This window comes from Schistocerca piceifrons, chromosome 2 (assembly GCF_021461385.2).
Source record: "Schistocerca piceifrons isolate TAMUIC-IGC-003096 chromosome 2, iqSchPice1.1, whole genome shotgun sequence".
Taxonomy (NCBI): domain Eukaryota; kingdom Metazoa; phylum Arthropoda; class Insecta; order Orthoptera; family Acrididae; genus Schistocerca; species Schistocerca piceifrons.
In genome coordinates this window covers 778379401-778451489 of record NC_060139.1, presented here as the reverse complement: position 1 = coordinate 778451489, position 72089 = coordinate 778379401, and positions in this window count along the sequence as shown.

The window sequence follows — 72089 nt, the reverse complement described above, 5'->3', positions numbered from 1 at the left end:
GGGGAGGAGGGGGGAGGGGGGGGGAGGGGGGGAGAGGAGAGAAAAAAGAAGTGATAGCTTCCCTTACCAAACTATCGAATGGTGGCCTGCGGAATATAAATGCAAATGCAGAAGACTTATTACAGAAGAGCACAGTAATTAAGTGAGTAAATAAGTGGTAGTTAGACAGCAGTTACAAAGTTTACTGAATATTACAGTTTTTCGCCATTTTATAGAAGTAGTTTATGCACATTAGCAATGAGAGAAGCGATCAGCTCATTGATAATAAGCAGTATTTCATGGATATTTTGTTAATTAATTGTTCCACATCTGCAGATGATGAGTGCTAAGCTCAAAGATGCGAAGCATAAAGGAAAGTAGGGAATTAAGTTCAGATGAGGGCTGTTACGGGAGTCGTTAGCTATTCCGTTGATACCGCCATACTGAACGAGTGAGCACACAGCGAATGTAGTTTCTTCGTCAAAAATAGTCAAACAGGACGCAGTAAAGCTAAACCGTCAGAAACAGTCATTAAGAAACGCCGAGTAGTCGGTCCGAGTATGTGGAGAGGAAACGCTGTTAAAAAAAAAAAGCACGAATGGAATGGAAATAATACGATACTCGACAAAGCTGGGAAAAAACACTGAAGCGCCAAAGAAACTGGCATTGACATGCGTATTCAAATACAGATATTTGTAAACATGCAGAATAAGACGATGCGGCCGGCAACGCCTATATAAGACAACAAGTGTTTGGCGCAGTTGTTAGATCGGTTACTGTTGCTACAATGGCTGGTTATTAAGATTTAACTGAGTTTGAACATGGTGTTATAGTCAGAGCCCGAGAGATGGGACACAGTATCTCCGAGGTAGCGATGAAGTGGGGAATTTCCCGTAAGACCATTTGACGAATGTACCGTAAATGTCAGGAATCTGGTAAAACATCAAATCTCCGACATCGCTGCGCTCGGAGAAAGATCCTGCAAGAACGGGACCAACGACGACTGAAGAGAATCATTCAACGTTACAGGAGTGCAGCCCTTTCGCAGATTACTGCAGATTTCAGTGCATGGTCCATCAACAAGTGTCAGCGTGCGAAACATTCAACGAAAATCATAGATATGGTCATTCGGAGACGAAGGCCCACTCGTGTACCCTTGATGACTGCTCGACACAAAGCCTTACGCCTCGCATGGGCCCGTCAACTCCGATATTGGACAGTTGACGACTGGAAACATGTTGCCTGGTTGGACGAGTCTCGTTTCAAATTGTATAGAGTGGATGTACATGTACGGGTATGAAGAAAACCTCACTAATCCATGGACCCTATATGTTAGCAAGGGACTGTTCAAGCTGGTGGAGGTTCTGTAAAAGTGTAGGGCGTGTGAAGTTGTAGTGATACGTCTAGATACGACTGTGAAAGGTACTACGTACGTAAGCATCCTGCCTGATTACCTGCACCTGTTCATGTCCATTGTGCATTCCAACGACTTGAGCAATTCCAGCAGGACAATACGACAATACGACACCCCACACGTCCAGAATCGATACAGAGTGGCTCCAGGAATACTCTTTTGAGTTTAAACACATCCGCTGCTCACCAAATTCCCCAGGCATAAACATTATTAAGCATATCTGGGATGCTTTGCAACGTGCTGTTCAGAAAGGATCTCCACCCCCTCGTACTCTTACGGATTTATGGACAGCGCTGCAGGATTCATGGTCTCAAATTCCTCCAGCACTACTTCAGATATTAGTCGACTCCCTGCCACATCGTGTTGTGGCACTTCTGCCTGCTCGCGGGGACCCTACACGATATTAGGCAGGTGTACCAGTTTCCTTGGCTCTTCAGTATATATAAATATGATTTACGGTGTGATAAACCCACATCAAAACGAAAAAATAACTGAAACTTTCCAAATAACGTTTGGTTCCGTCGGGCCCATGTACGTCAGTACATGACATAATGAAAATGAATGTTGCACACCTAGCTGAAGTAAGGAAACACATTTCTTTAAATATTTTACACGATAGGCCTGTTTCGGCTTATTGCCATTATCAAGTGACGTCTAACTGGAAGATCAGACCATATTGCATCTACGATACATTTTTTGTGCAATTGTGGGTAAGAGTATTAGGTTTTGCAGTTACAAAACGTAAAAATACGTTTTTGTCAGGTATTTTGACAGATGTTTAATTGTCAAATAATATCATCGTTTTTGTCAGATACGTTGATCGTTAAATTTTGACAGTTCTTTATGTATCAAATAACAGCATCTTCGTAAAGAACTGTCAAAATTTAACTGTCAAAATATTTGACAAAAACGTACTAATATTCTTACCAAGATATGGCAGAAAAAATGGATTCAATATGGTCGTCACTTCCATCTAGACGTCACCTGATAATGGCAATAAGACGAAACAGTCCCGTCGTTTAAAATATTTAATGAAATGTATCACATTATTGCAGTTAGTTGTAGAGCATTCATTTTTTTCCCAAATAAGGAGCAATATGGAAATGTAGTCTTCACTCACAAGTTGTCAACTTGTGTTTTAAGAGGTATGTACCTATTCGAGAGAGTATGCCCTAATCTTCTTTCTTGCCTGATTAACAGAAACAGTTACAGTGCAATTTACATTTTAATGTGGATGCTAAAAGCCATTGTCCATATTTATAAAACACTGACAGAGCGATGTTAAAATAGTAGGACCGACTCAACAAAATTGTGGTCCTGTCATCACCTACTCAGTCACCGAGCCCCACAAGTCATTCGAACTGTAATGAACATTTAGCGAATGTGATACCGATTCACTGGGGACGATCTCAAAATCTGGAAATGGCTGACACGTGGCGTAACCAAAGGCTCAAGCCGCAGTGAACAATGTAAAATAAAGGTGACATATTAGCACTAACTTTTGTCAATACTGTAAGTCTCTGAGATAATGGCCTAATAAATCTAAATTCGGAAGACGTGTAGAATCATAATCAAGGAATAGGAGATTAAGATAGCACACAGAAATGGATTATACTTAGTCCTATCAGTGTACTCTCTTGTTTGCCCGTAATGGTAGGTGTTAAGGCTAAGCTCTCTCAATGAAAAGTGCCAGTATACCTCATGGACGTCAAAAGTAATATGCGTATCAGTATATTTATGAGTTCGAACAGAACAGAATGTCTCTGACAACTGAGTGACACTTCGGCTTGTACAGAATGTGTTGCTACAAAAGTAATGAATGTGTAGAACAGGTGACTAAGCTCTCATGCAGCAACTTTCCTGTACTGTATCGCCATTGAGACCAAGCATGGACTGACAGCCGCCTTGCGTGCGTTGCCACATGCCTCTCAGGCGCTACCATGTCGAGTGCAATCACGCAGCCGTCGCCGATGGAAGGAACGGTGAACACAGCCTTGTTTATACTGCTACTGGATACAGCATACCTCCTCAGACATTTCGCATTGACTGTAATATGAACAACAACTACTAAAACGAATTCTGGACGGCGATATAGTGCCCTTTCTTCGGGCAACGCTGATACTTCATTTCAGGATGTGAGGAGATTATGTTACAGTCAAACATTACAGATGCAGGTAAAGATCTGAAAATAAACCCAAACATTCTAAACTGCACTGAAGAGCCAAATAAACTGGTACATCTGCCTAATATCTTGTAGGGACCCCGCGAGAACGCAGAAGTGCCGCAATACAACGTGGCATGGACTCCACTAATGTCTGAAATATTGCTGGAGGGAACTGACACCTTGAATCCTGCAGGTCTGCCCATAAATCCGTAAAAGTACAAAGGTATGGAGATCTCATCTAAACAGCGCGTTGCAAGGCATCCCAGATACGCTCAATAATGTTCATGTCTGGGGAGTTTAGTAGCCAGCGGAAGTGTTTGAAATCAGAAGGGTGTTCCTGCAGCTACTCTGTAGCATTTCTGAACGTGCGGGGTTTCGCATTGCCCTGCTGCAATTGCCCAAGTCCGTCGGAATGCTCAAGGGACATGGATGCAGCTGACCAGACAGGATACTTAGGTACGTGTCACCTGTCAGAGTCGTATCTAGACGTATCACTCCGACACGCCCCACACCATTACAGAGCCTCCACCAGCTAGAACAGTCCTCTACTGACATACACGGTCCATGGATTCGTGAGGTTGTCTCCATACTCGTACATGTCCATCCGCTCGATACAGTTTGAAACGAGATTCATCCGGCCAGGCAACACGTTCCCAGTCATCAACAGTACAATGTCGGAGCTGACGGGCCCAGGCGAGGCGTAAGGCTTTGTGTGGTGCAGTCATCAAGGTTACACGAGTGGGCCATCGGCTCCGAAAGCCCATACCGATGATGTTTCGTTGAATCGTTCGCACGCTGACACTTGTTGAAGACCCAGCACTGAGATCTGCGGCAATTTGCGGAACGGTTGCACTTCCGTCACATTGAACGATTGTCTTGATTTGTCGTTGGTTCCGTTCTTGCAGGATCTTTGTCCGGTTGCAGCGATGTCGGAGATCTGATGTTTCACCGGGTTCCTGATATTCATGGTACACTCGTGGAATGAGCGTATGGGAAAATCCCCACTTCATCGCTATCTTGGAGATGCTGTGTCCCACCGCTCGTGCGCTGACTATACCACCACGTTCAAACTCACTTAAATCTTGATAACTTGCTATTGTAACAGCAGTTACCGATCTAACAACTGCGCCAGACACTTGTTGTCTTATATAAGCGTTAGCGACAGCATCGCTGCATTCTGCCAGTTTACATATCTCTGTATTTAAATACGGATACCTATACAAGTTTGTTCGGTGCTTCAGTGTAGTTGCCATTAAAAAGGTATATGCAATTGTGACGAAAACTAAATAAATAATAAATTTAACTGCTGGTCCTATAAGCCAACGCAGTGTCGTACATGGACGGACTTTAGTTCATTTACTCGTTGGTAACAGCAGGTTGGGAGGTGAATTAGTCCTTGTCGTCTTTTTTGTAATAATACGAAACCAGAATGTTCCACCGAAAAATGTTAAAAATTTCAATAAAACTGTGTGCTATGAGAGATCGGAAATTTCTCATAGAAAGGTTCGCTCTCACTGTCAACTCAGGACGGATGAACGGATAGCCGGCCGATGTGGCCGAGCGGTTCTAGGCACTTCAATCTGGAACCGCTTGATCGGAACGGTCGCAGGTTCGAATCCTGCCTCGGGCATGGATGTGTGTGATGTCCTTAGGTTAGTTAGGTTTAAGTAGTACCAAGTTCTAGGGGACTGATGACCACAGATGTTAAGTCCCATAATGCTCAGATCCATTTGAACCATTTGATGAACGGATAAATATTATTTGTCCCTCTGAGCCTTCGGGTTATGGAGGAGGTCTTACTGCCTCTAAATCCAGGTCATGGTCATACAGTAGAAATTCGAAAAGAACTGGTTGCGGTTCAATGAACAGTTGCAACTATGGTGAAATGGACACACCATGAGAAGTCCTGTATGAACGTCTCGTATAAGTATCGTGAGGCAGGTTTTAAAAGGGTTAACGGTCTACACTAAATCAGAACTGAAATATTAAATTACTAGGTTATTTAAAACTTGCAGTTTAACGTTCCATTACTGTTTACGCGTAACTAGTCTGTTATGAATGATTGAAGAAATGTGCTTAAAATTGAAAAGTTATGATTGTCTCCGGGATGGGATGCAAAATATAGTGAAAATCACTGCATCAATCATGTAGAGAGTGTCTGAAGAAAGATTTTCTCACACGATATCCTGCAAACCAAGGAAGAAGGGCAGACGTCATGTTCCAAATTCCTAGATCTCTGGACAGCTTTAGACAGTGTCCCACTGCAGACTGTTAACGAAGGTCCGAGCATACGGAATACGCCCACAGATATGTAAATGTCTCGAAGACTTTTTTGAGTAATAGAATCCAGTACGTTGCCCTGGCGGCGAGTGCTCATCGGAGCCAATCGTCACGAGTGCCCTAGGGAAGTGTAATAAGCCCGTTGTTCTCTATATACATAAACGATATGACGGATAGGCTGAGCGGCAATCAGCGACTGTTTCCTGATGAAGTAGTATCATATGGGAACGTATCGTCGTTGAGTGACTTCAGGAGGATACAGGATGACTTGGTACGATTATCTATTTGGTGAGATGAATGTCAGCTTTGTCTAAATGAAAAAAAGGTACGTTAACGCAGATGAGTAAGAGAAAGAAATCCTGTAATGTTCGAATATAGTGTATCAGCGTGTTGCTTGACTCAGTCCCATCAATTACATATCTAGGCGGGAACGTTGAAAAACCGGTATGAAGTGGAACGAGCATGTAAGGTCGGTAGCAGGGAAGGCGAATGGTCGACTACGGTTTATTGAGAGCATTTTAGGAAAATGTGGCTCACCTACAAAGGAGACTGCGTACAGAACGCTAGAACGACCCATTCTTGAGTACTGCTCGTGTATTTTGGATCCGCACCATGTCTGATTGAAGGTAGACATCGAAGCAATTCAGAGGCGAGCCGCTGGATTTGTTACCGTTAGGTTCGATCAACAAGCGAGTGTTAAGGAGATGCTTCGTGAACTCAAATGGGTATCCCCAGAAGAAAGTCGATGTTCTTTTCCCGAAACACTATTGAGGAAATTTACAGAATCGGCATTTGTGCCTGAATGCGAAATGATTCTACTGTGTAAGAACAACGATGATAGAATAAGCTAAATCTGGGTTTGCATAGAGTCGTATAGACTATCGTTTTTCCCTTGTTCCACTTCTGAGTGGAACGGGAAAGTAAACGGATAGTTGTGGAATGCATCGTCTAGTGGCTGGCGTTGTATGTATTAGATGTCGATATTATGAAAAAAATATAGACCGTTCATATTAAATTCACTGGAGTACAACCGGTTTCGACCAAATGCGGGGTATAGGATGATTACTGTTTAAAGCTGTTACCGACGACTGACAAGAAAATTTTACTAAAAATATATTCACAGTGGACGTACACTTCTAAAACAATCCAATAATGGAATCTTCGATTGAACACTGGTTCTTCTTTCGGATGTTCGGGTGTAGCTAAAGTATATCCAACATTATGAAACTTAGTCGATAATTATAACCCTCCAGCTGCGTCTGTTGATATCAATTTTTGTGTAGAAGAGTCAGGAGACCCTATTGTTACTGTCGTAAATGAGTGTTACTTAGGTGGGAAGAGCTGTTTTGTTCTTGTAATTTCAAAAGCTTTCCAATGTTCCAATAGAAGGTTCCATTAGAATGAGGTTCCATGAAAGGATATATTTATAAATATAGGATGTTTGAAACAGATTCATCAGATTTCGTAATGCTATATCTTCTATATTATCTAATGAAAAGTGTCACCTATTAGTGTACATTAACAAGGGGTGCGTCCATTCTTCGCCTTAATGACTTCTTGAATTCTGCTGGGGACACTTTCAGTGAGGTGTCTGAATGTTCGTGCAGGTAGCACTTCTTACTCAAGAGGCGAAACCAGTGAAGGTAGTGATGCTGGACTCTGCATCGTCGTTATAGCTCATCCCTGAGATATACGTGTCGCCTTGCAAGACAGCTATGACATGGACGCTTCAACCTGCTATTTATGGATACAGCTGAAGATGGGACTGTCACCGAAACCTGATAGTGTAAAAACATCAGTCAATGAATAACCGTACAACTGTAACGGATGTTTTGGTCATGAACATCCCAAAGGTGCTCAGCTAGGTTCAAGTCAGAACCTAAACAAATCAATCCATTTCAGGAATGTAATTGACTGCCAACCGTTGCCTTACAGATGCAGCGTTATGACAGGGTGCATTGCCAGGCTGATAGAAACAATCGTCACCTCCGAATTGTTCCTCCGCTGTAAGCAGTATACAGTACTGTAAAATGTGTACATATTTTTCTTGCTTTAGCGTTTCCTTAATCACAATGGGGCAACACACCCTAACAACGAAAAACATCCCACCATACCGTTACACCAGCTCCTCCTTACTTGACTGTTGGCACCACACATGATGGCAGATAAAATTCTCCAGCCATTCGCCAGTCCGAAACTCTTGCATTGGATTGCAACTCAATCATTTCAGTCATCCACTGTTCAGTGACGTCGTTCTTTACACCACCTCAAGTGTCGCTTAGTATCGAGTACAGAAATATGTGTGTTTCGAGAAGCTGCTCGGCATTTCTCTTCACATTGTGTTAGCTGGACTGCTGAAAGCACTTTGGAACACACGAGTGATTCCTTATGCAGATTTCACGCGATTTTACGAAAAGGCACCACAACACTCGACTGTTTCTGTCCGTCCAGTACAAGAGATCTGGCAGATTTTCGTTTAGCCGTGGTTGTACCTTTCTGTTTTCACGTTACCAACAGTCGTCATGCGCAGCCTTACAAGAGCTGACATGTCCCTGAAGGATTATTTACTCAGTAGACGTACAATGACGAGTCCACGTTCGAAGTCACTGAACTCTACTGGACCACTCTACTGTTACTGGTTCTCTACTGACAACACATTACTCTCCTCCTTTTATACTTCCGCGTTTGCGCCTCGTTTCAAATGTGTAAAATTCCACATTATACACTGAAGCGCCAAAGAAACTGGTATAGGTATGCGTAAACAAGCAGAGTGCGGCACTGCAGTCGGCAACGCCTATTTAAGGCACCAAGTATCTGTCGCATTTGCTAGATCGGTTACTGCTGCTACAATGGCAGGTTATCAAGATCTAAGTGCATTTGAACGTGATGTTATAGTCGGCGCACGGGCGATGGGGCACAGCATCTCCGAGGTAGCGATGAAGTGGGGATTTTCCCGTACGACCATTTCATGAGTATACCGTGAATTTCAGGAATCCGGTGAAACATCAAATCTCCGACATCGCTGCGCTTGGAAAAATATCATGCAAGAACGGGACAAACGACGACTGAAGAGAATCGTTCAACGTAACAGAAGTGCAACCCTTCCGCAAATTACTGCGGATTTCAATGCCGGGCCACCAACAAGTGTCAGCCTGCGAAACATTCAACAAAACATCATCGGAGCTGAAGGCCCATTCGTGCAACCGTGATGACTGCACGACACAAAGCTTTACACCTCGCCTGGGACCGTCAACACCGACACTGGACTGTTGATTGCGAACATGTTGCCTGGTAGGACAAGTATCGTTTCAAATTGCATCGAGCGGATGGACGTGTACAGGTATGGAGAAAACATCATGAATCTATGGACCCTCCATGTTAGCAGGGGACTGATCAAGCTGATGGAGAAACTGTAATGGTGTGGGCCTGTACAGCTGGAGTGATATGGGACCCCTGATACGTCTACAGACGACTCTGACGTGACAAGTACGAAAGCGTCCTGTCTGATCACCTGCATCCATTCATGCCCATAGTGTATTCCGAGCGACTTGAGCAATTCCAGCAAGACAATCTGACACCCCACACGTCCAAAATTGCTACAGAGTGGTTCCAGGAACACTCTTCTGAGCCGCGCGGAGTGGCCGCGAGGTTAGAGGCGTCATGTCACTGACTGCGCTGCTCCTCCCGCCGGCGGTTCGAGTCGGGCAGGGGTATGCGTGTTGTTCTTATCATAAGTTAGTTTAAGTAGTGTGTAAGTCTAGGGAGCGACGACCTAAGCAGTTTGGTCACTTAGAAATTCACACACATTTTGAACTCTTCTGAGTTGAAACATTTCCGCTGGCCACAAAACTCCCTAGAGATGAAGATTATTGAGAATATCTGTGATGATTCGCAACGTGCTGCTCAGAAGAGATCTCCACCCTCTCGTACACTTACTGATTTACCGAGCGAGGTGGCGCAGTGGTTAGCACACTGGACTCGCATTCGGGAGGACGACGGTTCAATCCCGTCTCCGGCCATCCTGATTTAGGTTTTCCGTGATTTTCCTAAATCGTTTCAGGCAAATGCCGGGATGGTTCCTTTGAAAGGGCACGGCCGATTTCCTTCCCAATCCTTCCCTAACCCGAGCTTGCGCTCCGTCTCCAATGACCTCGTTGTCGACGGGACGTTAAACACTAACCACCACCACTTACTGAGTTATGGTCAGCCCTGCAGGATTCATGGTGTCAGTTCCCTCCAACACTACTTCACACATTAGATGAGTTTGTGCCACGTCGTCTTACAGCACTTCGGAGTGCTTTGGGGTGTACCAGTTTCGTTGGCTCTTCAGTCTATAAGGGTGCTTTTGATGCTGTGGTGCATATACATGAATATGGACACATCAGGTGAACTTCAAATTACGCTTTGAAAATTGATGCTGGTTGTAGATTGCCACTTCATGTGGTTGCGTATTCAGGCCTCTGGTGCAGCTAGTCTGGTCGTTTGGTCGTTCGTAATGTAATGTGCATCGAGTCGACATGCGATAACGCAGCATCAGTAAGCGTTTTAAGTTTTAATTTCAACAGATGACAATCGTTTACAACTATGTGGCGGTATTTTTGTCGACAGTATTGCACGATAAGCGTCCTCAGCGTTGGGTCTGTTTTAAGGGGCGTACGGATCTCGCACAGCTCAGTTAGCCTCCGGAGGTGCCTGATATGGCAGCACGTGATTTATTTGTGGGGATTTCTGATAGGTTTCTGTGCCTCTCCTTCCAACAACGTAAAGTGAATTGCGATGCCGCATGGCCAACAGCAAGCCGTCTGGGTGTTTGTCGTAGGCCTGGTGGCGGTCCCATTGAGAGTATTTCTAGAAAGTTCCCCGAGCTTGTACGGACATGTATGTAAAAGATATATCATTGTATATTCGGTATGTTCTTTTGAAAATAAAAACATTTTAACCAATGCGTAAGTTTAAAACAACCCCAAGTTTTTATCTTTATACATGAACAAGATACAGTCTTTTGAAATTCGATGAATCTTGCTGAAACACCTAGTAACCGCTTGGTAAAACTAGACATTAATTTTACTCTGTCGCAAAAAAAAGGAAAAAAAAAGCGAATTGCACTATAAGAAAGCTACGATAGTCGAGTAAATGAAATCTCTGTAAAGGCTAACTACTCTTTTTCCCATAAAAGTTTTACATGTAAAGAAAGGCTTTGAAATGCATCCCACTGACAACTCATGTCTCGAAGGTGACAGATCCATGTGTACGTTATGGAGCAGAAGTTCGCCTTTTAATTATATGAAAATTAAGCAGACATACTTTCCTGTATCATAGTTTGCACTACACATTTTGGCTCACTAAATTAATCTCTACGTTTGTTAGCAGAGAAGATTCGTCCCTAATAAGGAAGCAAGTATTCCTTTACTCCTTCACTGTACTACATAGCCGCAGAGGCAGTACGCACGGTTTTTAGCGACGCACGACGAACGAATGTTTCACTGATAGGCAGTTACCCTTCGGCGTGATCAGTATTCACAGAGCGTCTCAGTAAGAACCGCTTTTGCCAAAGTGCCACCGCTGACATCAGATTCGGGCGTCCCGTAAAGTGGCCATTAAAGACGAAAGCGGAAGCGGCGTTTAATGCACCAATGGAGACCGTTTCCGCGCGCCGAGTACCTAGCTAATTGCAAACGTAATTGGCAATTACGTAGGGCAGAGGAGGGACGAGACGGGCACTATGTCATCGCTTATGGCGACATGGAATACGGAAGGGATTATCGCCGACGTGACAGGGCGTAGCGGAAATGCATGCAGGTACCACAATACCGACAACGCACGTCAACATAAGACTAGAGGTTCCGCCCGATACGGTCAACGCGGAAGATCCTGCAGAAGTGCAAAACCAATTATTTACTATACACTTCGATATAAATAACAATGTGATTGACAACCGAACGTGGAACGGAGCGATGCTGGCAGTTGCCCTTAGCGAGAGCGCGGAATTTGACTGCGGCATAGTAGCCGTGAAATTAATTTCCGGTTACGTTCACAGGCGTGCCGTCATCGTGCAGTCCTGAGTTAGCTTGGCGGGATGGTAATAATCTTATCAGTTTCCTGCACAGTTTCGCAACTAATTTCAGACACCCTGGTACATAAAATGAACGCGCTGCATACAGAAACAATAGAAAAATGAAAATTCATCACATTGCTACATTTATGGTCTAAAGTGTTGTCTACAACTGACTATGGTAACCAAAACATCATCTAGCAGAGCGATATGACAACGTTAGATAGAACGAGAGATGAGAGGGCCTGGGTACAAAAATCTATACAGTTACCTTGATTCAGGATTTTCGTAACTCCCCTAATCTGCGGAGCATATAGTCCGGATGATTACTTCAACACCATTACAAATATTGCAGTCCTCCATTCTTCTTTTTCTTAGCGTTTATCCCGTGTTGTACAGGGTCCGCTATTTCAGGATTTGGTACTTTCTATTTCATTACTTAACTTTATAGCCGGATGCCCTTTCTAATGGTAGAAAAAAGTCATCGCAGCGTAACATAGGGAAGTAGTGTGCACCATCTGTCTGTCGATCGTGTAAACTTTGTTTTGTGTGACAGTGCTTTAAGTGTTTGTGTAAGAATTTTTTTAGGCAACTGTCAACGGCATCGATATACTTGGAGAAGTGCGGAATACACCCTGGGCTGTCTTACTGTAACCACTCCTATGCAGTCCTAATCTGTAAGGTAAGACTTTGTAATAATATAAATGATTAATTCACATACTTTAACAAATATTCAGTGTATAGAATTAATATTGGATTAATTAGATTTCTAAGAACTTTCCGGGCACGGAAGCTAAAGATGTGAGCTTTTTTGTTTTTAATTTCTTATAAATAGCGATCTAACGTTTTTTTTGTTTTGTTTTTTTTTCTCTCTCTCTCCCTGTTCTTGTATCTTGTGTGCTTGTGTGTCGCTTGCTGAGCACTGTTTTCTATTACTGTACTGCAAAAGATTTAATCTGTGTATCTATATTAAAAAAGGAAGAAATGTTGGATTTGATTTGACAAAGCTTGAACCTGCGAATACCCGCGGATATAACTGGACAGATAATTAATATTTTCAAATGTTAATGGAAGTTATTATTATCTTGAAACAATTTTGTGGAGATTTACATGCAGTGACTCTAGTAATTGAAAGTATTGGATTATATTAACTGACAAATTTACGCCAAGCCGTGTAGGCGCAAATCACTTGTCTCATTAGATTGCTGATTCTCGCGTTCTTGTGATATTTCTGGCCAACATTGTTTCCGACGATACTGAAACTTTAAAAATGCACTAAAACAATTTTTAAATCTGCTTAGTAGCTAAAAGTCCCACAGTCCATGTTCCACTACCATACAATGCTGTGTTCCAAAGCTACATTCTCAGAGATTTCTTCCTTATATTAAGGCCTATGTGTGATACTAGTGGACTTCTCTTGGACAGGAATGCCCATTTTATAGTGCTAGTCTCCATTTTATGCTCTCTTTGCTACGACCGTCCGGGTTAACTGTACGGCGAAAAATGTCCAGTATACAGACACAGAGCGTCATAAACTTTCATCGGTGAAAAAATGCTGACTACAGTATGGTGGCCTCAGAATCCTTATGAAGACCAGTTACGCCTCAGAACGCATATTAAGGTGTAAGTACGTCAATTTTGAGTCTCAGGATCTCAGTAACGGATTAACGATATCGAAAAAGTTTCAGAGTTCCCCAGAACATATGGTAAAAATTTCGACGATTTTCGACGAATGGAAATTACGGAAGTGGCCATCCCCTAGCTGGTACTTTTCATATCAGAAATCGGGGTTTTCTCAGGAACTGCCCATGAACAAAGGATGTTTTTTATAATCCCGTCTAAGGTCCACCCTAGACAACACCTGATGCTAAAACACGGATTTGCTCAATTTACCTGGGCTGCAGGAAGTGTGTGATGCGTAAATATTGGCACTGTACTGCATGGTAGCTACAGTATGCCCGTTTTCACGATAGATATGCAAACGGTCGCTAGGCCAAGGGCTATCCGGGACAGTTGACTCCTCATCTCTGCGATCAAAATAATCTGGCACGTAACCCCTGAAAAATCGAAATTTGTGAGCGGCGTTTTGTAACATTTTGGGATCGTACATGGACTGATAAGCTTCCATTCTGAAGCACACACTTCTCCAACCACTGCAGGTAACTACCGCAAGAGGTGGGGAAATCATGCACAATGCTTATTGGGGGTATCTGCAGATAACCATCATCCCACTATATTTTACATTTAAATTTATTTAGTGAAGTAAAAGTAGAAAAACTATGTAAATCTGACGTACAGTTGGTGTGTGCACTTCTGCCAGACTTTCCCTTAAATAATTTGTTGAACGACAGATTCTGATAATAACGCGCTCACTGAAACGCGTAAAGTGATAAGAGATACACTGAGGTGACAAAAGTCGTGGGATACTTCCTAATACCGTACCAGGCCTCCCTTCGCCCGGTGTAGTGCAGAAATTGAAAGTGGTGTCGACTCAACAAGTCGTTAGAAGTCCGCTGCAAAAATACTGAGCCATGTTGCCTATATAGCGTCGACAATTCGATAGCGCTGCTGGAGCAGGAGTTGATGCATGAACTGACCTCTGATTATGTCCCACAAATGTTCGATGGGATTGACTTCGGGCAATCTGGATGGCCAAACCATTTGCTCGATTTGTCCGAAATGTTCTTTAAATTAATCGCGAACGATTGCGGTCTGGTGTCAGGGCGCATTGTCATCCATAAAAATTCCATCGTTGTCTGGGAGTATGAAGTTCATGAATGGTTGAAAATGGCGGAAGATAACCTTTCCTAATCAATAATAGGTTTAACAGGACCAGAGGACCCAGTCCATTCCATATAAATGGAGGCAGCAGCATAATGGAACCACCACCAACTTGCACATTGTCTTGTTGACAATTTGAGTCCATGGCTTCATGGGGTTCGTGCCACACTCGAACCCTACCATCCGCTCTTACCAACTGATACCGGGACTCATCTCACTAGGCAACGGTTTTCCAGTCATGTGGGATCTAACCGATGTGGTCACGAGGCCCTGCAGACGATGTCACGTTGTTAGCAAAGAGACTCGACTAAGTCGTCTGCTGCCGTAGCCCATTAACGCCACATTTCGCTGCACTGTCCTGACGGATACATTCGTGACACGTCCCACATTGATTTCTGTGGCTATTTCCCACAGTGCTGCTTGTCTGTCATTACTGATGGCTTTACGCGAATGGCGCCGCTTTTGGTCGTTAAGTGAAGGCTGTCGGCCACTGCGTTGTCCGTGGTGAGATGTAATGCCTGAAATTTGTTATTCTCGGCACTCTTGACACTGTAGATGGGGGAATATTGAACTCCATAACGATTTTCGAAACGGAATGTCCCATGCCTCTAGATCCAACTAATATTCCGCATGTGTTAATTCCCGTCGTGCGGCTAAAAACACATCGGAAACACTTTCATGCAAATCACCTACGTTCAAATCACTGCTCTGCCAATGCAGCGCCCTTATATACCTTGTGTACGCGATACTACCGCCATCTGTGTATGTGGGTATCACTATTGCATGACTTGTCACCTCATTGTATAGTGATTGTGCGGTTTTGAATTTACCGTAAATACTTAAGCATCTCTTGAAGAAGATGTTTCCATTGCCAAACATCCAGTGCCATTTCCGAGAACAACGTACGGTACTAAAAGCTCTATCCAGAGATCATAGGCACAAATACAAGTTCTGTATAATGCGACAAGTATTAGTAAATTCCGTAGAGGGTAAGAGAAATGGATTGCTCTTCCGTTTGGCGGCCAAAATACTATTGAAAACTTTGTTCTGCGTCTTTGGTACAGGAGAGTGTTTTGTCTTGTCACGCTTTCTAGACTTTCACATCTAGGTAGCCCTGTAATAAAAGTTAAATATATTTTCATATTCCATTCTTAAATGATGGTATTCACTTTTTAAGTGCTGCAGTCTTTTTCTGGAAATACAAGAAATGTTCCGTCAAATTAAGGTTTTTCCAAAAGCGAAAACTTATTGCAACGTACAACACGGTCATGAGCCTAGGAAAAAATATTCTCACATTGTAATGCGTTGACATTGAGAATATCTTGTCACTACTGTATCTAATAGTCTATCTTTTACATTATTACTGTACTGCACATCCATAATCAGTATTTTAAATCAAATCAAGCAGAAGTATAACAGAAACCAAAGCTAAATTCATTTTCAAATAGAAGCTATTGGCAACTAACACAAATTTCCATTTTCAAGACACGTAAAACTATCAGGAAATTAAAGGGGCTCTGTTCATTTGCAAGTGTCACATGTACCAAGGTAAAAGACCTCCTTCTGTTTCAAGGTACAACATGGTGCACGACCGAGGGGGTGTGTCTTAACAGTCCACTTGTTATATAAATAGTTTAAAAATAGATAGTATTTTACTATGTACCTGAAGAATTAACAGTATATTTCATATAGCTTTAATATATTATACAGCACTTAAATATGTGGAACGCGAGATATTTATAAAAGCTGCACAAAACACAACTTCACCTCTAAGAACAACAAAAACTACAGAAAATGGAGGTAACTGCTTATGGCAGTCTCTAGTGCCCATTCATTTCTGTGATTCTAAAAGCAATCTCTAGACTGAGGTAACGACCAAAAAAATTCTGTGTGCCTAAGTACGCTATTCTCTAGGTACAACACACTGCCCTATTGACCTCATTCAAAATGTAGTTTGCTCGTTACGGCTATATTTAAATCGTTTTTTTACATAAATATCGTTCTTTTATCAGCACTTGCTACACCAAAATATTCATACTGTGCCAAGTAAATCACTCACACTTTAACTTACTGTTTTCATTGCTGTTATCTATATCTGTTCTTTGACTTATTACTGGTGCTGTAGACTACTTGCCTTTGATATTGAAGTGACAAAGGAGACTTTTCTCTACGATTTTTGTTGTTAATTCGGCGGAACCATTTCCTCTTTTATTAGTTCTTCCCTTCCTTCCTGAGGCATTAATGCATCAGAGATGCGCAATCTCGTATCTAAGGCTTCAGTTTTCCTCACACGTTTTTATCCCTATTGCTCCGTAATATTAGAGCGTCTTGTAGAACCACGCCGTCGACCTGCTGCAAAGTAGTGGCTCATATTTCTAATATCGCTCAACCAGGCTTCAAGATCCTCTACGGCGCTTCCTCATCTAACCTGTACTGAGGCACCTCTCCACAAAATTGCTTTGCCAGTTTTCAAGATTCTCAGCGCCAGTCGCTCTTTGAAGCAGACGAGTAATGAAAATTCCAGAAACTTCCTTTTGACGATAAGCGCAGTAGTTAAGTACTCATTTACTTAGTAACTTGTGACCTTTGATAAATTAATATTGGCCACCAATCAACAATAATATGAAATACCGCGATAAGATCGGGAAATCTCATTTGTTCACAAAGATGAAAAATACCTCAACAGCTAATTTTCATTTCTTTGCAATAGTCTCTCTTTTTAAAAACACATTTATTATGATAGTATATCCGTAATACTATCTGCGTCGTTTTAAGCAGGTATCTCCGAAATTAAGGTTAATAGTCTCCCTCGGTGGAGTATGTTAGTGCGCATATTCCTTGATCATCATGTTCTTCCTGTAGGTACTTAGGTTGTGCATAATGTAGAATTAACTTGCGAATGTAGCTATGTGTTCTGAGAGCTACATGTCTGAAACTAAAATTTATGTTTTGTTATGTTTCCAGCTGTTGATACCGGAGAGAATCCAAGCTCAACCTAAAATAATATAAATATGACTGCCGTAACCACCAAATGCAATATGAATGTAGTTTTTCATTGAATAAATTAGTAGACTGTTGTTATAGGCAGGAATAACGAGATTGTGACGCCATACGATTGAGATATCTATCCTAATCTCAACAGAAAATTCGAAAATATCAACTACCAAAGCACACTACTGCTGTATCACACAATGTGATACCAACATGGCCGACACGAAACGCTGAAGTATTACCCTTCTGTAATGCTTCTTTTCGCTAGATGAAAATGAAATCGCATACAAAAGCAAAACGTAATACGTAGGTAGCTAATTTCACTGAGAATTACTTCATGTAAACATCTAATCCTATTTTCAAATCAAATGACAATGTGAAGTATTTGGTGGGCAGTTCATAGTGGAACAGATTTATCCATCATTCTCCATTTTATCTACTGAGTGAGCTGACACTGGACGAATTCGTGAATAGAGTGGTTGAAATTCCTGTCCGCTACTCACATTTTTATGTTTACTGTGGTTTCCCTTGATCGCTTAAGGCGAAAGCCGGCATGGTCCCGGTGAGAAAGAGACTGTCGATTTCCATCTCCATCTGTGCCCTGTCCAACCTTGCACTTCGTCTCCAATGACCTTGATTTTTCAACGGGACTTTGAACTTTAATCTCTCTTCTTTCCATTTAACTTCTGTATGAAACCTCAGAGTAACATCTGATTCTACAGTTTCGTATTTGCAACAGTTTATCCAAAATTTCCAGACACAATCCTTAAGCGTCGTGTTTGCTGCCGAAAGTAATTTGCTTTTTTTCGTCTTAAAAGGCAGATTGCCGAATTTGAAAGTTAAGATACTTTTGGTATATAAATAAAGCTGTTCGGCTACACTTCTTACGCACTCAAAAACTGAGTGATAATTGAAGTAGTTGTTCATTGAACTTCCAGTTATTGTGTCTCAGTCACATCTGTAACACCATAACCAACGAAAACCGTCATTTTCTACGTGTTTCTGAGTCTTTAGTATCAATATAATCGTACATTAATATTTTAAACGATAAACGAAGCCATCACTATTTTAAAGTTTTTAAAAACTCAAACGGTTTCATTTCTTACAAGAAGTAAACCATTTACTTTATATTTCGTCTAAAACTGTGCAGGTTATTAGGCGTATAATTGCAGATATTTTTATTGGTGATTGAGGGTCGTCCATTCAACAACATTGCATTAAGATTTATTTCATTTTTAGACCAGTAATTATTCCTAATAGGAGTGTATGTTTCTAGGTTGATTAGTATATGTGGCAAGCTCTGGCAGTAGGTCAGGTGTTGAAGTGTGGACACAAAACGGTAAGTCTATATTGACAGATGTAGTCTACTCAGGGATGCACTTACAATCGTGCAGAAAACATAGGTAGTAAGTTATGCGACTTTTGGTTCAAATGGCTCTGAGCACTATGGGACTTAACATCTATGGTCATCAGTCCCCTAGAACTTAGAACTACTTAAACCTAACTAACCTAAGGACATCACACGACACCCAGTCATGCGACTTTTGCAGGAAGACGCTAACAGCCTTGCCGTAGTGGTGATACCGGTCCTGTGATACTCCTCCACATCTGCATCCAATGACGGCTGCGGGCTGAGGATGACACGGCGGTCGGTCGGTACCCTTAGGTCTCCAATGCCTGTTCGGACGGACTTTAGTCTTTGCAGGAAGACTGTTAAACACAGGGAAAAATAGCTAACACATTGATTAGATTACATATTAAGGTACCAATGTTCACATAACTACACTTATACCTCTAATACACTATACACGAGTATTTAAATTTATTCTTCATTTCATCGTCTCAGTTGCACATTACTTTTTAAGACGATCAGTTTCAATCAAATTTTATAGTCTTAAGATCTACGTAGTGGCGTAAGCAACCCACCATATCGATAGAGAACCACACGTTACAATGCCACACTTAAAATTTCCCAAATCTCTGAAATAAAAGTGGAGCGTAGTTGGGAAATTCTGTATGACACGGTAATGTGAAGATCAGTATGGATATGATTACTTACGCAACTACATAGCTCTAATATTCATCGAAACTTTTCATAATAATAATAAACGAGCAAGTGAGACAGTGAAATAAAGCATTAATTTAAAATTCAACACAGTTACCGCATCTCTCGCTACGAATAATTCGGCAACAATAATATTATACAGCTGAAGCGGAGTTACAGCAGATTGTAACCGCTAGTGTTGAACAATGGGCTAACCAGGAAGAGAGTAGGCGGGGCGGGCAGTGGAATAGCGGGGGGCGAAGTGAAAATAAATACGGGCAGTGGAGTAGTGGGGGGCGAAGTGCAAATAAATTTTGTAGACATAGTTTTAAGTGTAGAGGACAACGTAGTGCATATGTTTGCTACATACGCATGTCGCATGCGTATAATAAACATTTTGATAAAGTTCTTACTGCTCACGGTAGCTTTACTATGGCTAGCAACATACATTCGCTGCTTCAAAATTAATGTCAAGCAGCTTCGGGCTTGGAGCACGTTTTTTCGATTTGACGACGCCTGGGCGACTTATGTGTCAATATCGCTGCCTGCTTACTGATTGAGTTTTTCTTGTATGTTCACGAGCCAGAGAGGAACTCATTTCAGGCCATCCGACAAAAATCCATGTTGTATACTGAGTAACCCTGGATAATGTCCGCCCCGACAGCTGAGAGGTCAGCATGACGGATTGCCGACCAATGTGCCCGGGTTCGATTCCCGGCTGGGTCGGGGATTTTCTCCGCTCAGGGACTGGGTGTTGTGTTGTCTTCATCATTTCATCCCCATCCGGCGCGCAGGTCACCCAATGTGGCGTCGAATATAATAAGATCTGCACCAAGACGGCCGGACCTGCCCCGTAAGGGGCCTCCAGGCCAATGACGCCATACGCTCTTTCCATTTCCATTAGAAGTCAATTATAAGAAAAACGCGTGATTAGTTCAGATATCCAAAACGCATTTTAAATATGCCAAAGAATGTAAAGATAAATGACTAACATAGGCAACGAGACAATCATTACATCTAAGGAATACGCCATACGTGGAGGCGACGCTCGAAGTTTGTTTCAAGGCTTCCCTCCCGCCTATGGCACTGGTCATGGACATAAACGTACAAAATAACAACACACCTACAACATTCAGAACTACGTCCAATTATAGTAATACAAAAAGTGCAACTGATGTACCCTACATAAGCACTTAAAAGATGTAATAAGTAGTACTAGGCCTTAGAGAGTATAACCAAATACATATGGGGTCACTCATGACGTATTTAATTTAGAAATGTGAGGTTCACTTGTTAGTATTTCACGCGCAACAGCTGAATGCAACTAAAACCGATATCGGACGACACAGCGAATCTACTAGTCTTAGAAAACATGGGTGTTATGTTGGTTACGAAACGACTGCCTCAGCATATCGACGACGCGTACATTTATAAAATGAAATGGAGGAAGACGTTTTTGGAGAAGAATAAATCGCTGTACATACTGCTTATCTAGCTTCTAAGCGTGGGTCAGGTTCAGCACACATCACGCTTCAAAAAGATTCATGTAATTTCGTAACACTATATCGTCTACGTGGATGAACAGACATTAACTGGGCATTAAAACTGAAAATTTGCTTTGGCACCAGTATTAAGCTGTCGGATCATACAGTCCCTTGTAGGGGTCTAGTTCCACAGAGTTTTGCACGTACTCCACACATGTCCACTAGTCGTACCAGTCAAGAATCAACCATTCCTGGAATGTCTACCTAATGTGTACTGCAGAGACCATTGTGTTTCAAACCCTACAGTTTTCAATTGCTACGTGCCCTTCAAGACCATGATAAACAACTACGTGAAGAGTTTCGTGTATTCATTCTGGTTGTGGAAATCGATGATATTAAGTTCCTTTCACATTTATTGTTCAGCGATGAAGATACTTCTCATTTAAGTGAAAGGTGAATCAACATAAGGTAAAAATAAGGAGAACAACTGAGCCGCATACCTGACATCAGCACGAAAGAGAATCATCAAAGCTTCATGTTCTTTATGATGTTTCTTGGAAAAAGATTTACAGCCCGTTCTTTTTTACGGAAAAGACGATTTCAGGTGTCAGTTACCTAGCTACGGCGGATATCTAGCCTTTTCCACAATTGCGGGAACATGCAGAAAAGATTGTCTTTCTACAGGTCGTAGCACTACCACACTTGACTATCCGCGTAAGAGTATCCTTAAGAAATAGTAGAGAATCGATTTCCCATGTGTAATGCGTCATGTCTGCCGAACTATGTGTCTCACAACAATATGATGTCATACCTGATGCTGAAATTTTACTACATGGACAACAAAAATGTAGTAAGCAATAATTTTTTTCCTTTCATCATTTTGTGTGCCTGTGTGGGAGGTAGGCTGGGAATCAGCGGTAAAAAGTTTGGGGGAACTTTAAAATTATGTGTCAAGTCTGACAGAAATCACTAGGTACTCTGATCCTCAAATAACTAGAGGAATATAAAAGGAGTGATTTGTGCGCCTTGAATTATGCTGCCTCAAGAAATATACACAGTTTGTAATTGTAATACTTGGCTTATTGTGTTCAGTCATTAGCATTAAATTATAGCTCTTAATGAGTAGAGTACGACAGCATTTTAATTTTTAAATTCAGTCAATATCTGTATAAAATACTGAAAATAAAATTTTTGTTGCCCCTAAAAGCCGTTGGACAGGCACCCTGCAATTGGGATCGTGCTCCGGTTTAACCATTCAGTAATAAAGATGAGCTGGTACTGTGACATAACACCCATGAGGGGCGTACGGACTTAGCATTGCATCGTTCTGCTCGTCGCCTGATCTCACGGTACGTGACTTTTTTTGTAGTGGTTTGTGTAAGATTCCATGTAACTCCACTTCCAAGAACTTTGGGTGAAATACGAATGTGAATAGCAACGGCTGTGAATGCAGTAACTCCAGACATGCTCGCAAAAGTGTGGGACGAGTTTTACTATCGTCTGGATGTTTCTCGTGGGACCTGTGGATGGCGCAAGTAATATATGTGAATCAAAACTTTGATCTGAGACTCCGTTGTAGAAAGCATCACAAGGTTGTACCTGCACGCATGTACAGGGTGTTTCAAAAAGCACCGGTATATTTGAAACGGCAATAAAAACTAAACGAGCAGCGATAGAAATACACCGTTTGTTGCAATATGCTTGGGACAACAGTACATTTTCAGGCGGACAAACTTTCGAAATTACAGTAGTTACAATTTTCAACAACAGATGGCGCTGCAAGTGATGTGAAAGATGTAGAAGACAACGCAGTCTGTGGGTGCGTCATTCTGTACGTCGTCTTTCTGCTGTTCACAACGTGCAAGTGTGCTGTAGACAACATGGTTTATTCCTTACGATTTTTCTGGTGTTGGAATTCCACCGCCTAGAACACAGTGTTGTTGCAACAAGACGAAGTTTTCAACGGAGGTTTAATGTAACCAAAGGACCGAAAAGCGATACAATAAAGGATCTGTTTGAAAAATTTCAACGGACTGGGAACGTGACGGATGAACGTGCTGGAAAGGTAGGGCGACCGCGTACGGCAACCACAGAGGGCAACGCGCAGCTAGTGCAGCAGGTGATCCAACAGCGGCCTCGGGTTTCCGTTCGCCGTGTTGCAGCTGCGGTCCAAATGACGCCAACGTCCACGTATAGTCTCATGCGCCAGAGTTTACACCTCTATCCATACAAAATTCAAACGCGGCAACCCCTCAGCGCCGCTACCATTGCTGTACGAGAGACATTCGCTAACGATATAGTGCACAGGATCGATGACGGCGATATGCTTGTGGGCAGCATTTGGTTTACTGACGAAGCTTATTTTTACCTGGACGGCTTCGTCAATAAACAGAACTGGCGCATATGGGGAACCGAAAAGCCCCATGTTGCAGTCCCATCGTCCCTGCATCCTCAAAAAGTACTGGTCTGGGCCGCCATTTCTTCCAAAGGAATCATTGGCCCATTTTTCAGATCCGAAACGATTACTGCATCACGCTATCTGGACATTCTTCGTGAATTTGTGGCGGTACAAACTGCCTTAGACGACACTGCGAACACCTCGTGGTTTATGCAAGATGGTGTCCGGCCACATCGCACGGCCGACGTCTTTAATTTCCTGAATGAATATTTCGATGATCGTGTGATTGCTTTGGGCTATCCGAAACATACAGGAGGCGGCGTGGATTGGCCTCCCTATTCGCCAGACATGAACCCCTGTGACTTCTTTCTGTGGGGACACTTGAAAGACCAGGTGTACCGCCAGAATCCAGAAACAATTGAACAGCTGAAGCAGTACATCTCATCTGCATGTGAAGCCATTCCGCCGGACACGTTGTCAAAGGTTTCGGGTAATTTCATTCAGAGACTACGCCATATTATTGCTACGCATGGTGGATATGTGGAAAATATCGTACTATAGAGTTTCCCAGGCCGCAGCGCCGTCTGTTGTTGAAAATTGTAACTACTGTAATTTCGAAAGTGTGTCTGCCTGAAAATGTACTGTTGTCCCAAGCATATTGCAACAAATGGTATATTTCTATCGCTGCTCGTTTAGTTTTTATTGCCGTTTCAAATATACCGGTCATTTTTGAAACACCCTGTAAAAGGTATACATAAAGTCGGAAGTTTACTGTGTTAAAAGTAACTTAAAAGTCAACCTTTGTGACTGCATTCGTCGACGGGACGTAAAACCCTAATCATCCTTCCTTCCTTTTTTCCTTCGTTCGCGCAGAAGATACAGTCTTAAGAAATCCGATGAAACTTTCTGAAATACCCTTTGTTAAGGGACAACTCTCGTCAGTCGGGGTTACGTTGTATCTTCGCTGTCGACATTAACGCTTCTGGCTCTAGACCGATGTCTGTGCTCTCTTAGAGGAAATGGCGTAATTGTGTCTGGGTCCGTTGCCAGCTGTGGAATGCGGAGATTGCCGGCCGCGTATCGAACGTGAGGACCGGGGAACAGAGAATGCGGATACCACTCTTTGTGCTGGCCAGTGGTGCTGGATTCAATGCGATTAGACTTTTGTCTGAGGACACAAGTGATACTTGAGGAATTCTTCTGCGCTGCCTTTAGGTACACCTTATGTTCCTTGAATACAACTGTGTAATCTGCGCTATCTTGTTAAACTATGAGATAGCCCGTATATTTCCTGTTGGCGGTAGAAAGTATTTATCCTAACGATAAAAATCCAACATGGTATACTGGACGAGCTCGATAACGCTACATATTAGAAAAATAGGTCTCAGCATCACATCGATGTCAAGATCATTGGCAGCGGAGGGAAGGTATTGTTAGACAAAGACAGCAAAATAAATCGCTAGCTAGCGCGCTTTCAACTTCTCATTATTGCAATAAATTGGTGAACCATCAAATCATTCTTCGTTCATGCGACTGAGACAATATTTTATTTTTTGTTTATTTATTCCCTCTAGTTCACTTTCCAGGTACAATAACGTTGCTACATATCAAATTACATTTATGTGATTACAATAACAGTCATTTTTGTGCTTTTTATATTCTGAATATTGAAATAAATGTACAGTATCCAGTATACTATATATCCCGATCTCTGTTTCTGATATTCTCGCTCTAACATTTAGATAGTTACCTGTACACTACTCTACATGTGCTTATTCTACAGCATCTTTTTCCTTTCTTAGATGTTACTTTACTGTGACAGAAAGAGAAGGACATCGGTTTTTTTCCTTCAAGCTGTTGTACCATTATCTTTAACAACTGCTGATACTAGTGCTACTGCAACTGCATATATTACTCCTACTGCAACAATATTACGAAATTACTCACAGAACATTCGTAACTTCTTAGAGTGTAGTTCTGTCTCTTCGACTAAATGAAGTGATGTTTCTTTGGTTTTTAGAGCTGCTGTACACCATCTATTTTCGAAGAGTCTTCGGGAGCCAAGTCAGGTAACCTAGTGAGCTTCCGTTGTATGCTAGTTCTATCATTAAACTCTGTCTTTTTATGTAGTGTCTATAGCACTAACATAACGTATCTGTGATGTCAGGTTATGTCGAACGGAACTGTCAGCATCATTGTTCTGTGTAGCACTCTGTAATAGAAACAAACACTCCAGATGATTTGTTGAAAGCTCGATTATTACTATTAGCGTTCGTGTCGACTTATGCGTATGAATAATAGTGTTTTTAACTAATGAACTCACAAGGAGAGGACGCCTACTCGTCATCGCCGAAATTGTCCTAATTCATGGTACAAGTAGAGCGTGGTGAGTCATGAAAGTGCCTCGAGTGGGAACTTCAGATGGCCAAGCGTTTAGGAAATAAAAGGAATTTTGATACGGATATATCACCATGTGCACCTTATCAGTTGTCCCTGTGACAAAGTGTTTAGGAAACGGTGTCTGGCTCACCGTATAGAAACGGTTAACGCTAGAAGCACCCCGAAGCTTTTATGTGCCATGAGACGATTATGATTATTCAAAGAGACAAAATGAACAATATTTGAATGACTGAATATTAATACTGTAAGTAGTTCAATTTTGGCCACGATACAAATTATATGTATGTTTTGAATTACTGAAAGTTTTCTAATACGTGGTATTATACTCTAGTCTGTGTTAACAAATAAACCAACTTGAAAAAAAGGAACAAATCAATAAGAGAACGGATTGGTATTGAAAGGGTCGCGGGTTAGACTCCGCCCAGCGACAAGTATTTTTGTGCTTCTTAGAAATGCGTACGCTACTGTCACAATTAACCCGCATTTCACCCTATGCCTATACTTTTTGAGCTTATATAAATTAATAAAATAACTTGTATAATGTTGTGGTTAATTGTGACGTCAGTAGTGTACGCATTGCCAAGCAGCACAAAAATATTTGCCACCAGGCGGATTCGACGCTGTGATGCATCAATGCGAATCCCCTCTCATACCGTTGAGCCAAACACAGATTCCTAATCACACTTTCACAGGGACAATTGATAAGGTGCACATGGTGATAGATCCGTATCAAAATTCCTTTTATTTCCTGAACGTTTGGCCGTCCGGTGTTTCCACCTGGGGCGCTTTCTTGCCTCGCCAAGCTCTACAAGTACGATGAATTAGGACGAATTCGGCGATGACGTGTAGGCGTCCTCTCCGTGTCTGTGCTGAGACACCGTGGCACAGAACTCACAAGGGAAGCGCCCGACCTCTAAAGGCCAGCACCGCACGAAAATGTTCTTAGAAAATAAGTCGCCCATCTAAGAAACAAAGGTATCAGCCATTCGCATGCTAAACCACGCATCTTGCCACGACAGGCATCTGAACGGTCACCAATCCGAGGTTAAGAAAAGAAATTTGGCTACGTCAAGAAACAAAACACTGGTATAAAAGGATCCAAACAGCACATATTTGAATTTCGGGACTTATTCCTAACTCTCTGTTTAAAGTAATTACGCAATCTGAACAACAAATTTTTACTACTGATCTGATAGTGCTGCACAGCTATTCGGTCTTCAAAGCGCAAGGTGTGGGATTTCAACGAAATGTCAGGGCAAAGTGGAATAGAAGGATATACAATTAACTTTTTGTACAGAATTACAAACCAGTATTACAGTATGCTTGTCAAAAGGCAGGTTATGACACTGACAGATCGATATAATCACTTGGAAATGTAATTAGTGTCGCGTTTGGTACTTCTCTGATTGAGTGCAGTAGCGATGCAGAATGTGAAAAACTGGCTTTAGTCAGATGTTCATATTGTTGTGTTCCACTTTGATTCACCTCTTTGAAATCCCACACCTGTACTTTGAACGCTGAATAGTTGTGCCACAATGCCAGTTGGATTTTTTTAAACATGAGGCTCGATTACCTAGGTAACTATATGCAACCTTTTTTAGATTACTTTTCTCTTACAAATTGTTCAAAAATATTTTTGTTGTAACTTAGTAGACACTTATTAGTTTACAATTACATGAAAACGTGGAAATACACTACTGGCCATTGAAATTGCTACACCACGAAGATGACGTGCTACACACAGGAAGAAGATACTGTGATATGCAAATGATTAGCTTTTCAGAGCATTCACACAAGGTTGGCTCCGGTGGCGACACCTACAACGTGCTGACATGAGGAAAGTTTGCAACCGATTTCTCATACACAAACAGCAGTTGACCGGCGTTGCCTGGTGATGCCTCGTGTATCGAGTAGAAATGCGTACCATCACATTTCCGACTTTGATAAAGATCGGATTGTAGCCTATCGCGATTGTGGTTTATCGTATCGCGACATTGCTGCTCGCGTTGGTCGGGATCCAGTGATTGTTAGCGGAATATGGAATCGGTGGGTTCAGGAGGGTAATACGGAACGCCGTGCTGGATCCCAACGGCCTCGTATCACTAGCAGTCGAGATGACACGGATTTTATCCGCATGGCTGTAACGGATCGTGCAGCCACGTCTCGATCCATGAGTTAACAGATGGGGACGTTTGCAAGACAACAACCATCTGCACGAATAGTTTGACGACGTTTGCAGCAGCATGGACTATCAGCTCGGAGACCATGGCTGCGGTTACCCTTGACGCTGCACCACAGAGAGGATCGCCTGCGATGGTGTACTCAACGACGAACCTGGATGCACGAATGGCAAAACATCATTTTTTCGGATGAATCCAGGTTCTGTTTACAGCATCATGATGGTCGCATCCGTGACTGGCGACATCGCGGCGAACGCATATTGGAAGCGTGTATGCGTCTTAGACATACTGGCGTATCGCCCGTCGTGATGGTATGGGGTGCCATTGGTTACACGTCTCGGTCACCTATTGTTCGCATTGACGGCACTTTGAACAGTGGACGTTACATTTCAGATGTGTTACGACCCGTGGCTCTACCCTTCATTCGATCCCTGCGAAACCCTACATTTCAGCAGGGTAATGCACGACCGCAAGTTGCAGGTCCTGTACGGGCCTTTCTGGATACAGAAAATGTTCGACTGCTGCTCTGGCCAGCACATTCTCCAGATCTCTCACCAATTGAAAACGTCTGGTCAATGGTGGCCGAGCAACTGGCTCGTCACAATACGCCAGTCACTACTCTTGATGAACTGTAGTATCGCGTTGAAGCTGCATGGGCAGCTGTACCTGTACACGCCATCCAAGATTTGTTTGACTCAATGCCCAGGCGTATCAAGGCTGTTATTACGGCCAGAGGTGGTTGTTCTGGGTACTGATTTCTGAGGATGTATGCACGCAAACTGCGTGAAAATGTAATAAAAAAAATGGCTCTGAGCACTATGGGACTTAACATCGATGGTCATCAGTCCCCTAGAACTTAGAACTACTTAAACCTAACTAACCTAAGGACATCACACAACACCCAGTCATCACGAGGCAGAGAAAATCCCTGACCCCGCCGGGAATCGAACCCGGGTACCCGGGCGTGGGATGCGAGATCACTACCGCACGACCACGAGCTGCGGACGAAAATGTAATCACATGTCAGTTCTAGCATAATATATTTGTCCAGCGAATACCCGTTCATCATCTGCATATTTTTTTTGGTGTAGCAATTTTAATGACCAGTAGTGTGGTTTTTCGTCGAAAAATTAGAAGGATTTAATTTTTTTTTATTTGGAGGAGAAAAAGGAGAAAACTGTTTAGAATGTCTGAGTTCCCAACACAAGAGACACGCCATATGCTAGGACCTCGGCAGTACATTGAGAACCTTTCGCCCCTGCGTGGCATACTGATTTCTAATATTCAAGATTGACTGACTGTAGGCTAACATGTCCAAATGAACGTGAAGTCGTTGCCTTTAGCCTGTCTTCTATGCTACTCTAAATATTAATCTATTCTAATTTAATGTAAATTCTTATATTGTTCTATATGTGTGGTTCGTCTACTTCATTTACGCACGAACTAGTTATTTGTGGTACTGCTCGTACACTACAGCTGTTAAAGGCTCAATGTGCCTATTTAGGGTACTCTGGCACGGTTATAGCTAGAAATGTTATTTCTCGGTGTCCCCCGATTTGGGAACTGTTTGGCATCAATCTGTAGGTGTAGTGTGCCCCATTTTTCTTCCTCTGTATCGTAAGAGAAGTCTACTGATGTTATTTCTTGTTTTCCCTGATTTGGGAGCCGTTATCTGTCAATCTGTCACTGTTCTGTACCTCATTTTGCTTCCATTGTATTGTATTGTATTGTATGGATCAAGAAACGACCGAGAGCCTTCGTGCCCGCCGTAGCCCTCAGTGCTTCACAACCTCACAACAGGCTACAGCAGTCCACTCACCGCCGCCCCACAATGAACCCAGGGGTACTGCGCGGTTCAGCCCCTGTAGACCCCCCCCCTTTCCCACCCCCCTCCCCCCCCCCCCCCCCCGGGAACGTCACACACAAAACGAGTGTAGCCCCAAATGTGTACATGATAGAGTAATTATGATGTACACGTACGTGGAGAAAGTGTTAGCGCAGTAATCGCCGACATAGTGTAACTGAGGCGGAATATAGGGAAACAGCCCGCATTCGTCGAGGCAGATGGAAAACTGCCTTAAAAACCATCTGCAGGCTGGCCTGCACACCGGACATCGACACTAATCCGCCGGGCGGATTCGTGCCGGGGACCGGCACTCCTTCCCGCCCGAAAAGCAGTGCGTTAAGTCGCACGGCTAATCGAGCGAGCTTCCACTGTATCATAAGAAGATTTAATCTAATTTCATTTCATTTATTGCAAATTTAAAGGCGTGCTACATGACATTTTAAAAAATGCTGCCTCACATTTTAAAAGACGGGTCGTTAATTACAAATCTTACATGTAATAGTACATTGTTCCACATAACTAACAAAATTTGTTTTGAGCAGTAAAACAAGGGTAATAGCAATGAGTTACAAATAAAATTAAATTAGTTGTAGGGATCAACTTGTTTAAATAATAAATGTTAGTAATTTAGAAGAAAATAATAGAAAGATACGAAAGGGACGATCTGCAAATTTTCTGTTACTGATAAACCAAAATATAACAAACAAATTATGCCTCGTGTTGTTGTTATTCCAGGTGGAAGTGCCTCGGCAGATACATCGAAACTGTCGCTTTCGAAATAGCATACAAAATTATGCCTTCTTACATTACTAAGAGAGAACAATTTTGCCATTGCACTATGTGATAAATACTTACATAAGACTGGCGTAGGAATCTTTACAAGAGCGCAGAAGAATGGCTGCTTTACCTTACCAAAGTAATACACGAAAGACGACTTTTAACGAGATTATTCGAAACATCAGAAGTAGAAAAACAGTGGACGAATGAAATTAGTCCAGCATTTACATCTATCTTGTAGACATCAGGTATACAATCGATATAGTGAAACAAGCGAGTAAATGCAGAGTAAGCCCACAGGTGCATCGTGTACATAGTTATTACATGATCAATTCATACGCGCAAATTCTAGTAGCCAAATTGTAATATCTGATGACAGTCTTACTTGCAAACAAGCTGGAAGAACTGCACGGAATAATAAACATTATTACCGAAGGGATTAACGCTATGGGATTTCATTTGAACATCAGTGAAATCCTCCCATCTAACTGCGAATAGCACAGCATCTATTCACAGTTCCATGAAAAATCGCAAATCATACTATTAGACAGTACTGCCTAAAACTTAAAATAGAAGGCAGAAATTATACTGGGTGCTCGATAATTACTTTTAGACTGTATGCTTCTTGAGCGTGCTGAAGTGATACGTTGAATTTTTACTAAGCAATGTATAAGTCAGTAGATGGTTTGTTTCTATCTTACAAGGAAAACTCGCATTTCGAACTTTTTTGCTATTACTGATTATGTAAGTTTATTTTATTCTATACGGTACCACAATGATTTCTTACATGACATAACCAACTTATGCCACATGATTCGAACGTTATGAGTCGTTTAATCTTCGACTGGGCGAGTGCCGCAGCTTCCTTTGCCGCTAAGATCTCTCTATTTGACCCGTTCAGACTTCCTTGAGGGGTGTAATCCCGGAAATCAGAAAAGGTTGTATTTTACGGGCTATGGGTGCGACATAAATGATTCAGTACATACCAGGTAATATTGAGAGGGTGCAAAGTACTTCTTGTGCGAACACAGTTTGGGAAATGAACATGACGGTTGTTAATCCGAAAAATTTTTGTCATTAAGAACGTAAGAAACATCATGATTAAAGATTGAGATAAAAAGTTGCGATCGATGTTGTTTTCCTCGTTCCGTAACATGGAAGTGGGCCACTTCTGCACACCTGTGTTCCTGCATATAAAACGTTATCTACGTAAGCACCTCTGGTGCCTCTAGAACAGTGTAAATGAATATTACACTACACCCTGCGTATGGAATCTCAGGAATTCCTCTAACATTTCCTCAAGAAAGAAACGAGTCATCCAGAAAATATCAATGACTCACAAGAGAATGTACCTACATGAGAGAGACAGTGCACCAAAGTGGGAGGGACAGTGTAACGAAGTCAGGGAGACAGTGTACCAAAGTGTGAGAGACAGTATAGCAAAGTGGGAGAGACGATGTAGCAAAGTGGGAGAGACAGTGTACCAAAGTGGAAGAGAAAGTGCACCAAAGTGGGAGAGACAGGTACCAAAGTGGGAGAGGCAATGTAACAAAGTGGGAAAGACGGTGTACCAAAGTGGGAGAGATGGTGTACCAAAGTGGGAGAGCAAGTGCACCACTGTGAGAGAGACAGGTACCAAAGTGGGAGAGACAGGTACCAAAGTGGGAGAGACAGGTACCAAAGTGGGAGAGACAGGTACCAAAGTGGGAGAGACAGGTACCAAAGTGGGAGAGACAGGTACCAAAGTGGGAGAGATAGGTACCAAAGTGGGAGGTACAGTGTATCAAAGTGGGACAAACATTGCACCAGTCAGAGAGACACTGTGCCAAAGTGAGAGAGACAGTGTACCAAAGTGGGAGGTACAATGTATCAAAGTGGGAGAAACACTGCACCAAAGTCAGAGAGACAGTGTACCAAAGTGGGAGAACAGTGTACCAAAGTGGGAGGTACAGTGTATTAAAAAGGAAGAAACACTGCACCAAAGTCAGAGAGGCACTTTAGCAAAGTGGGAGGTACAGTGTATCAAAGTGAGAGAAACACTGCACCAAAGTTAGAGAGACAGTGTACCAAAGTGGGCGATGGGATACAGCATCTCCAAGGTAGTGATGAAGTGGGGATTTTGCCGTATGACCGTTTCAAGAGTGCACCGTGAATATCAGGAATGCGGTGAAACATCAAATCTCCGACATAGCCGCCAAACGCGAAAGCATCACACTTCTTGGTCGTATTGGACGCTACTGTCACGGGATGAAAATATGGGACACATCAGTTGATGACTCTCAATCCAATATAACACTCTGCGTCCTCCATGCCGGGAAATCCGCAATCCAGTCAAAAATTTCGCTTGGTAGGCTACATGATCGAACTTTCTTCAATCAAGAAATACTGTATCTACCTGACTGTCTTGATCTATGATTTTCGGAATTTCGTATGAGGAAACTGTGAAATGGGTTTTACATGATCGATGTTTTCCCAGTCCATGACGGATAGCGCGTAGGAGGTAATTCTGTTCAAGATATTACATTTGAGTTCAGATTACGTTCTAAGATACTATAACAACTGAAGGTCAAGGGCACACGATACTTTTGTGGATCCCTTCTTACATCATCTTCAAGGCGGTGTTACTTGTGTTTTCTTCGAACTACCAGGCACGGCTATTTCTTCGACGGTTGTATGGTAGATAGTGGTTACACAAGGGGCTAACTTAATAGCAAGTACGGCATAGAATCTAATAGGAATTCGAATGGGCCCTGAAGCTTTGTTCTATTTTAGGCGATTTCAGTTGTTTCTCAATTCCGGTGACACTATTATGTCTATTTCTCGTCTTAGCAGTGGTGCGAAAATTAAACTGGGGAATTACTCCTGGATTTTCTTTCCGAAAGGAACATTAAAAAGCGGAGGTCAGCATTTCTGCTCTTTCTTTGCTACGCTCAGTTTCAGCTTCTAGCACGTCCATGAATGTACGGACACTATCTTTGTTGCCACTAACTGCATGCAAAGAATTTATTTACATTAGCGATCATCCTATAGGATTCTGCTTTGGTAGCCGTTGAAGACTTCACGCACTGCTCTCTCGAGAGCCATACTGGTTTAATTTTTAATTCAGTATCTCTCTATCTATGGCCCTATGCTCTGTTTTACACACACATGTACCCTGAAGCACCAAACAAACTGGTATAGGCATGCGTATTGAAATACAGAGATATGTTCAACTGGTTCAAATGGCTCTAAGCACTATGGGACTTAACATCTGAGGTCATCAATCCCCTTGACTTAGAACTACTTTAGCCGGCCGGTGTGGCTGTGCGGTTCTAGGAGCTTCAGTCTGGAACCGCGTGACCGCTACGGTCGCAGGTTCGAATCCTGCCTCTGGCATGGATGTGTGTGATGTCCTTAGGTTAGTTAGGTTTAAGTAGTTCTAAGTTCTAGGGGACTGAGGACCACAGATGTTAAGTCCCATAGTGCTCAGAGCCATTTGATCCATATTTTAGAACTACTTAAACCTAACTAACCTAAGGATATCACACACATCCATGCCCGAGGCAGGACTGAAGTGCCTAGAACAGCACGGTCACATCGGCCGGCTCACGGAGATATGTAAACCGGCAGAATACGGCGCTGCGGTCGGCAACGCCTATGTAAGACAACCAGTGTCTGGCTCAGTTGTAAGATGGGTTACTGCTACTACAATGGCAGGTTATCAGGATTTAAATGAGCGTGAACGTGGTATTATAATCGGCGCACGAGCGATGGGACACAGCATCTCCAAGCTAGCGATGAAGTGGGGATTTTGCCGTACGACCATTTCATGAGGGTACCGTGAATATCAGGAACGTAGTAAAACATCAAATCTCCGACATCGATGCTGCCGGAAAAAGATCCTGCAAGAACTGGACCAACTACGACTGAAGTGAATCGTTTAACGTGACAAAAGTGCAACCCTTCCGCAAATTGTTGAAATTTCAATGCTGGGCCATTAACAAGAGTCAGCGTGCGAACCATTCAACGAAACATCATCGACATGGGCTTTCGGAGCCGAAGGCCACTCGTGTACCCTTGATGACTGCACAACACAAAACTTTACACCTCGCCTGGCCCGTCAACACCGACATTAGACTGTTGATGACTGGAAACATGTTGCCTGGTCGGACGACTCTAGTTTCAAATTGTATCGAGCGGATGGACTGTACGAGTATGGACAAAACCTCATGCATCCATGAACCCTGCATGTCCGAAGGAAGCTGGCGAAGGCTGTGTAATGAAGTGGGCGTGTGCAGTTGGAGTTATATGGGACCCCTGATACGTCTAGATACGACTCTGAAGGTGACACGTATGTAAGCATCTTGTCTCATCACCTGCATCCATTCATATCTATTGTGAATTCCGACGGACTTGGGCAATTCCAGCAGGACAATGCGACACCAAACACTTCCAAAACTGCTACAGAGTGGCTCCAGAAACACTCTTCTGAGTTTAAACGCTTCCGCTGGCCACCAGACTCCCCAGACATAAAAATTTTTGAGCATATCTGGGAAACCTTGCAACGTGCTTTTCAAGAAGAGATCTCCACCCCTCGTACTCTTACGGATTTACGGACATCCCTTCAGGATTCTTGGTGTCAGTTCCCTACAGCACTACTTCAGACATTTGTGGAGTCCATGACACATCGTGTTGCGGCACTTCTGAGTCCTCACAGGGGCCTTACACGATATTAAGCAGGTGTACCACTTTCTTTGGCCCTTCAGTGTATTACTCAGCAGTATCTGTTACGATTGAAGTTTTTTTTTTCAGTAACTGTATATCACTGACAGACCTTTCCATCATGAAATGTGCTAATACCTACATATGTATCAAGTGCATGGTTAACTACTCCTTTGAAAATGAAACACAGCCCTTCCACACGCTCCTTTTCAAAACTAAATGTTTAGAGCTCCTTTATCTACTTTGCAGAACATTTAAATGGTTCTATTTGTTTTAATTGACCCTTTGTACTTCGGTAAACACTATTGCAAAAACTACCCCATGGTTAATGATACCAGTTTCAATGTAGACACCCTCGTAGAGCTCAAGTCCACTTCTTGCAACTAGATACAATGTATTTCCATCATATTTGGACTTCCGAACTGTGCATTCTACGTAATGCTCAGGGAAGAAGTTTGGTAAAGTTTCGCAGCATGTCTTGTCAGGTTTTCGTTTTTTAACAGTCTTCTGACTACTTTGATGCCACCCGCCACGAATTCCTCTCGTGTGCCAACTTCTTCATTTCAGAGGAGCAATTGTAAGCGTCGTCCTCAATTATTTGCTGGATGTATTCCGATATTTGTCTCCTTAAAATTTTTACACGCTACTGCTCCATCTATTAGCATAGAAGCTATTCCATTGATGTCGTAACAGAGGTCCTGTCATCTTGTCCCACCTTCTTGTCAGTGTCGTCCGTATATTCCTTTCCAACTCAGCGCAGAACCTCCTCATTCCTTAGCTTATCAGTCTAGCGATTTTTCAACACTCTTCTGTAGCACCACATCTCTAATGCTTCATTGTCTTCTTTTCCAATTTTCCCAGTTTCCGTGTTTCACTATCATACAGTACTGTGCTCCACACATACATTTTCAGAAATTTCTTCCTCACATTAAGGCGTATGTTTAATGCTACTAGACTTCTCTTGACCAAGAATGATCTATTTGCTAGTGCTCGTCTGTTGTTGATGTCCTCCTTGCTCCGTCCATCAAGGGATATTTTTTTCTGCCTAAGTATCTGAATTCCTTAACTTCATCTGCTTCGTGACCATCAAACCTGATGTTAAGTTTCTCGCTGTTCTCTTTCTTCGACTTAATCTATATTATGTATTCATTATACTATTCATTACATTATGCAGGTCCTGTAACTGTTTTTCACTTCCACTGAGGAGAGAGATGTCTTCAGCGAACTTTATCATTGATATCATTTTACTTATAATTTTAATTCCACTCTTGAAATGGCTCTGAGCACTATGGGACTTAACATCTGTGGTCATCAGTCCCATAGAACTTAGAACAACTTAAACCTAACTAACCTAAGGACATCACACACATCCATGCCCGAGGCAGGATTCGAACCTGCGACCGTAGCAGTCGCGCGGTTCTGGATTGAGCGCCTAGAACCGCTAGACCACCACGGCCGGCCCACTCTTGAACCTGTCATTTATTTCGTCATTGCTTCGTCGATGTAAAAAATTGAACAGCAGGGGCGAAAGACTACATCCTTGTCTTAAACCATTTTTAATCCGAGCACATCGCTCTTGTACATGTTGTACATTACCCATCTCTCCCTCTAGCTTACCGATGTATACCTCAGAATGTCGAACATTTTGCATCCTTTTACACTGTCGAACGCTTTTTATCCCGTGTCGAGAAATCCGGTGAACGTGTCTTGATTTTTCTTTAGTCTTGCTTCCATTATCAACTGCAACGTCAGAACTGCCCCCCTGGTGCATTTACCTTCACTAAATCTAAACTGATCGTCATCTAACACATTCTCAGTTTTCTTTCCTGTTCTTCTGTACATTATCGTTGTCAGTAACTTGGATGCATGACCTGTTAAGCTGATTGTACGATAATTCTCTGACTTGTCAGCTAAAGCAGTCTTCGGAATTCTGTTCTTGATATTTTTCCGAATTTTAAAATCCTTGTTACACCGCCATTGTCAGCTGGGAAGGTGTTCATGTCTCTAGCCAAGCAGAGGGTTGGCCTGATCTGAACATATGAAACTCTTGTACTTAAAATAATACTATTTATCATTGTGACTTTTTTGACGCTTCAAACATTTATTTAGGATGACAATTTCCTTTCTCGTCTTCTAACACATAAATATAGTTGATTCTACTTAAGGGATCGTTGGCTTGCGTGTCAGTCGGGAGAATAATTTTTCTATAATAGCTCTGTGGGCTACTGAGATAAGTAATTACTTTCGAACGTAGGACACACACAATCTTTTTTTGATATTAGCGTGTGTGATGTATATTCTTCTCATTCAAGTACTGTGGAAACAAAATGTATAGCTCCCATATGAAAGCGGACCTTTTACGAATAGTGTATTCGTAATCAACAGCTCTACATAGTTTTTAACAAGTGTAACGGTATCGGTTAGATAGGCGTTCTGAAGCTATATGCAATAAGCGCCATTACTCCCACAACTGTCGTTCGCGATGCACCTATTACCAAAGATAAATAGCAATAGTAACGATATAGTTTTTCCTTTCACTAGGCGTGTTCTCAGCCATATCAGTAAACTGTATCGCCACTGACATCAGGATACGCCGTTACTGGAGAAATGGCGGAGCTGTAAAGCCTGCATTGCCGCGTGCAACAAGGTAAAGTGGTGGTGCAGACGACGAGTTCTTCCGTTCGTGCGTGAAATTCAATGGGAAAGAAAACGTGTTTCTCAATGGCAGCAAAAGTAGTTTATACTACGTGGCTATGGACAAGCTGGAGTATCGAAGTTCTCAAGGAGTTTTATGGGCTTCTTCGCTTTCGCGGTCGAAGAAAACACCTACTGAGCTCCGCATTACGAGTTCGATGGAATCGGCAATACGCACTATCGCATCGTTGATCCCTAGAGTATAGAGCAGTCACTTATAGCGGCGTAAAGCTGCTGCGCAGCAGGGTAGCGAAATGAAATGCGCAGATGTTCTAATGTTATAAAGCACTCCGTCTTCAGGGCACAAGTTGCCTATCGGGACCATCCGACCGCCGTTTCATCCTCAGTTGAGGATGCGGATGGGAGGGGTATGTGGTCAGCACACCGCACTCCCGGCCGTTATGATGGTTTTCTTTGACCGGAGCCGCTACTATTCGGTCAAGTAGCTCCGCAGTTGGCATCACGAGGCTGAGTGCACCCCTTCTAATGTTTAGAGCTTCAGTTTTTGACATTTGACAACGGATCCCTCAGGGTACAATAACTCGTCCGAAAAACTATTCAACATTGTTATTTGTAGAGTAACTAGTTTGGTGCCCTCCGCTTCGCTCACGTCGACTGGTTGGGCTGCAAATAGTTTGTTCTTTGTTTTCCTTAATCTAATTTTTACGTTGTTTCCGATTTGCAACGTCTTCTTAACTTTTCACACTAGTTAAGACCATAGAAGAGTGGTCTTTGCAGAACGTAATTCCGGCCAAAAAAGCGATTCTAACAGCTGGAACCAGAAGTGTCTGTTAATCCTGCCTTTTGAGTTCTTGCGACATTTCTATAGAGACTTTCATCCTCCAACACATATTTCTCTAGAACTCTATCAGTTTTAATAGATTTATATTTAAAAACATTTTAATGTATATTTTCACATGATTTTTCTTTCTCTGTTCCATCCCATTAGATGGCGAATTTCCATAAAACACCGAAACATATGTTATTCTTGAGTCTAACCTAGAAATCAAGTACAAGTTTTCTTACATATAGCTTTAAAAATGGTTTCATAATCATTTTCATAAAAATTTTCATCCCTTATTTGATCCGCCTTAGGGGTTGAATTTCGAAAAACACTGCAACACATATGCTTTTATTTCTAACAGATAAGTCAAATCGAAGTTTTCATAGACGTAGCTTTAAAAATGCTTTAGTGGTAGTTTAATAGCGATTTATTTAGCAAAAACATATTCACTCACCATTTTACCCCTTTAGTTTCAAAAAATGCTGAACCACATATGTTTTTATTTCCGACTGAGAAATCAAATACCAATTTTCGTAGTTCTTGCATCAAAATTGCCTTGACAGCGATTTGTTTTCAAAACACCTTTCATCCCCTATTTAACCGCCTTAGGTGTGAAATTTTCAACAATCCTTCACTAAACCATGCCTACAGTATAAGATAAACATCCTGTCCAGATCTCAAGCTTCTGTCGATAGCGGTTTGGGCTGGACAGTTATGAGTCAGTAAATCAGGCCCTATTTCACCCCCTTAGGTGTGGAATTTCCAAGAAGATTGAAACCCGTAATTTTTTATTTTCAACTGAGAAGTCAAATACAACTTTTTATAGATTTAGCTTTAAAAATGCTTTCATAATGAAATAAAAACTTTAATCCCACATTTCACCCCCTCAGGGGTTAAATTTGCCGACCCCACTTAAACACGTGTTTTTTTTTTTTTTAATTTGTAACTGAAAATTCAAATACCAGTTTTCATAGATGTAGCTTTAAAAATGCTTTGGTAGTTCTTTAACCCTTTGACTGCTACGGACGAGTTAGCTCGTACTGCTCCGCCGCTCCCAACGTGCAGGACGCATTTAAATGTGGCCTCCGAATTTTTATTAAGCGTACTGACGTGTTAACGTGTTCAGTTCTCCGAACCACTTCGTTGCTGTCGACAATTTTCATATATCAGTGAATAAAAATTTTTCTAGTTTTTCATCTTTGGGATGAAGTACATTTCATTTTGAGAATCAGAGATCCGACAATTTGTCGATAGCTTCGTGGACGTATGTAGCATTACATGTCTACGCACAGGTCACGTAATTCGTGTAAATAACGGGCCGCTGATTTACATACGCAGTGTTGTGATGGTTTCCATACAATTTACATCAGCCGAATTTGGTCGCCGAGACATCACCATAAGTTCACTATAACGCTCATCAAACCACTGTATCACCGTTTTGGCTTCGAGACACGGATAACTATACTGCTGAAAGAGGACATCGCTGTCCGTGAGCCGGCCTCTGTGATCAAGCGGTTCTAGGCGCTTCAGTCCGGAACCGCGCTGCTGCTACGGTCGCAGGTTGGAATCTTGCCTCGGGCATGGGTGTGTGTGATGCCCTTAGGTTAGTTAGGTTTAAGTAGTTCTAGGTCTTGGGGACTGATGACCTCAGATGTTAAGTCCAATAGTAGATAGAGCCATTTGAGCCATTTTGAGCTGTCGGTGAAGACATCAAGCATGAACGCAGATGGTTCGCATCTGTCAGCGTATTTACGATCACTACCACATGTCGCATGCAAGCGCTGAAAAACATCTCCCTTAACATTATGCACTGATTCTGCGGGCAAACTAACTATGAGCTTTGTGAATGCTCCGAGTAGAACTAATGTTGCCAGATTGCATTCGTTACTCGCTAAGGCTCGGCACATCGCGTAATCTAGTGGAGTGCCAATGGGCTCACCTACTCTTCACATAGCCGTAGTGTGGACTGCAGGCGTTACATTTCTGACGTGTTAAGGTCGGTGATTCTAGCATAACCTATCTTTAAAGAACATAACATAAGACTATGTTTACTGTACCAGTACGTTCTCCAGATCTCTCAGCCTCTGAAAACATCTGTCTATGAAACTTCAGCAGATTACAATTGCGTACCAGATCGAGACTCGTACTGGAGACCATTGCTTTTGCGGAAAAGTGCTCTATCATCTGAGCTACCCAAGCACGTCTCATGACCCGTCCTCGCAGCTTTAGTTCAGCCAGTATCTCATGTTTTACCTCCCAAACTAGGTGAGCACTTGCACGTGAAATGCAAAGGTCCTGAGTTCCAGTGGCGGTGCGACATGCAGTTTTAATCAACAAGGAATTTTCATACAAGCGCACACTGAACTACAGAGTGAAGAATTCACTCTCGGCCATATCATTTCTTCCAGAAGTGCTAGTCCGGCAACCTACGCAGGGGCCGTGCGGTTAAAGGCGCTGCAGTCTGGAACCGCAAGACCGCTACGGTCGCAGGTTCGAATCCTGCTTCGGGCATGGATGTTTGTGATGTCCTTAGGTTAGTTAGGTTTAACTAGTTCTAAGTTCTAGGGGACTAATGACCTCAGCAGTTGAGTCCCATAGTGCTCAGAGCCATTTGAACCATTTTGAACCTACGCAGGGGAACTTCTGTGAAGTTTGGAAGGTAGGAGACGAGGCACTGGCAGAAGTAAAGCTGTGGCGAGGGTGTCGTGAGTTGTGCTTGGGTAGCTCAGTGGGTTGAGCAGTTGTACATTAATATGCCAGAAAATTTGGTACAAATGGCTCTGAGCAGTATGGGACTGAACATCTGGGGTCATCAGTCCCCTAGAACTTAAAACTACTTAAAACTAACTAACGTAGGGACATCACGCACATCCATGCCCGAGGTAGGATTCTAACCTGCCACCGTAGCGGTCGCGAGGTTCCAGACTGAAGCGCCTAGAACCGCTCGGCCACAACGGCAGACCCAGAAAGTTTCATATCAGCGCACAGTCCGTACAGGGTGAAAAAAAGTCAATCAGTCAATTGATTGCCGAGAGGCTAGTAGACCGCCAGTCACCAACCACAATGACTGAGGAGCTCTGGTATGGAGTGGAAACACCATGGAATGACGTAACCGTATCTGTCACCGTCACGGCAGTTTACGCTTAGCGTTGCTACCAGTAAGTTATTATCCTTCCTACTGTTACACTGTTTTAAGATTGCAGAACACTATATGTTTTCTGACTGAAAATTTAATGTAATCGAAGCCTCCATGTGCTCCAACAAGAATCCATAATCTGTTCTTCGATACTTTCTCTCCATGCGGTTTGAGTCCTGGAGGACCGTAGCGAACAAGTTGATCATTGATATCACCGTTATGTAAAATGTGCAAAATGGCAGAAAAACATATGGGCCAGGGTTTGCACATTTCTCAATTAGGGAATTGGGCATTTCCCTACTGAAAAGTGCCATGTCTTACGAAGGGGGACCATAAACTCGAACTTAAAAACCTTCGTCATTTAGAGAGTACCAAAAAAAGAAAACTTGAAGTGGGGGTGTTGGCTAGGGGATCTCAAGGGGTAGGTTCAGCTGCCTCATAAGATAACGTATTCTTCCTCCACGCACATTGTCCTCTTCCCTTGCGGATGTGTAAGAGTTGTGTCATATGAGTATTTTTGGAGTGTAAGTGAGGGTAATGATTATTGTAGTGTGGATGTTAAGTTTGTGTTGTATGACGATGATAAGAGAAGGGAGAGGGTGAAACCCTCTGCCGGCACATATGCTGCCCCTCCAAAAGAGCACCAAGGAGGCAGCTGAGATTAATGACCCCATCCGACAGTCGGGTCACCGTCAACAGTGTCTCATGCCCTCATTTCATGAGACACTGCGGAGAAGCTTTTTATTTAACCCAGAGTAGTTGTGGAAGGTCTGGTGATCAACAACTTAACGCCATCAGTTCTCCTCCCCATGAAGGCCAAATATTGGCAGTGAAAATTTCATCCCCCCAAACGAGTCCAGCACCACCTCTCCAGGCGTGCGTTAGCGACCTCGGCTACGGAGGAGAATTCAGAAAGTGCTGATCAGATTTTATTCAACGTGCAGAGACCGAGGTCTCTTAGTGTTTGCAATAATACAAAAATCGCCACGACTGGCATTGTTCCCTTGTCGGCTGCACAATGTCAGCTGCCAGACAGTGGACATCATAGTGACAGTCACGCAGTCTTCATTGGTTCCTGGACAATGAAAGCCGGTGCACTGGCATGTGTGCCACCAGTTACATCCAACTGTTGAAGACGTCAAGTCCACATTTGCAGCGGTATTTCGGTTTCGGGGAAACACCATGTACGATGCTGTAGGATCGGTGGGACAAGACGGCTAACACCTGTACCGTGATCGCTTTGCGGGGTAAAGATCTTCATCATTGCTGTGTACGATCATTTTCTATCTACTGGTTCCACACCTATTATCATAGCAGCGTTCCCTGCATGAGGCGAGATATCGTGGTGTATGAATCACATTACAAACAGAAATCTTGCCCATCTTTGTTCCTGGGAAAGCAGTGAGCACAAAAATAAAACCTGTGCCGCAGGGCTTAAAGAAAATCACAGAATTCCTGGTATACAAATAACCTTCTGGGCACGTATTTCCTGACTTACCTGTACTGCTATATTGTTTTCCCGTTGTACTTTTACTTCTTCGGGAGTGTTCTGAACAGCTAGGAGATAACTAACAGTGGTCGTGCTGTGCCGGCCGCTGAGGTCGAGCGGTTCTAGGCGCTTCAGTCCGGAACCACGCTGCTGCTACGGTCGCAGGTTCGAATCTTCCCTCTCATGGATATGTGTGATGTCCTTAGGTTAGTTAGGTTTAAGTAGTTCTAGGGGACTGATGACCTCAGATGTTAAGTCCCATGCCGGCCAGAATGGCCGAGCGGTTCTAGGCGCTACAGTCTGGAACCGCGCGCCCGCTACGATCGCAGGTTCGAATCCTGCCTCGGGCATGGCTGTGTGTAATGTCCTCAGGTTAGTTAGGTTTAAGTAGTTCTAAGTTCTAGGGGACTGATGACCTCAGAAGTTAAGTCCCATAGTGCTCAGAGCCATTTGAACCATTTTTTGTTAAGTCCCATAGTGCTCAGAACCATTTCTTCGTCATGCTGTTTTCTGCCTTCTATATCGCTAGAAGCTCCAAAATTCGTAATAATTCGTAAGAAATCAAATGTTTGGTAATTTATTAATTCGTGGATCCGCAACAACAATCTAAATTAGAGACACAGTTTCTAGAACTACTCTATCTAATGTCAAAACGGGAAACAGATTTCAGATGGCTCTGAGCACTACGGGACTTAACTTCTGAGGTCATCAGTCCCCTAGAACTTAGAACTACCTAAACCTAACTAACCTAAGGACATCAAACACATCCATGCCCGAGGCAGGATTCGAACCTGCTACCGCAGCAGTCGCGTGGTTCCAGCCTGTAGCGCCTAGAACCGCTCTGCCACTCCGGCCGGCAACAGATTTCAGGTGAAAATATTATTACGTAAACGCACTAGTAAAACATATTATAAACTTGCATATAGGGGTAGGAGAACGTTAAAGAAATTTATCTTCTCTAATAAAGAATGGGTTCAGTTGCTCAAAATCAGGGTCACGGATCAATGAATAGATTTAACGTAGCACGGTGAGTCTGTCGTAAGACGTTTTTACGCATGAAATAAAGCAAAGGAGCGCACAAACCAAATCCTGAAGCATCGTGAAGATTTTGGAACGTAAAATCACCGCCATGATCTCGTTTAGCAGAAATATATAATACAGCCTCCTTTACTATGTGAAGTTACATGTCTGCAAGTATATAAATTAGCGTAGGTGACGAGTAATGAAACGGATGCTGTTTGATAGCCGTATGTATTTTAACTGCACAAAAATTTCTCTGTCACGTTTCTTTCACAGCCATTCTTGACACATTAACATAAGGTGCTACACACTGAGCCAACAAGTTCAACAGAAACATCCGTTTCACAAATTGTCTTTGTTAAAAAAAATGGTTCAAATGGCTCTGACCACTATGGAACTTACCATCTGTGGTCATCAGTCCCCCAGAACTTAGAACTACTTAAACATAACTAACCTAAGTACATCACACACAGCCATGCCCGAGGCAGGATTCGAACCTGCGACCGTAGCAGTCACGCGGTTCTGGACTGAGCGCCTAGAACCGCTCGGCCACCACGGCCGGCTGTCTTTGTTCATACATCGTGATAATGTCAGCGTTAAGTACACATTAGGCCAGAAACAAATAGTAGTAAATAAATTCTTATTTAAATGGCTCAAATGGCTTTGAGCACTATGCGACTTAACTTCTGAGGTCATCAGTCGCCTAGAACTTAGAATTAATTAAACCTAACTAACCTAAGGACATCACACACATCCACGCCCGAGGCAGGATTCGAACCTGCGACCGTAGCGGTCGCTCGGTTCCAGACTGTAGCGCCTAGAACCACACGGCCAATCCGGCCGGCTCTTATTTAAAAAATTATTATGTAATGTACGGTATTGCACCATGAATTTGTATAGCGTGATCTCAGACGTAAATCTAGCAATTAAAACATCATCAGTATTAAAGGCTTTCCTTGAAATAGTACAGTAGGATAGCGCACCCCCCCCCCCCACCCCCCATACGACCAGAACGATAAAGCACCATTTACCAAAACTTTTATGTTGAAAAATGAACAAATCTCCAAATTCGTATTCCTTCTGTAAACACTTGCTGAGTGAAGATATAATACAATGTATCTCAACCCTCAGCTGTTTTCAGTATCTCATATATTCAGACAGAGAATGTCTCACATTACCACAGATAAGATAGCTTCTTCAGATCCACTTTGCTACTGGTATGTTTCCACTAACACATCGTAAGGACTCAAGTACCCATGAGTATTTGTGAGACGTCTGTCTCAAGTAATCTCAGTTTCACAGCTGACTGTTGTCAGTTAATTGCCTGAAATGGTGTGGTCAGTCACTGTGATATAACACGTATGTCGAATAAGTTAGGTATCTAGATAAAGCAAATATTTTCCTTTTCCAGCTATCCACGTATTTTTTCTTCTGTCTGTCCTCTGATTTCCATTGTAGTGAAAAGACGTTTAGCTGGAGAATTCTCAGTGGTAATATTGGCACTACCCGATGTTGACGGACTGATGCTAGTCGTTAAGAGAGTAAATAACTGCACAAACAAATACACAAAAATATACACACGCACCCGTGTGATCTGAAAACATAGGACACATAAATACAACCAAAAAATTAACAAAAAGGGTAAAAAATAAGTAAATAAAAAGCAGCGAAGGAATACTACCAAAGGATTCTGTGCATATATAAACCGCAAACATGGAGTCAATAATGAAGAAGTAAACACGACTCAGAGCTGGAAAAGGAAAATGCAACCTGGATGCGATTTACAATGTATGTTGGTTTCAGAATTAACAACAAAGGAAAGTAAAAGTTACAAGAGGAATAATTCTTGGTCTAAACACTTCTTCGACCGTTCACAAAAGCTACCAAATTTCGTGATAATATTACTTCCAAAAAGAAACACTGTGGTGCAACACACTACTGAATATCATTTTACTTAAAAAGGGAATGTTTGCTGTCTGTGAGTTTCATATTGCAATGAAAAAAAAAACTACGAAAGTGCAGTAATTTCCATACCTGCTATGAGAATAAAACTAAGGTAGGAAAAGTAGCTATAGTTTTACAGAGTGCCGCGAGCGATTAGCCGAGTGGTCAGTTCGGTGCTAGCGGCCGTGCGAAGCGGAGGTCCGATACTTCCGCCTGTGCGGCGTGTGCGAGTGTTTGTTTACTTGTGGACTTAGTCTGCGCGGGGGCTAGTAACAACGATCATGGCGAACAAGTACAGGAAAACTACACTACGATTCAATTTCTGCAAAGATTACGAACGACCAAAGGCTTCAGCAGTGGAACGTTTCATTCGAGAGGAAGTCAAGATACCGCCAAACGATATTGTCGGAATTCACCTGTCCATCATTAGTCCCACGGTGTATGTTAAGATGGTAAATGACGCGGCGTGTGAGAGAATTCTACGAAAGCAGGTCTCCGATTTTGCCATAGTGACGGGAATGTCGGTACGGTAACTGTAGACCATGCTGGTCTTGGTGTACGGACAATACGTGTTTTTGAGCTGCCATTTGAGCTCCCGGCTGAAGAAGTTATCGAGGGTTTTAAGCCATACGGCACGGTACATGGCCACACGGCAGAACGCTGGACACAATTCGCCACGTAGCCCGTTCTTAACGGATCACTATTGATCTTCAGAAGCATGTACCGTCCTATCTGACAATTGGTGGATGTCGGGCGGTGGTGATTTACGATGGTCAACCACGTACATGTTCTGGCTGTGGCCAGGAGGGACACCTCAGGTCGAACTGTATGCAACGGCGGGTTACGCAACTGCCTTCAGATGTGCGGGAGCCGTCGCCGGCGATGACAGTACTACCGATCACCTATGCCAAAGCCCTCACTGCGTCCGCTGATGACCGAAAGGACACAGCCCCGGTGGAAGATCAAGATGGCACTCTCCAAAACCTTGTCGCAGACGTCGGGATGACAGAGGATGCTGCTCCATCGAGCATGCAATCTACGGCGACAACCTCAGATGAGACCGAACTCCCACCCAGCACACCGATAGTACAAGACGCAGTTCCAGCCACTACGGATGCTGTTCCATCTGGAGCGCACTCTGAGACGACAACATTAGTTTCGACCGAACTCCCGCCAAGTTCAACGATAGGACTCGAAACACTTCCCGTTCCTACGGATGCTTTTCTGTCGGGCAGCCGTGATTCCCTACAATCTGAGGACACGGACGGAAGATCACGCAAACAACGTTCCCCGAAAAGGAGGAAACGGCGGCGTCGCACGACATCTCCTCGGGATGACTCCCCTTGCCCCGACGACGATGTGCCTCTGAACCAAGACGACACAACAGCCTCTACGAAACAGGATGAGGCACTGGGAACTGTTCGATCAGACCCACAGCGGTCTGTCACATTGATGGTACCGAGACGTGGTGATGCTGAAGAGAAATCACAGCCAGTTGGCTCTCCAGACGCAGATGCTGTGGCTATGGACACGAATATATCACAACCTGAAAAGATGTGGTATGACGATATTGAGAAGGCGCCGGACGTCATACAGAGGCAGCCGGCATTCACGAAGACGGCCTAATAATTGCTGACGGTGAAGGGAGAGGGGCGAGAGAACGTCTTCTAACTCAGCCCCCAGCGCCGGTGCAGGGAGATGTTGTTGCGCCTCGACAGAGTGGGATTCAACGCCATGCGAACCGTATTGCGACATTAAATATCAATGACGTGCGTTCACCGGCCAAAATACACCTACTGAAGGAAACGATTTGGACATCTGATGTGGATATTGCTTTGCTGCAGGAAGTCCACATAGCTGCACTCCAATACATCGCAGGCTACCGAGCCTATTCGTCACATGGAGATCACAATGGGAGTGGGGTGGCAGTTTACGTGCGAGATGGCTTCCCAGTGGAAAACGTGTGTTATCTCCCGTCGGCCAGGGGAATGGCTTTCACGACGTTTGGGACACGCATCATCAATCTTTATGCACCGTCGGGAAACAATCGGCGGCGGGAAAGGGCGCGATTTTATGCAGAAGACATTGCTCCACTATTCCATGGACGTTATGAATGTGTAATAGTTGGTGGAGATTTCAACTGTGTTCTCAGCCAGAAAGACCAATGGCCGCAAGCAAACATCAGCCAGGAGTTGCGAATCGTTGTCAACGATCTTGTACTTAGTGACACGTGGGAATTACGACATGGAGCTGCACCGGGATACACCTATGTGACAAGTCATTCGGCGAGCAGATTAGATCGCATTTATATCTCACGGGCTCATACCAATGATGTCCAGGACGCGGAACGCTGGCCATTGGCATTTTCCGATCACAGCGCTTACATCTGTACGGTGCTTCTTCCCCGTAGAGAGGTGTGGAACAGTAAGGCCCCGTGGAAACTAAACATTCAACATCTACATGATCCTGAATGCCGTCAATGGATCCTTGAGACATGGACGATGTGCGAGCGAAGGGTTGGAAGGTATACGACGATGCTTGATTGGTGGCTGACTTGTGCTAAACCGGCGCTTCGCCGTACGTTCATCTCGTATAGCAGGGAGATGGCAGAATGGCGCCGCCGTACCACCGACTTTTATTTTGCAGCACTGCGCGACCTGGATGATGGTCCGCCGGGGCAGGACATCTGGATCGAACGCAAAAGGATAAAAGCTAAACTAGTGGCTTTAGCTCGGAAATATCTTCAGGGAACCATGGTGCGCGCCAGATGTCACGATACGATAAGGCACGAGATTCCTTCCATGCACCACGTCGTGAATGAACGAAAGCACCGACGACGGGTTTTGGTACGGGAATTAACTACCCGCGAAGACCGAAGAGTGACGCGTCAAGCGGACATTGTCTCTGCATTCGTCGACCATTACCAACACATCTATCGGGAAGAAGCAGCCCCTGTCGATGACCTCGACCGCAGAGCCACGTCCGTCTCCCGTACACTGACGGTGGAAGCCGCGGGAACCTTACTGGAAGCCATTAGCTGTGAGGAAGTACATGATGCGATCGCACAAGGTGCGTTGAATTGGTCCCCAGGCATTGATGGGCTTCCTGCTGAATTCTATCGAGAATTTCGCAATGAAATGGCACCGCGATGGATGGAAATGTACAACGAGATGTTAAATTCCGATGCGCCTATTCCACCGGCTTTTATGGAAGGCCTCCTGGTGCCAGTACATAAACCGAAGCCAGGAATTACGGTCACATATTATCGCCCCATCACCCTGCTTAATGCCGACTATAAGATCTTTGCACGGTTGCTAGCGTCCCGATATCGTATGTTAATTCGTAACGTTCTCTCTCCAGAACAGACGACACCGGGTGGATCGGTGAATGTGCAAACAGCTACTGGCGAATGCCGTGATGTGATAGCGCTGGCGGAGGAGTGCCGGCTTAAAGCAGCGATGGTGGCGGTTGATTTTGACAGTGCTTTTGATAAGGTGCGCCACAACTATCTGTATGCTGTACTGGAACAAATGGGTTTTCCAGACCGTTTTACTGGTCTCATTAGAAGGTTTTATGGAGGCGCACAATCCTTGGTACAGGTTAATGGGCGTATAGCAGGGCCCATTCAAATTCGACGCTCCATTCGCCAGGGCTGCCCTCTTTCGATGCTGCTGTTCGCGATAGCGTTGGAACCATTAATTGGGAGGTTCACCAATTCTCTTTCTGGGATGGAACTACGGGGCTACACCTTCAAATGTCGTGCCTATGCGGACGACCTCCTGCTGCTCGTTCGTTTGGGGGAAGAGGTGACGACGGTTCTTCAACTGTTGTTGGGCCACAGTGTGACGGCGGGCAGTGCTGTGGACATGAACAAATCGGCGGCAATGCCGGTTGGAAGGGGCCTTACGCCGGAAGAAATCAGTCCGTTTCCTTATGTGCAACGATTCCGTTATCTCGGCATAGAGTTAACCTCATCTGTAAAACATACTGCGGCAGTTAACTACCGACGTATTTTACAGACAACACGTACCATGGTCCGACAACATCTCCTACGGTGCCTTGATCCTTTGCAGCGAGTCGAGTATCTGAACACTTACGTGGTTTCTCGAATGGTGCATATGTCGCGGATCTTGCCCCTACCACTCACGCTCGGACGTCGACTTCAATCAGCACTAGGCTATTTTGTGATGATTGGATCGCCCCTCAAGGTGCGATACGAAACGCTCACGCTCCCTACGGACAAGGGGGGACTCGGACTTACGAATGTTCACTGCCGAGCGACGGCGCTCCTTCTAGCCACGATGTACAAGCAATGGCGTAGCGGACGTGATTCCCTTACATCCCGCCTACTCGATCTCCTGGTTCCAGCGTCCCTCACACCTCCGGTGGCGGTGGGCAACATTACGCCACATTTTGCGCATGTTTCAACATTTATCGTGGAACTTAGTTATACCAGAGACAAGCTTCCGCGCACGAGACTGCCATGCGCGAAGGATTTTTATGTTTGGCTGCCTCGACGGATAAGTCGTAATGTCATTGAACTCAAACACCCCAGGTTGCATTTGGAGACATGTGCACCAAAAATTCCTTCCTACCTTCGTTCGGGCACTGTGGTTCTCTGTCGCCTGTGGCAAGTTCAACACCAACCAACGGCTCCATGCAATTGGACTAGTGGACACTCCACTATGCCCGAAATGTCACAAAGTGGATGACGACCAGCACCGTTTAACTTGTATCGCGGTGGAGGACGTCTGGCGCCTAGGAAGACAGATGGTGGCTTGCTACCTCCGTGTGACCCCGCAACATATTACCCCTGCTTCCTTCTTACATCCGGAGAGTGACTACTTTCCGGCGACTAAATCACAGTCGATCATCTGGATCAAAGGTTGGACGATCGCGTACCTCTATGGGGATGCTGCCAAGTCGCGACTTGACTTTTGGTATTTCTTGCAGCAAGCCCACAATGAGGTTCATAGATGGTCACGCTATCGGAAAACCTTTGCCAACTATCTTCAGGCAGTCTTCCTCGACCCACCACGCAGTTGGGATGTGCCGGGTGCAGCCGGAATGCACATTTATCAGCTGATAATGAACCTCACGCTTCTCTCACCACTCAATATGTAATAAACATACTATACGATAAAATGATCTACATGTTCCTTTTAACAGAGTGATCTTTATTGAAAATAAATAAATAAATTAAAAAAAACATCCCTGTTCCTTTAAATTTGTGATTTGATTTAAATTTTTTTATTTTTTTTTATTTTTTGTTTTTTATTTTATTTATTTATTTATTTATTTATTTATTTTTTTTTGCAGAGGATGTATTTCATTTAGGGAAACAAAAGTGGTCTAAGGCGTTGCAGTCATAGACTGTGCGGCTGGTCCTGGCGGAGGTTCGAGTCCTCCCGCGGGCATGGGTGTGTGTGTTTGTCCTTAGGATAATTTAGGTTAAGTAGTGTGTAAGCTTAGGGGCTGATGACCTTAGCAGTTAAGTCCCATAAGATTTCACTCACTTTTTTTTGTTTTGTTTTTACAGAGTTATCTGGAAACACCCATTTTACCGGTCATTGCAGTAGCATTTCGTGCAGCGAATATCGAGAAAAATTACGTTTGCCTTTTGTATGCATAGCCGGCCGCGGTGGTCTAGTGGTTCTAGGCGCTCAGTCCGGAGACGCGCGACTGCTACGGTCGCAGGTTCGAATCCTGCCTCGGGCATGGACGTGTGTGATGTCCTTAGCTTAGTTAGGTTTAAGTAGTTCTCAGTTCTAGGGGACTGATGACCATAGATGTTAAGTCCCATAGTGCTCAGAGCCATTTTTTTGTATGCATAGTGGGTATAAACTTCCTCATCGTCATGTCGTTGCGCAATATGGTAGAGCGGAAATTCCCTCGTCTGGCGCTTCCTGTAACCACACTGCTCTTTTCAGAACTAACGGAAGAATACAGCGCTCATTCAGTTAACAACGGGGGCATACATTATGAATAAAAGGATATCTCCGGTTTTGTGGAACGTTTGCGTTTCCATAACTCCAGAGATTTAGTTGTGACTGACGCTCTTTCAAGGAAATATCACCCCAGACACAGGCGCATTGGCGACGACGTGGCCTCAACTGCGAATTCATATTTGAGTCATTAGTGTCCACCATTGTCACATTCCGTACAGCTACCTGTGTTTGGAAGACGAAATCAGCGTTAGTGGAGCTTCTAGTTGATAATGCGAGAGATATTTGCAATGAGGAATGAAACACAAACGCATTTGTTAAAATAACGCATTTACCAGAATTATCTGTCTAACTGCAGTTTTCACTTACTTATTGTCCGCCTGCTTATTATTAACAGTCCGAACGAATTCAAAAGTAATAGCAGTGTACATGGCTACAACACTAGGAGAAAGGATGATCTTCACTACTCAAGGTTAAATCTAACTTTGGCTCAGAAGGGGGTAAGTTATGCTGCCACGAAAGTCTTTGGCCACTTACCTAATAGCATCAAAAGTTTGACAGATGCCATATAGCATTTAAAAGGAAATTAAAAGAATTGCTTAATGGCAAATCCTTCTACTCATTAGATGAATTTTTGGCTATAATAAGTGTGTAATTTCCCCAACCCCCACAAAAAAATTAAAAATATTAAGTGTCATGTAATATTTTGTGTAATGTAATATCGTGTATAGACACCATTTGTTAACCTGACACGTTCCACATCATTACGAAGTGTCGTATTCATGATCTATGGAACAAGTACTAATCTAATCTAATCTAATCTTAGCTGAGTGGTAACGTATTTGCTTCCCATGCAGAGGGCCTGGGTTGGAATCCCGACCAGGTTGTCGATTTTCGCCGATTCTGGATTGAGTGTTGTGTTAACCGCATTATCCTTCACTATCATCACCGGCGTCCAAGTCTCCCAATGTGATGTCGACTGACATAAGATTTGCAACTCGGCAGCCGAACTTCCCCGAATGGGTCCTCCCGCCCAAAATGCCGCAGGGTCATTTCATTTTGTTAATTTACTGCCCGAGATTAACTGAAGAGATTATCAGAAAGACAGCACAAAATCAGTCTGACAGACACTGGTAAATTGTTTAAGAATGGGAATGACCTTTGCGATGTAAATATGGCAATATGATCTTACGCTGTTGAAGATGGTGGTGGTGGCGGTGGTGGTGGTGATAATGACGATGACGATGATGATGATAATGATGATGATGATGAAAACCATGAAACGAAAATGTTCATAAATTTAGTGTCGTGGAGAATTTAGAAAATCGGAAAGGGGAAATGCGGAAGGTTAGTCTAGCTATATAGTGGGTGTCAGTGAAATGAAATGGAAAGAAGATAAGGATTTATGGCCAGACGAATACAGCAGAAAATAGTATAATGCGAGTAGAATTCCATATGAATACGAAGACAGGTCAGAAAGTGTGTTACTCTGAACAATTCATGTGACCTTTTTCATCAGAATACCAATCCGCAGCTTGTGGTCTAGTGGCCAGCGTCGCTGGCTCTAGCCGGCCGTTGTGGCCGAGCGGTTCTAGGCGCTTCAGTCCGGAACCGTGCTGCTGCTACGGTCGCAGGCTCGAATCCTGCCTCGGAAATGACTGTGTGTGATGTGCTTAGGTAGGTTTAAGTAGTTCTAAGTCTAGGGGACTGATGACGTCAGATGTTAAGTCCCATAGCGCTTAGAGCGATTTGAACCATTTTTTTCGCCGGCTCTGAAGTACGGGGTCACGGATTCAATTCCCAGCCGGGTAGGGGATTTTCTGTGCCCGGGGACTGGGTGTTTGAGTTGTCCTCATCATTCCTTCATCGTCATCATTCGTGACAGTGGCTAGATTGGACTGTGTCAAAATCCGGACTTAGTACGGGCGCTGATGACTGTGAAGTTGAGCGCCTCATAATCCGAACATCAGCATCAGAATAGCAAACCGACGCCAACAATAACAGTTTACAAGAAGTTTGAATACAAACTCCATCAGTCGCAATTTTTCGTGTTTTATTAAATTACACGTCGCACTTCGAAACCTGTGGGTCCAATTTCAGGTGCAAATCGTCTCAAGCATAATTTATATGTGCTCTTGAGTGAGGTGAAATGCATTTTCCTATTGCAAGAAAGTTAGATGTTAGGTTCCGTGTTTCGTGAATCGAGTGTGGAACTACGTGAGAAACAGTGGGAAACAACAGTGAAAAACTTACCGAACAAACAAGGAAGAACATTTTTAACTTTTTGAGGTCAGCATACGTTGGTTTATTTATACTGTCGTCGCACGTCATGTCACTCAAAGCGCACATTTGTTTACACTATTAAAACACTTCACAGAAGTAACTTAACTTGGTGTGATTAAGATGATGTTTGACACATAGTGTCAGAGATCTGAGTTCTAAGAAGTCGATAACTGCAAGAAATAAATTTAAAATGCCTCCTGAAAATTACTAAAATAACTATGACTATCGGATTCTGTTTGTTCATTTAACATACATAGACTTCGGATTATAGATTTTGTGGAGGTATCTATCCAATTGTTCTAGCAGGTTTAGGGTCTTACCACTGGCTTCATTGTGTAGTACTATCAAATTGCTTATCTCATTGATCAGATATTTGGTTACAGCATATGCCGTGCAATAACGATTTTCAAAGTGGTTGAGTCTGGAAGCATTTACGTGTTCTTCGAAATTGGTTTTGAAATTTCTGGCTGTTTTCCCTATATAGTAGGCAAGACAACTGGAACATGATCACTCCACTGTTGTTGAATTTTTGGGTATCTGTTTTTGTATTGTGGACTAATAAGTGTCCTAACTTATTATTAATGGCGAATGCAACTGTTGCCTTTTTTTTAAGGTTTGCACTTTTTTGTGATATGAAATCTTGGTATGAGACGCTGCCGAACATTTCTTCCTTACTTCTTAGTGTGGCACTTTGTTGCTTTATTTTTATGTATTTGTGTGTCCAAATTACAATTGTTTTTGCTGTGTAGCCATTTCTAAGGCTATACTTTTTATTGTGTCCGAAGGCTGTTTACTTCTATATCAACTGAGTGTGCTCTGTGTAGCACGGACCTAGAGGCAGCACATTACAGTGCAGTGGAATGGCCTTCTGAGTTGTCAACTGTTATATCTGTGTACGTATGTTTTCTGCATGTCAAAAGTATGGTACTGCTTCAGAATTCATTCAGCAACTGAGAGATTTGGTTATATCAACATTAAGGCACTTAAGAATGAAATAATAGGAAACTAAATTGAAGCGAGGACGAAATGGCTACCTGGAGGCTGTGAAGAAATCTAAAAAGACATAGTCGTCGAAAGGGTAGCTTCAGCATATAGGAAAGTAAAAGGAGCGAATGTTGCGTTTTTAGATGTCCCTTGTTTTCACATATGACGACAGCCATGTATTTTGTGACTGTGATTCGGGTTCATTCTGTGTTTATGTGTTATATGCTTTTACACTTCTGGACTTGAACAAGGAAAAAACAAAGAGATCTTGACATATGTGCTTTATTGGTGCTAAGTAGAATGTTACCTCAAGGTTACTTCAACATTAGAGTATCATAATTTTATGTGTTCGTTGTTCTGTAGTTGATATAGAAGATCGAAGTCTGGTACACTTATGGTTACGACGCACGTTACAACGCGATAGTCCAAACAACGTCAAAATTAAAATTTGTTAACCTAAAAGAAATAATGAATCGTACTAACGATATGGTAACAATTATCAGACGCAGTTGTGGCTACGTGACAGCCCATAAGCTTTTCGTTTCCAACAGGGACGCATCACACCGCACAAGCTCGTAACGTTAAAAAGTACGGAAGTACGGTGACGCACAAAGAGAAGTTTTTACTTCACTGCTTGACTAGATACGACAAGAAATTAAAGTAGTTACATCGTTACGTTTTTAGCTTATAATGACTTCTCATTTCTACATAGAGGAAATGGATACACATATAAATTTCGTCATAAAGCAATGTAAGAATTTTGTCCTAGTGCATGTTTCTGAAGTAAGCACACACTACGTCATTTAATGGCATTTTGTCGCATTCACACAGTGACAAACATTAAAATGAGAAATGTGGTTCCATAACCAGTATTGTTTAACGGAATCAACAAATGTCTAATAAGCTATCCACATAACCATTAAAACTTAATGCTGCGTCACTTGTCGAAATCGTAACATTGTCTTTCGCAGCCGACATAGCAGTATGCAAATTTGAATCGAATACTGAAATATAACATTCCATAGCATGCATGGAATAGGATTTTCAGTACCTACTCCTGCCAATATTTATAGGATTCAAGACAACTGCCTTCAAAAAGTTCTTTTTGCTTTTTCTTTTTTACAATTAGTGGATCTGGGATTCCGTACTTTCTTATTAGGAATGATGTGGAACGATTGCATCCCTATAGTATTGACAATTTTTCAGCCAGACCGACTCCCTTTTGTATCAATGTATCAGTGTATGCCACGAACACAGGAAAGAAGTGGCCAGAGTAAAACTAATTACGAGGCAGTCAATAACTAACACCCGAGAAAGTGATCCCGAAAGTTTCGTTACTATAATACATTACCATCAATCAAATTATTTCCTTTTTCATCTTTGTTTGTTCTGGAAAGCAGTTATTGCTTCAAAATTGATTTTGCGAAAGGTAACTGCAATCAATCTACCCACAATTAATAAAATATTCCGGGCTATTATGCCGTGGTCAAATGGATTCACCTTAAAACACGACGTTTCGCCGCCATCTGCCGACATTTTCAAGGGGGATCGTAGCTTTGTTGAATGTCCGATTCACACACTGGCTCGTTACTGATGGACATTCAACAAAGCTGCCATCCCCTTGGAAAATGTCCTTCGCAGATGGGGACGAATCGTCGGTTCTTAACGTGAAATTCATTCGACCAGAATATTTTATTAATTGTGACATTTCCGGCCTTGAATATTAACATTTTACAATCAGTCTATCCGCGGTCGAAAAGAGTTACATTTTATGTCAGCAAAACAAAATAAATTGAAACATACGCTATTTAGAATAGAGTAGCTGGTGCACTTCGTCCTTTTATTCGATATTTATTGCAAGTACCGCACTCTGATACGGCAAACTGACAGCAACCATTTTATAATTAATAAATGCAGTTAATCATAATTTGTTTCCCTTTGCTTCGTCACAATAAATATCACTACAACTTGTTTTCTTAATACACCTTAACAGAAGAATAATCGCTACGATATTTTCGAATGTATTATACTTTAACGAATAGCGGCAAATAAATTTAGTACTGAAAGTAAGAAACAATTTTGCTTTTTTCAGTTCCGAACTACTGCTATGGCCCTGAAACTTGATACAACAGGTTAAACACAATAGAGGGCAAAGACAATACTTTTATGTATTAACGACTCCGTTCAAAGCGATGACATTCGTCTGTATAACGCGCAATACTGGCCGTGCCAGATGACTTTTCTTATTTCAGTGCCTTACTTGCGAACTCTACAACGCCGTGTAAGGCTAAAGTAGAAAACGCTTGTGTGTGCAATGCACCATTCAAGGGTAACAATGTGACTAATTTAGCCTCTAGCTGTTGCAGGTTTTATTTCGAGACAGAGACGAGGGATAGAGTTTTAAGGCGTCTTATCAAGAGACAGCTTACAGTGCACGTGCCAGGGATAATCCCCAGTCTTTATCGTAAGCAGGGAATTTCAGTTAAGCTATAGAGACGTATCATGAAGGATATTTCTGGATTAGGCTGCTATATCTTGGGAAAAGCTGAAATGGTATGCTCAAAGTACTGATTCAAAATAACTTTCTCAATGGACAGTTTTCAAGTTCATAGTTGCACAAAAATACAGCACACACAATGAAATTCCAATTTACTGATGAGCATCCGAATAGTACATCTGCGTCTTTGGTAACTGCGCGAGAGGAGACAAGTGAAAAACTATCGGAACTAAAGAACACTCTCTTCCCGCATATCATCCACAAATACACTGCGCAAAAGAATCAAAGGCTAACTTTTTAAACCACCATCATTTTTCTCCATCGTGACCAGAAGCATGCGATTTGGCTGAAAGGTTTCACGTGCCCGCAAGCAGGCGCTAGAGCAGCAGTGTAGGACGCCGAACGGCTTGGCTGCCTGCAAGAGCCTGTATAGATGCCGTTAGATTGTTAGTAAACTGACGGCGTTCCGAGTGCTGCAATGTGGCTGCATGCATCGCACGATGCTGAAACATTGTAGATGTGTCCATTAATCGGTGCGCTCGTCGGAGTATGCTGAGAAAAACGATGTTCCACTTTCTGGCTCCAGGTGAAGATTTGGCGCTGTAAGCAGTCATAATATGAATGCTTGCTGTTTCGACGTAAGTGTGCTTTTGTCGCTTGGCGATGCGTCTTCATTTCTTTTGTGAAGTTACTGCTGGTCTAATACGTTAAGAAGGTTGAAGATTTTCGTACGCAACGCAATGGCTATTTTGATGAAAGATTGTGCATTGATAGTAAAGTTGTTTTCCCAGAGCGGGTTCAATAGATGTGATGCATCGGCGACAGAAACAGCTGCGAAGAGGCCCCATTTTAATATATAGGCCAAAGAAAAGTCAGGAAATTTGAAGAAACAAGTGACGCAGTGAGAAGAGGGAGTTGGCCCACTCCCGTGGCAGTTGTCGATGAAAACGACTGTAGCTCTAGCGGACCGTGCACCACGTGCCTGAAATATTGTAATCAGTGATCGAGCTGCGTCGTAGGAATTCTCTCTCTCTCTTGGTCAACAGTTCAAAAGGTTTTGCAGCGCATGTTAGACTGGTATTCTTACAAGGTTCAGAATGTGATCCAAATGAAGCCCAAGATAGGCTACAATGGCGTGATTTTGCCTTCGTTTTTTAGCATGCATGGAAATGGATGACACATGGCCAGGCAATATCCATTAAAGAGGAAAATTTTACACTGCACGGTGCCGTGAAAGCACAGAGCTGTCAAATAGGGGGTTCGACTCCACCACTTGTTGTGCAGGAACATCCACTGTACTCAGCTTTTGTGACTATGTGGTGTCGTTTCACAAGCTCTTTCATTTTCTTGGCAGAAATGACGCCTCGTGTGCCTGTTAGCTGTACAGTAACATCTGCACCTTGTAAGGTTCCCAGATTTGCAAGAACGCAAGTGTGTCCACACCACTATTTCCCTGCAAGATGCGGCAAAACCACATGCCCCTCGACACGTGAAAGATTTGCTTCGAGAATTCTCGATAACGACAGCATCATCTCTCAGCAATTTAAAGATGTGTGGCCTTTCAGATTCCATGATGTAAATCCACGTGACTTCTGGTTGTGGGAATATCTGAAATATCGTATTTATCAAGGATGTATGCAGACTCTTCCAGATCTGCAGGCTAGCATACAGTATCATACTGCTGATCACACTGTGTATGCTGCGATCAGCTGTTGAGCACGCTGTGTTACGGATGTAACAAATTGCCGAGTCAGGAGACCATCTTGAACATATGTTGTAGCTTGTGACCATGTACTGATAAAAGTTCCAGAACCAGCGTTATCACGCGTTTGACCGTTCCTCACCTTTTCCTGCACCCATATCACATTCTGACTGCTTGCAGTGTCATTTTTCCACCTGGTGGCAGAAATTCGAACTATTACATTTTTTCAGTCCTCGAGCGCACTGACTGACGAACATACTTACATTGTTTCAGCGTCCTGCGATGTATAACAGCCCACAATGCAGCACTTGGAACACAGTCAGTTTATTTATAACCACCCAGTACATTTTTAAAGTCCTCAGCAAAGGTGCGTGGATGGCACCGAGGGTGTTGCCAAAGGGGGCAGGGGGGGGGGGCATTGACGAGATCCTTTGCCATTTTATTCATGCACATGTCAATATCACAGCCCCCCCTCCTATGATCACGCCACAGGAGATCGCGAAACAGGCGTTCTGAAACAGCGTAAACAACCTTTGCTGCTATGAATCGCGTTAAAATTTCATGGTATGGTTTTGAACATTGCGTGTTGGTTCCGCCCTGTATACCAGAGCAAAAAGTGTGTCCAGCTACTGAAGTCGTTGTGTTGCAGCACGACGATGTCCTTAGAGAAGGATTGAATCGCCCACGAAGTGACAGCAGTGTTCAGGGTTGTCAAGAACGTTGCTGTGTTGCACATCACACTACAAACTTTCGGTTCAGACCACCAAATATGAACAAACGTCTAACATAGGGTGCCTAGGAAGCTGTTTTCTCGGACAGCTAGACAACATGCAAGCAAATCTTATTGGTTCAAATGGCTCTGAGCACTATGGGACTTAACATCTATGGTCATCAGTCCCCTAGAACTTAGAACTACTTAAACCTAACTAACCTAAGGACATCACACAACACCCAGTCATCACGAGGCTGAGAAAATCCCTGACCCCGCCGGGAATCGAACCCGGGAACCCGGGCGCGGGAAGCGAGAAAGCTACCACACGACCACGAGCTGCGGACGCAAATCTTATTAACGGAGTTTATTACAGGAAATTGAATTGACGATACTTAACTTTGCCTTTTCGCAAACAGGTGTCGCAAGCAATTGGCGGCATGCAAGTAATAAAGGTCCTTCGATATATACAATTTCCATGCAAGCAATTAATATAGATCACAAATCACGACTAAAGAATTAGGATGACAGCTCGTGCGGCATTTCTAGGGCACGTCTTCTAGCGCGACCGAAGCTAGCTGGAGCGGTGCTCGTATTCTCTTCGTATAAGTGCTGCTCCTGTCGTGGTGTCGTCCCAGTCAGCGTTCTATTGGCTGACGTCGTCTCATAGCCTCCTCTGCTGTGTCGTTCAGGCCGACGTGCCGGCACTTGATGTTACGCCTGAACAAAATGGACACCGCAAGGGAAGGAGATGTTTCATTGACGCCCTTATACTACTTCCTGAGGCCTTTTCGTGTTGATTCTGGCTGGTGATGGGTCTGAAATGTTTACGGCGGCCACCTATAAGAAAATCGTGTGATTTCAACACTCTCTTCCTTTGTAGAGGGGTGAAGACCAGGGGTGATATGTGGTTAAGAGGTGGGGGGCGGGCGGGTGGATGAACTTCCCATCGCATGATATGTTCACGATGGCGTTGGGCAGAACTGTTGTGAAATTTGGTGCCAATGTGACCATGTTAACTGACCTTCCACCTTACATGAATACCTGAGCTCTTGCCTTTCCCCTCGTATTTGTCGACATCAAGCTGTTTGAAGCATCGCCGAGCCAGGAGTGACGTTGCAAGGCGCCACACTGTTGCACCATTACAGATGAATGTTGTCGGCATCTTTGAGCTAAATTTTGAACTTCATAGCAATAGTAGAGAGTGAAAGGGTTTCGAAAAAAATGATCCACTAATTCTTATACAAGTTATAAAATGGAGATGGTGAATGGTGAGGTGGGGAATAGGCCGAGTGCATGTACACCAACTACTTACCGGATCTCATATGCTCTTGTAACTTTGAGCAACCGATAACAGTATCGGCTTAACTCGGAATAATCCGTATTGTTCGAAGTTTTAGGGGGATTTACGTGAAGTGTTTTGATGTTGATGTCAGATCTCAGTGATGAGGAAACGAGATTGTGATATACTGACGCATCGTATTCAATAAGAAAAAGATAAAAATCTCAAGGACTGAGTGATTAGATTAGATATATTTTTCGTACCAACAGATCCATGCTTAAGACCTGCTGAAAAACTGTCTTTTCTTATAATGACTATGTAAGTAGACTGTTTGGATTTTTATGTTGGTATCATCACGCAGCACTGTATGAAAATCACTGGCTGTGCTGTGTGCAGTCTGTGGCTGGTTGGCATTGTTGGAATATTCGCTATTGTAGTGTTGAGCAGTTGGATGTGAACAGCACGTAGCGGTGTGCAGTTGGAGGTGAGCCGCCAGCAGTGGTGGATGTGGCGAGAGAGATGGCGGAGTTTTGAGAGCGGATGATCTGGACGTGTGTCAGCCAGAAAGAGTAAATTTGTAAGACTGGATGTCATGAACTGATATATATATTATGACTTTTGAACACTATTAAGGTAAATACATTGTTTGTTCTCTATCAAAATCTTTCATTTGCTAACTATGCCTATCAGTAGTTACAATCTATTATTCAGCTGGCAGTATTGGCGCACGCTGTATTGCAGTAGTTTGAGTAACGAAGATTTTTGTGAGGTAAGTGATTCGTGAAAGGTATAGATTATTGTTACTCAGGGCCATTCTTTTGTAGGGATTTTTGAAAGTCCGATTGCGTTGCGCTACAAATATTGTGTCAGTTTAAGCATAGTAATTCATTAATTTTTCCAAGGGGAGGTTTCAACTAAACTACTGCTTATTGTTACAGAGTGTCTTTGTCACTCTTCGGCTTAGCATGCGCTAGCCAGTGAGTCTTACTTTCCAGTGATTTCTGTTATTCCGCGTGTTTCTCGCGGGTGGGGCAATGACGTGTCTCGCAGACAGTGCTTGCAGTAGTGGAATGGAGGAGTGAACAGTGATTTTTGGAGTTATAAGTTCAGAAATTGTCTGCGTTAATATCTGGGGTTAGAGTCGCGGGAAATGGAAGATGAGAACAAAGGTGGAATTTTTTTAAGGAGTTATATTGAGGGATGCATTATTTTGATACACAAAGGGTAATTAGAAGATGTCAACTGGAGATCCTGTCGCAGAAGTAAATTTACGGGGTCTGAAGTCAACTCACTTCAATAACTGAAGGTCGGTTGTCAGTTCGAGATTCGTACCAGACATGATTGATAGAGGAGCACGTATCGTTACAGGTTTATGTAGTAAGTGGAAAAGCGTCACGGAAATGTTCAGCCAACTCCAGTGGCTGACGATGAAAGAGAGGCATTCTGCACCACGGTATTATCTACCGTTAAAATTGCGAGAATGAACATTCCTGGATGAGTCAACCAATATGTTGCCTCCTCGTACTTATATCTTTGTAAAAGACTATAAAGACAGAAATAGAAAGAGATTCGAACCCACAAAAACTACTCTCCGCCACACGCGTGTGAATAGCCGTTGTTATCGTGGACACAGGCACGCGGAATATTTATGTGGAACCAAATTATATTAGATTTGAAGTGAACTACGTGGGTTGGATAAAAGGTAGTGGCAAAACAGCCGAAACATGAAGGATGTCTAGAGCTGACAGCAAAAGGTCAGCTGAAATAGTACAGTGAGCAGTGACGGCTGTGTTTGAGTCTGTTGCATTGTGTACTGTCCGAAAGTGCAGGAGGCCAGTTCAAGTGCCTTAACAGTCACTGGCAGACGATACGGCATAGGAGATCACGTCCTCTGTGCCATAGGGCAGTCCTTTCAAGACAGTGACAGAGATAGACTCGCTGATACTGTTCAACGCCTTCCATCTGTTTGGGGGAAGATGATCGATGTGCGAGGCGATTATATTGAGGGCATGTAATACGATGAACGTACGTCATTAACGTCTGGTACGATTTATAACAGTGTTGGCACTAGAATGATATTTTCACTCTGCAGCGGAGTGTGCGCTGATATGAAACTTCCTGGCAGATTAAAACTGTGTGCTGGACCGAGACTCGAACTCAGGACCTTTGCCTTCGCGGGCTAGTGCTCCACCACTTGAGCTACCCAAGCACGACTCACGCCCCCTCATCACAGCTTTACTTCTGTCAGTACTTCGTCTCCTACGTTCCAAACTTCACACAAGCTCACCTGCGCAGGAGAGCTCCTGTAAAGTTTGGAAGGTAGGATACGAGATACTGGCAGAAGTAAAGCTGTGAGGACGTGGCGTGAGTCGTACTTGGGTAGCTCAGTTGGTAGAGCGAAAGGCAAAAGTCCCGAGTTCGAGTCTCGGTCCAGCACACAGTTTTAATCTGCCAGAGTTTCAGTGTTGCCACTATTTCTTATACAACCCATGTAAAACGAGAAACTGCGTGTAGCTTCTCTGTTATGAAAGAGTTATCGATTGCGAATTAGAAGGAAAATTGTTGTTTTGTAGTTTGAAGATTGATAAACTAAGTCAATGAACATCGTCAATTATTTGCAGAGGATCCTTGACACTGTTATTAAATTTGTGTCCCAGTTAATTACAGTCACGTCGCGGGCAGTACGCATCCTCTAGGTGGCGTGATCTCCTTGTAAGTATCCTCCCTTCGTCAGATCAGATTGCTTTCGAATTAAATGAACTGTAGTATTTCGAAAAAGAAAGGAGAAATTTCAGGCATGAGAGATTTCCTAGGTCTAGAACGAAGTTCCATTTACACTCGTTCAGATTCGTGTCTGGAATTTTTCGTTTGCTTAACCCTGGGCACTTCCAGTTGCATGTACTTGCTGTTAAAGAACTAATATAACCTCCGACATAAACATATGTCTGGAGCTAGTGCTGGTTTTGTAGTACACAGGTTACATCAGTCTCAGCAACAAACCTTTTCGTACTGTGCTGATACTGGAAGCAAATTGCTGCTTTGCTAGTGTTTAGGTGAACAAGAACGGTTAGCGAACAACGTATTTACTGCATAGGAAATACCTTGTTACGAAAGTATTATCCCGTCCGAACAGGCCATGAAGGCCCAACGGTACTGACAGGCCGCCGTGTCATCCTCAGCCCACAGGAGACACTGGATGCGGATATGGAGGGGCATGTGGTCAGCACACCGCTCTCCCGGCCGTATCTCAGTTTCCGATACCGGAGCCGCTACTTTTCAATCAAGTAACTCCTCAGTTTGCCTCACAAGGGCTGAGTGCACGCCGCTTGTCAACAGCGCTCGGCACACGGGATGGACACCCATCAAGTGCTAACCCAGCCCGACAGCGCTTAACTTCGATGATCTGATGGGAACTGGTGTTACCACTGCGACAAGGCCGTTGGCTACGAAATTATTAGCTAGAGTGAAAATGGATTTTGTACTTACATCTTGGTCTTTTAAAGTATATCGGAGAAACATTTAATTACAAACCGTACACAATGATTTTCAGACGTGATTAGATTTGGCTTAGGTCTTCAGAAACTCAGAACAAATACTATAATGTATTTTGTACTTACACCATGGTCTCTTAAAGCATTTAGGCGTAACATTGTATTACATACATAAACAATTTCCAGATGTGTAATAGATTTGGCTTAAGGTCTTCAAGAACTCTGAACATTTGAACATTTAAAAAAAAAAAAAAAAAAAAAAAAAAAAAAAAAAAAAAAAAAAAAACACGAGAGAGAGAGAACTGGTGTTATGGTGTTATGTTTCTATTCCCTTAGAATTTCTTTGAGTCTGAATGTAATCACATTTCGACGTTACTCCGTTGTCAGTCATACTGTGACAGCCTTCTTTCAGTGTAATAACTGTTGCCTTCCATTTCAAAAATGATATCTTTATTTAACATATTATTAATCACTTTTTTGTTTATGCATGAAACAAATTTGAGTATTACGGAGTGGCGGAGTTTCAGTACCAAATAGATCTCTAGATACTGCCCCCAAAGCAAAAAACATAGATATGGCCCTAATATGGCATTAACCGAGACGATTCACTTTACTTTTTATCACTGAGTTTTCAGTACAGAGGTAGATTCAGGACAAAATGAAGGCAGAGTTTGCACAAAATAGCTCGCCGAGTACCTGCACGGACGGCGTAGTAGAAGAGGGAATGTCAGCTGTGGTTGGGGCTCCGTTGTAAACGGCCACCGCCCGGTAGGGGAGGCGTAGCTTGGCAGCTGACGTTGTGCTCGGGCTTATATCTCGCATACCTTGTGAGCTACAGGTAGCGAGACTGCAAATGGTCATATTAATAAGTTATGTCAGGATGACCACTAATTCGACGAATATGGGCGTTCACATTCAATAGTTTCTCACCATAGTACTGAAAAAGGAATAGTCACATAAACAAAGGATCAACCTGCCGAAAAGAAAAACATAAGACGAAAAATGAAAGGAAATCATCATATGGCAATACGGCTAGGAGCCACTACCTGTGGAACTTCAGCCGCTGAGTTGCAAGTCTTTTCAGCTAATTCCACAGCGGGCGGCTTGTGTGTCGACGATGATGAAACGATGATGAGGACAACAGAACACCCACACCCCTAGCGGAAAATTTCCGACCCGGCCAGGAATCGGATCCAGGAGAGCTGCGTGGTCGTCAGACATTTTGACATTTTTGCTAAGGGGTGTCAGAAAACGACAGAGAGAGAGAGAGAGAGCGAGAGACATAAAATTAAAGAAATTCTCATATCGGCTGCACTTGGGTTGAAATTAATTGAATGAGAGCAAGTAAAAATTTTGTGATGGACGAAGACTCCTACTCGGATTTACCACTTTACGCAAGCCGTCGCCTCAACAAATTCACTATCCAAGCACGTTTTCCGTCCGACCCAAATTCCCATCTCGTCGCACACTACTTACGTAACACCCTGTGCCCACTATACTCATTGTTCGCCGCATCACGCTGGATTACCGCAAGTGTTCAGGAAAGAGAGATGGCGTCTGCGGTGAAATAATCTTATGGCTGTCAGTCTACATATATTTATATACACTGATGGGAAAAAATCGCAACACCAAAAGATAATTAACGTAGAGTAATGAAATTTCGGGGATATATTTGTCCAGATAACATACTTAAGTGATTAACACTGCAAGATCACAGGTTAATGCAAGCGCGAGATAAACCATTGCAAATCTGAAATTCTGGAACATTAATGACCCGTGTTACCGACAGGCCGTTGAATGCAAGCATGCAAACGTGCATGCATTGTGGTGTACAAGTGCCAGATGTCAGCTTATGGGATGGATTTCCATGCTTGTTTCACGTGGTCGATCAGCACAGGGACGGTGAATGCTGTTTGTGGATGACGCTGGAGTTGTGGTGCGATGATGTCCCATATGTGCTCGATTGGAGGGACAACATGTAGCAACTCTGTAGAACATGTCGGGCTACAACAGCGCTATGTGGGCGAGTGTAATCCTCTTGGAAAACACCCCCTGGATTGCTGTTCGTGAATGGAAGCATGACGGGTCGAATCACCAGTTCGACGTGCAATTCTGCACTCAGGGAACATGGGATAACCACGAGAGTGGCCTTGCTGTCATGCGAAATCGCAACTCGTACCATAACTACAGCTGTAGGTCCAGTGCGTCTACCACATAGACAGGTTCGTTGCAGGCTCTCAACTGTTCTCCATCTAATCAACAAAAAAAGGTCCAAATGGCTCTGAGCACTATGGGACTCAACTTCTGAGGTCATCAGTCCCCTAGAACTCAGAACTACTTAAACCTAACTAACCTAAGGACATCACACACATCCATGCCCGAGGCAGGATTCGAACCTGCGACCGTAGCGGTCGCGCGGTTCCAGACTGTAGCGCCTAGAACCGCTCGGCCACTTAGGCTGGCCATCTAATCAACACACAGCCATCACTGGCAACTAGGCATAACTAGATTTCATCGGGAAACACAACAGACCTCCAAACTGCCCTCCCATGAGCTCTCACTTGACACCACAGAGGTCGCAAATGGCGGTGGTTTGCGGTCGATGCATGGACGCTGTAGGGTGTCTGGCTCGGAGCTATTCTTGAAGAAATCTATTTTAACAGTTCGTTGTGCCACTGTGGTGCCACCTTCTGCTCAATTTGCTCCTGCAGACGCTGTACGATGCGCCAGAGCTGTAGCACCACATGACCGTCCGGAGCCCGGTCCTCTTGAGGCTGTATATTCTCGTGACCATAGATGCCAGCAATCATGTGCAGTGGCTACATTCATGTCAAGACTTTCTGCAATATCACTGAAGGAACATCTACCTTCTCGTAGCCTTATTAAACGACTTCGTTCAAACTCAGTGATGTGCTAATAACGACGTCTTTGTCTCCTTAAAGGCAATTTTGACTAACATCAACTCACCACCTCCAGTATCAAATCTAAAGCTCACGACCGTAACAGCGTGTATTTTAAGCGAACTTAATATGCAGTCTCACAGTGGGGCTACTAGCACCACTCGTATGCGACTAGCGCGACATGGTAATAGACATCACCTTTCATACGTAGAAACACGCTTGCCAACTTTCGTTTATGTCGCACAAGCAAAAGTAGCGAAGTACTTTTGAAGACGTTTTCCGAAAAGTCTCTGTATGTCCATCTTTTCAGACATGGTTTCGGTACCTCGGCTCTTCAATACAGAATGTCAATTCAAATACCTTTCAGTCGTCTAATTTCCAAACTGTTATTTTATTGGGCTACCAGTTGCGGCGATATATTACGCCTTCCTCAGGCCCCGTGACCGACATATAGGAAGATTTCAACCTCGATTCCGGTCAAAATAGAGGCCAGCATTCAAAGACTGGTATCTGTAGATTTCTGCTTGATACAACGATCACTTCAAGCCTCATCTGCCGACTCTGAGTCTGGTATCCCAATAAAATAACAGTTTGGGAATTAGAATGCTGAAAGGTGTTTGATTTGACATTGTATTTTCCGAAAAGTGTCTTGAGCAGGTAGTTCGACAGCCCACACACAATGGAAACGTTTTAGACCTTGTAGCTTCAACCGGGCCTAATTTTATCGAAGGTGTCATTGCAGAGACTCGGACAAGTGATCACAATATCATCACGGCGACGATGCTTAGTAAAGTTAATAAATCCACCAAGGAGGCTAGGATATAAGCAGTTTTTAGCATCCCACCTATGAAATGAATGGACATCGTTTAGTTCTACGATGGACGTAGAGGAGTAATGAGCGAAGTTGAAACGGATTGTAAATCGCTCTCTCGGAGAAGTATGCGCCTGTAAACAGATAAAGGACGGAAAAGACCCACCATGGTTTAATAACTAAATTCGGATAATGTGGAGGAAGAAAAGGGTGCTGCACTCTCACTACAAAAGAGAATGCACGTATGATGATAGGCAGAGGTTAGTAGAAATTCGTGCATCTTTAAAAAGACTGATGCGTGAAGCATATAACAACCGGCACCGTCATACCTTAGCAAAAGATCTGCCCAAGACCAGAAAATTCTGAACCTATGTAAATTCTATAAACTCATCGAAAGTTCCTATCCAGTCACTTGGTGACCAGTGTGGATGGCAACAGAAGACAAGAAAAGGAATGCTGAAGTTTTAAACTTCGCGTTTAAGAGATCGTTCACGCAGGTGAATCATAAAATCATACCGTCGTTTTTTCCATAAAATTTCGGGCTGGCAGCCGCATAAATGTCGCTTCTTATTAATATTCCGGCTGTATATCGTCCAGCCATCTTCAGAGTGAGCCGAGGTGAATGACCATCCAGTACTCGCTCCATCTTTTCAACACGCAGACCGCGCCATGCGCATACCGCCACAGATACACGAGGCGCCGCAGACGTTAATCGGCGGAAAAGAGGTACAAAATACGCCTGAAATCAGATCTATGGCTGCACGGTCGACCCACACGGTGATATCGATGTATCACTGTGAACTGCAACTTTGCAACATCTTTGTGAGTTTATTACAGAAAGCGCCGTATTCCACTGTTTGTCCAAGCTAAAGCCGCTATCTCTATAAACTAAATTCCTCGCCAACCGAATTTCAGTTGCTTCTTTCACTACTGAGTCCCAGAAATATGAAGCCGAAGCTAAAATTTCGACATTATCGTACACCACAGAGTACCCAGCGTCAATACAGTGCCCTGCAACCGCCGATTTATTGGGTTGTAAGAGCCGGGTGTACCTGCGGTGCTCTGTGAATCTCTGATGGGCTGTACGTGTCGTCCGTCCGATATGTGAGCGGACACACCCACAAGGGGTCTTGTAAACCCCAGGCTTTCGAAGCACCACATCATCTTTAACAGATCCCAGGAGTGTTACTGTCTTTGGTGGAGGGCGAAAAATCACTTTCACATTGTCTTTGCTGAGGATCCGTCCTATTTTTGACCATAGGCTTCCCACGTATAGCAGAAAAGCCATGGACTTAAAACTTTTTGTGTCTTCTTCTGCATTCCATATGCCCACTGTTGGTTTCATTTATTGTGTGTTAGGTATCTGCTGTGGAGAGTACCTGTTGGCTTCAAAAACTCTTCTCAAGTGTAGAAGCTCGTCTTCCAGACTCCACTTGTCAGCAATGACGTATGCTCTGTGTACCAGAGTTCTGAGTACACTCACCGTCAGCGAAGGATGGTGGCAACTATTTGCACATAAATATAAATGCGTATGGGTCAGTTTCCGATATATTGCATATCCCAAAGTACCATAATCTTAGCTTCGTACTAAAACATCCAGAAACGAAAGGCACCATCTTTTTCGATTTCCATCGTGAATTGAATGTCTGTGGATGGAATTCAAATGATTTAAAAATTCTTTTAATTTATTTTCACCGTAGGAGATTACTACAAACGTGTCACCAACATACCTCCAAAATACTTTGGGTTTCAAGTTAGTAGGTTCCAGAGCAGTTTCCTCGAAAGTTGGCCACGAAGAGCGACTAAGGGCTACACATGGCGACACCGACCATCTGTTCATAAAATTGTTACTCCATTCATCAGTTCCGCTGAAGAAGCTATTCGACCTCTTTCCACTGAATCAACAGAAGAAATAAGACACGGAACTTGTCGAGAAATTATGAAGGCTCGCCGACAAACGAGTATAACATGTTTGTGGCTGAGAGGGCTGCTGCACCCTGTAAGTTTCGCCAGGATACCGAGACGGTGGATCTTCCAACTGACAAAGGTCATGCCACTTTTTTACTGACTCGTGACCGACTCTCATTATAAAATGAATAGTTTACTGAGTGATAGCACACACCGGAAGATCAGTAAAGACCCCATCAACCAGGTGATGAGGAAGACTGCTTCGCTTCTGAATGCCTCTCTCTTTACACCAGAAGTTGTGCGAAGATTGAAACCAAGTGGTGTGGTGACTTTATAGACTTCCGAAAATCCATAATAAAGGTGTTCCTCTGCATCCGATAGTGAGTAACATTGGTTCTCCAAGCTATGACTGTGCCAAACACTTAGCGTCGTTATTGAGGTCTCTGATGGGAAAATGCTCTCATACCTCTGTGAACTTCAATGGCAAACTAAATTCACTCAAACTGAATAGTTCTGATATGTTGATCAGTTTCGATGTAGTGTCGTTGTTCACAAAGGTTCTTCTTTCAGAATCATTTCCCATTGGCAAAACCTTTGATAAAGATATTTCAGCGTTGTTTGAACATGTTTTTACTTAGCAGGTGTTTCAACTATTCTCGGGGCAGTAATTTTTATTACAACAACAATTAATATACGATCAGAAAGAGTAACTCTAGATCAAACTGCATGTCCAAAAATGCATGATGGGTAGTCCTTTGTCGGCCTTGGTCGCCAACATTTTACGGTAGACTTCGAGAAAAAGCGCTGGAATCTGCTCGCTTGAAGCTCACACTATTTTGGAGGAATGTTGATGACAAGTTTGTAGTAATTCCCCACGGTGAAGATAAATTAAAAGAATTTTTAAATCATCTGAACTCCATCCACACACAAATTAAGTTCACGATGTAAATCCAAAAACACACGTGCATTCCATTTTTGGATGTTTCGGTACGACGCCAAAAAATCCTTTAAGGTGTGTC